The sequence below is a fragment of the Stomoxys calcitrans genome, chromosome 1, assembly GCF_963082655.1.
Source record: "Stomoxys calcitrans chromosome 1, idStoCalc2.1, whole genome shotgun sequence".
Lineage (NCBI taxonomy): Eukaryota > Metazoa > Arthropoda > Insecta > Diptera > Muscidae > Stomoxys > Stomoxys calcitrans.
In genome coordinates this window covers 139,100,674-139,172,762 of record NC_081552.1, presented here as the reverse complement: position 1 = coordinate 139,172,762, position 72,089 = coordinate 139,100,674, and the positions used below count along the sequence as shown (strand labels likewise).

Sequence of the window (72,089 nt, the reverse complement as noted above, 5' to 3'; positions counted from 1 at the left end):
CACTGAAATGCATTCGTCGGAGGCCATTAGGGAAATTGATTCTGAGCCGAAAATCTTTTGGGCGATAAGAAGTTTCGACTCCTATAAGTCGCAAGGCCCTGATGATGTATCACCGGTTGAATTACAAGCTGTGTCTGATAGATGGGTTCCTTGGCGGGAGATATACTCTGCTTGTATCAACATGTCATATATACCTGTGGGATGGAGGGACACAAAGGTTATTTTCATTCCGAAAGCAGGAAAACCAAGGCGAAAGATTTTTGTGGTATTAGTCTGTCATCCTTTATTCTGAAGACTTGAGGGGTTGATAGAAACATATTACAGGGCAAAGATCTCTGGAGATCGCCTGACACGGCAGCAGCATGTATAAAGTAAAAGCAAATCCACTGAAACAGCCCTTCGCAAATTAGTCGGCTACATAGAGGGTTCTCTTGCTGTCAAGGAATATACAATGGTAGCATTTCTTGACATTGAAGGAGCTATCAATAATATAAAACCGACATCAATCATAAAGTAGTTGGAGTTTCTAGGCATCAACTCTACCGTTAGAAGGTTTATTAATAACTTTCTTACTAAAAGATTCATTACGGCTTTTAGCACAACAACAAAAATCTACCCAGAATGTAACTACCTGGAGTGGCAAACGGTGTGAATTGAAATGTCAAAGTGGCTTTAAAAATAAATATTGTTTTACACTTATCTTCTTCAAATGTTTTTTATATATGAATGTTTTTTATATTTTATTTGTTGATTATGTGTGGAATATCGGATCGCATGGCCTAACCTTATAACCCGGCACACACAAAACCAAAAGTTATGAGAACTCGTTGACAGATTGTGTACTCCGCGACACTGCGCAACAAGTCATTTTCTTATGCAAAATAAATGCGATCGTCAAACTTCTAATTGTAACTGAGTGTTTGTTAGTGTTAGTGATGTTGCTCACAAGTATTTACTCTGGTTTGAAAAAATGAAGTGTTTGTGGATGCATAAATAAGAATGTATTTTTTAATATAAGTAAAGAAAAATAAAAATTTCTTTCACAACAAGCAACTCAATCTATCTGTACGAAATAAAAAGGTTTGCGAAAGAATGGGTTGCGTTTTTGGTCTTGCAATTACAACAACAATATTTGGATAAAAGTGGAAGATGCTGACAAAGGCCTTTGGAAAGTTGCGCTAATTGAATTTATAACAGTGAAAATACTACAAAATCTAATTATTTTTAGAAATAAATTCTGTGTGTTTCATTATATATTAATTACGAAGGGGTGGGTTTTGGTTGAAATTACAAAAACATACACATGCTCGTAAGCAGGAGATAAATTGTTTGGTGCCATATTATTTTTTATATGTAAATGGCAACATTTTGGCCAAAGAAACCCAAACAATTCAAATGTGGTAACCTTGCCAAACCACCGAAAGAACGATTTTCGGAAAATTTTCCGTAAAAAAGAACGTAGTACCAGCCTTTTGGCGACTTGGTGCTGCCACACGTAATTTTGGTTTTAAGGCGTCAACGTTAAATATTGTTACCTGCGTGAAGTTACCGGCGTCGGTAACTTTCAAACATACAGGGTGACACAAAACAGTAAAACAAATTTTTTTAAAATGAAATCACTTTGCAAATTAAGATGGCTTCAAACTATTCAAAAAACTACATTATGCTGAGAACTTCGATTTAAAGTACTGGAATTTCACAATAGATCCGAACTAACAAAATTATCTATAATGGGAGGAATCGAAATTCGTACAAAAAAGGGCGGATGCCACGCCAAAGAGGAAGTCAATACCAGGGGAGGAAGTCAAGTCCAGGAATGGACTTCTTTCAAAAAAATGCGAATGCGACGTCTAAGAGGAGGTTATTGCCTTCAATTTGAAGTATCGCAATTGGCTGAAACTAGCTTTTCCTTGAACAAAATTTTTAGATTTCTGTTTAGAAACTGGAGGGCAGGACACTGATTCCAGCCTAGAGTCCAGGAATAGACTCCGTTTAAAAAAGTGCCAATGCCGCGCCAAAGAGGAGGGCATTACCTTCAATTTGACGTATCAGAACAGTGATTAAGGGACCACAACGAAAACTTATGCAACGTTTTTCAGCGATTGCGAAAGTTAAATCTAAATGCAACAAAATGCAGTTTTTTAAAGCCAGAGGTAGTCTATTTGGGATACCTTATAATAGACAAAGACGTAAAAACCGACCCAGCCAAGGATAAAGCAATCAAAAATTACCCAATACCTACGAATACTGACGAATTGAGAAGATATGTGGCATTTTGCAACTATTACATACAGTTTACACTAAATTTTGCTGATAAAGCAAGACGTTTAAATGCCCTTCTGAAAAAGAATAACAAATTTAAATGGAGTCCAGAGTAACAAAAAGCTTTCGACACTCTAAGCAACTGCCTACTGGAACCACCAGTACTTCAATACCCTGATTTTTCGAAACCCTTTGTTTTAACAACTGACGTATCGAACTATGCCTTAGGAGCAGTGTTCTCTCAAGGATAAATAAGGAAGGATTTACCTATTTCTTACGCCAGCTCTACCCTCTCAAAACATGATTTAAACAAACCTGTGATCAACTTTTTAAGGTAGTTTGTAGTAGTCACTGACCACAGGCCGTTAGTATCGCTTTTTTCCCATCGGACCCCATCTTTGAAGATGACAAGGATTCGTATGGACTTTTGTTATTACGATTTTGAGATCGTTTATAAAAAAGGAAAAGCGAAGCAAATGCTGACGCTTTATCCAGGATTGATATTAATAGCGTAACACTGAAGGCTGTGAAACATCCTGTTCGAATGATAAACGACGAAATAAAATATTTAAACGAATCTAACAAAATTTGCTTTCTATAATCAACCGAAAAAATTATGTCTCTAAATATGGACAATTAAAGAAAAATGTATGTCGATTAGAAAAAGGGATTTGTAAAACAATATCGTGCTTGTACATTTTTTAAAATTCACAAGTAGTCTGGAAGCTAGACATTGAAAAGCTGCATACACAATAGATGGCAAAGGCATACTCCACGCGACTGACCCAACTGCTTGATGAAAGCACTCCCTGTTTCGATGCTATAATGGCGCAGTGGTAAACCATTGCCCACTCCATGGAAAATGCCGCGAAATCCGTACTTGGTACCAAAAGCCTCCCCAAGAAACCATGGTACGACCAAGAGTGTTGAGATGCTACTGAAGCCAAGTAGAGACGTTTCCAGATATTCGGCACATAAACATACAGATAAAGTGCGAAGCAGTCACTGCAGCTATTGTACTTAAGGCGATGGGAGAATGGATTGAGGATAGGCGACTATCGGAAACCTGGAAGGAATGGAAGAGGTTTCCGATCACTGAGACGACACTTTAGGTTAAGTGCGAGGCACAGCTCCCGGTGGCCCAGTCTTGGATTGACGGAACCCTTGTATTGCCATCTGGAAGATAATGTTACACGGATGGATCAAAGCTAGACGACAGAGTGGGCCTGGAGATCTACATTGAGAACAGACTGAGATCTGTTTTAGACTGCCTGACCAGAGATACGGTCCTGCAGACAGAGATACGGACGATCACGGAATGCGTGATATGGTGTGGTGTTATCGCGAGAACGTCGAGTATGAATATCTTTGCGGACAGTAAACAGGCCATTAGAGCATTAACAACCAGGGGCCTAATAACAAATTGTCGATACGAAATCATATTTGGATCACGGCATTCAAACGAAATTTGCTACCATTTTGTACAGCGTTGCCAGTATCAAAAAGCGAATTAGAATCAAAACCAACAGGAAAATTTAGTCGGCGGCAGTGAATAAAAATAAATATTACTTTGTTTTGTAAATCTAAATGTATAAATTTCTTTTTGTTGTGCTGTAGTTAGTGGATCTTTCTCTTAGGAAGACAGAATCAACGATTTCATGGCCGAACGGAGTACATTTCTTGCAGCGCTTCTACACATGCATGTCGTTGGTTTTGAAAATGTATGGAGAGGTGCAAAAAGCAAATGATTTTATGTGCAAAAAAAGTTTTCTAGCCGACAGCTATATCAACAATTAAATGTTTTGACCATTAGAAGTTTCCAAAAGAATATAGAACATGTACCAAGTTGGAAGTGGTGAAATAGTGCTAGCAACACAATGGCTTCTTAAAAGAATCTTAAGTCCAGCATCGACTGAAAACGTCTATGACAAATGTATGAAAATACATTTATCATTTTCCAAGCTATACTGTCACCGAGACCACGTTGGCAATTCATGTTAAATTTGGCTAAAATAGTTATATAAATAAATTATTCTTCATAATAAATAGACAAAAAAGGATACAACTTAGCAAGACGATTTGGCAGTGAAAGCCAGCGAGCTGCCGTCAATAAAATTGGTTAACCCATAGGACTACGAGCTCACTTATGTAAAATCGGTGCGGCAACTGATAGCATTTGCAGGGCATGTGGGGAAGATGGTGAGACGTTGGAGCATTTCCCATGTCATTGCCCGGCTTTCACGGCTAACAAATACCGGCACTTAAACCCCGTTTACACTGCTAATTAAATCCAGATTTAAGGCTCTCGTCAGCTGATTCTATTAAGGAAAAACAGATGATTGAGCCTTAAAATCCGGATTTAAAGAGCAGTGTACACGGGGTTTTAAATGGGGGATACAATACCAGACATGAACCAACTTAGGGGCGTGGCATAGAAAACAATTAAGGATTTCGATGTATGTTCACATTGGCATGGGGCGGATCAAAATTCGCACCCTCTTTTCAACCTTACCTACGATTGGGGTTTATTAGTTTTAAGGTCCCTTTAGTTAAATTTCCGTTATTTTAAATTACAATTTGTAACGATTTTCTTATTACGTCATCACACAGTATTCCCTAGAATTTGTTTACTGTTCTTTGCTGTCATTCTTGTTTAACTCCACCCGCGTTTGTTCAATGGAAGTAAGTGTATGCATTTGCCTGTCAAGTATCATGTTATGTCTGTGTGTTTTTTTGCCTGTCAACGCTGGTCAGCTTAAGTCCAGTACTGACTTAGAATTTTCAGCCGAACAATTGTCAGAACGCATTATAAAAAAAATGGTGATGAAAAAAATGCGACCACATTCCGTAGAAGTCATATTGAGTTCTATGAGCAAAATAGTAGCGACATGTCGCTACACCAATACAAATTTCGCTTCAATTAATTGCCAACGTAATTAAATGCTCACAAAATTGGCATCAATCAACTCTGCTACAATGCTTTTGTCTTTGTTGTTGTTCAACTTGTGTTTTGGCAAAGAAAAAGGTCTGTCGGATTTCGCAATAATTAAAAAAAGACTTTTTCGGTGCGAATGAAGTCACTATTAGGTTAAAGTCAAGTTAAAGAAATTTTAACTTTAACCCCTAAAAACACTGCTTCACATATGGCAACATACAATGATGCTCGATTTCAGTCGTCAAAGTTGAAAATTCTTTAAATTTTGCGTACTGCATGTGTGGAATTTGTTTACAGAGTTGCATTTTTCAATACAACGCTCCAAAACAAAGCTCAACGCACTCTTTCTGTTTTTGGCCTTTATGGTAGCGTCGTACGCGTTGTCCATGTGTGCGCGACTTTGAACAATGTTCTCGAAACAAATAATAAAAATGCAAGGGGCATCTTTAATTTGTTTCTTTGTATTTTTTAAATTTTTTTTAAACTTCACCTGCTGCCGTTAAAATAAATATTTTGTTTACATTTCTGTCTGCAAACCATATGGCATTCCAAAAAATTATATGTTTTAATTTTTTGAACTGGAATTCGAAAATTTGCTATTTACCGCTATAGGCCGGTACTATATTCGGTTTTCGTGTTGAAACTCCATATAAAAAAAAATAAACGGAAAATTTTGCCGAAATGTGTTGGTTTCGTCATAACTTGTTTTTTCATCTAGGGAAAATTTACATTTCGGGACGACCATTGAGAGCACAACCACAGTTGCTGTGCAACAAGTTATTTCGTATGCTTTTGTGTGGATGTGTTGTTCTTTTGGTCTTGCAATTACAACAACAATATTTCGATAAAAGTGGAATATGCTGACACATTTGTCTCTTGTTAAATTGCTGCATTTGTCTCTTGTTAAATTGTTTTGTGTTTCATTATTTATTAATTACGAAGGGGTGGGTTTTGGCTGAATTTATAACAACATATATGAATTTTAGTACGACCCACACACTCACATTTGTATGTACACATGCACGTAAGCAGCTGATAAATTGTTTGATGGCATATTAATTTTTATTTGTAAATGGCAACATTTTGGCCGTTTGTTTTTTTTTTATATGGAGTTTCAACGAGAAAACCGAATATAGTACCGGCCTTAATAGGGATGATATCGTACATTCTGAATAAAAATTAATAGGTTAATTCTAGAAAGTTTGGTTTAACCGGGAATGCAGAGATGAAGGAAGTGGCTTCTAAACAAAAGTGCCAATATCGAAATTCTGAGCAAACATGCAGACCTTCGTGTTCCACAGTACTTAAACACGAAAAGCTTCTAACAGCGTATTCTTGCTAGGTTAGGTTAGGTTTAAGTGGCAGTCTACCATCAGACTCACTTAGACGTTTCCGTCCATTGTGATACCACAGTTACAGAAGAAGGAAGATGCCTTCAAGTTCCTACCGTTGAACCATCCAGACAGCTTTGAAAAACTCAATAACTTGCGAATGTTCACATCCGCTAAATCAGACAGGTTCTTAAAGAAATGAGAACCTAAAGTGAAACACACACACAGAAGGTGTTCTTTTGTCTCTTCTTCCTCGATGTCCCTACAGCTTCTGCAAAAGTCGTTGCAGGCAACGTTCAGTCTGTCAGCATGTTTTTCGATTAGACAGTGACCTGTCATTACGGACACAATGACTGAGACATCTGTTCTAGCCAATGACAGCAAAGCAGTATACCTCAAGTCTAGATGAGGCCACATAGACCAGTTCTAGATCTTTAGAGTACACCCCAAAGCCCACCTGGTCGTTTAATTTGGAACCATCCGTATAGAAGTAAATGTAACTTCTGTTACCAAGGATATCGTAGTTCCCATCGGTTCTATCAGGAATAGTGGTCCAGTAATTTTTATCAAAAAGCGGCTCAGGTAGAGTGTTATCCACACTGCCTGGAACATCGGACATTGTATCAAGGATAACACAGTGTCGGTAGCCACCACATGACCAATGAGAAAGCTCTCTTAACCTCACGGCAGTGGTCTCTGCAATTTGGGTAGCCACAATGTCAAGAGGCATAAGATGTAGCATTAAATTCAGTGCATCAGATGGTGTCGTTCTCAGTGCGGCTGTGATGCAGAAACAAGCCATCCTTTGGATCCGGTTAAGTATTGAACAGTAGGTGTATTTTTGAAGCGCCGTCCACCAGACCACCATACCATATAACATAATAGGTCTGACACCTGCAGTATATGCACAATACATGACACGAGGTCTAAATCGCCAACTTTTGCCAATGGCTCTCTTGCAGGTGTATAGGGCAAGAGTGACCTTTCATTCCCTTTCCAAAATTTTGGATTTGAAGTTCAATTTCCTGTCCAGCAAAACACCCAGGTATTTTGCGCTTTCTGTAAATGGGACATACTCTCCACCCAAGGAGACAGGTTCCACTGTAGGCAACTTGTATCTCCTGTTGAAAAAAACTACTTCTGTCTTGCACGGATTTATACCCAGACCACTTTCGGTAGCCCACTTTACTGTTGCACGTAGAGCTTCCTGAAGTATATCTCTTAGAGTGCTGGGAAACTTTCCTCTAACCGCAATTGCCACGTCATCAGCATACGCGACCACTTTAACGCCTTTTTCTTCCAGAGACAATAATATATTGTTAATGGCTATACTCCAAAGTAGAGGAGACAGTACACCTCCTTGAGGTTCCTCTGGAGGACCTTTAGTGCCGCTGAAGCGGCCTTACAATGGTGGAGATTTATCTGCAGAAACCGGACCATAGTCAGGATTCAGAACTTCCACCTTTGTTGTGTAAGCTTCGTCTTTTGATTCCACTAGGAGTTCATCCTCACAACATTCGTTAGAACTTGTCATGATGAGCTTCCGTACGCATCCAGGGGCAGGTGATAAAGCTGTGGAACCATTCTTCCTCAGGACACTGGGCACTTGCGGTGTGGACGACTTCTCATTAGATTCTTCTCTAACTGCTGCTGTTGAAGTACTTTCTGATTTCCGTGCTTTCCCGCTGGCGCGCACTTTAAGCCCAGTCCAACTTTGTGACCCACCCACACAAGGCTTGTCGGCTCCCGTTTTGATGCCACCCTCTCCTGTCTCGATTGTGGCAGGGGGATTTTCACTCTCCTGCAATTCGCCAGACTTTAGCGATGTGGTCGATAGTTCCTCAGGCAAGTGTTCAGCAACAACTGCTGAATCGTCTCCTGATTCCCCAACACCACCGCTTCTATAGACCTTCAGTTTCAACTTGTTGAATCCTTAGGATACAACCCCTTCAGACTTGTTGAGGTCTGCGAGACAGCGGGAGTTTAGTACGAATACTGCATGTCTCCGGTCACCATCAGCCTCATCCAATCTACCAATCTTTCAGTCGGTCGTAGAAAGATTGGGATTACATTCCCTTAGTCTTCCAAGTATCGATTCAGGATCAGAGGAAACCCTTGGTATCCAAGCATGCGCCATTGGTCGAGAAGAAATATATTCCTTCTTGACTAAATCTAGTGCTGCACCTGGCCAGAACTTACCAATCTTTTTTAGCGCACAACGATACATTTCAATTGAGCGTTGATCGCCGAAGGCAATTAATCTGTATCGGCCCGGATACCAGCCTGCATCGTCACAAACTGGAGGAGACCCAGGAAATTCCGCAAGGACATCGGAGTATACTGATGACAGTCCATTGGCTATCCAACTCCAATTATTCCTAGGTATGCAGCCCTGTTCTTCTCCTTTGTCAACAACTGCCATCACCAAACTGTCCCTAGCGACATTAACAAATATTCTTGGACCCATCTTACTGTTGTTCGCCTTAGTTCTGCCCTCTAGATGACCGCAGCCTTTTGGCTGATTGCGGTGCAGTTTTCGAATCAAGACGTGTAGTCTTTGGGGTAACCTGTGCAGCGAATTCCCGAGCCCAATTTAGGGAATCTCTCTTCCTATCAGTGAGAGTCTTAGGAACATTCGCACCAAGCCTCTTAATAAACCTCTTAAAGAGCGTGTTGGTTTGCCGGGGAAGGCCGATGGTCTAGGCAAATTAGAGGCATGCGAAGAAGGAATAGGTTCGGTCTTGTCTTTTAGACTCGAACCAGGTGTCTTCGTCAAAAGCCCCTGCTGACCAGTCGTCTGTCGGCTAGTGGAGCCTGGAGCAGCCGCTCCACCAGTCGAGGTTTCATATCAGACAACATGCTGCGGCCTGATATCACCAAAATGGACTTTGGAGTCCATTCTAAGCCTACTCCCGGGCTCTAGATGTGCCGCTCCACCGAAAACAGACGCAGATCGTCAACCGCCTAATGGATACCTCTATCGCATCTATCCTTGAGTGACTTAAATTTTTCTCCCAAAAATAATTACCTTTACGAGTTACGGAAAATTATTGCGGAGTGAAATAACAATACGTCCGCTCCGCTCAACGGTTCAAACAAGAATTCTCATACTCGATAACGAATGCCATAATCTAGAATGTCGATAGTGCTTATTTTTGAACTTTTCGTATGGGTAATTCAGCTTATCTAATGCTTATCTACTGGGTGAAATGTTTGATGGAAATTCTTTCTGCAGTTTAGCAATCAACCACTCCCCGTGATCGAACGTGTATATAGCTCGATGCCTCAAATGTTCTTTCGAACACGTGGAGTTAAAAGGGTCCTTGCGGATCTCGACCTTAACAAATCTCCAGGCCCGGAAAGTATATTAACACTTGTCCTTTGTAAAGGTCAAAACAGAATGAGAGTGTTGAGCGTTGCATTGGAAAATGCAAAAACAATGAAGAACTCCATGGAGTCAATCCGGTACGTACAACCGGCTGCCATGGGTTGTGTATTGCTTTTGTGGGATTTGTTTGCAGAGTAGCATTTTTCAACGCAACGCTCATAAACAAAGCTCAACGTGCTCATACTGTTTTGGCCTTTAGTGTTCTTCTACGCTTCCTCGTTCACTACGCAACCTTTTCAACCTTGGTTACCGCACGGGAGTTTTCCATGTTGGAAAATTGTGAACATTCAGCCCATCTCCAAAAAGAGTGAGGCGAACTACCGGCCAATTGCGATATTCTCCGCTCTCTCGAGGTTATGGAGAGTATGGATACCTAGAATCCAATGGTCTTCATAGCGATAGACAGTATAGCCTCCGCAACAATCGCTCAACGGAACACCTTATTTCATTTAACATTGGAGTCGCTTTATCCACCAGTTTGGTAAGAGTAAGGTCGTCACTCTGGATATCTCTGAGGCATTTGATAGAGTCTGGCACAGTACACATTTATCAAAGCTAATCGATTTTGGAGTCCGTAATAACTTTGTGCGATTTATATCGAGCTTTATCCGAGATCGCACTATACAAGTTGTCGTAGATAGGTTCTCATCCGATGAGTATATATTGACCGCTGGTGTGCCACAAGAATTTGTCCTTTCCCATCCCTTTTTCTTATTTTCATTGACGATCTATTATGTCAGACTTCGAATCCAGTCTACTCATTTGCCAATGACAGTAGTCTGTGCCATTCATATTCATTCGAGCATAGGCCCAGTTCTCAAGAAATTGTGGAGAGGCGGCGCATTATAGATAAGACGCTCTCCAAGGATCTGTTGCCCATTTCCGAGTGGGGTAAAATTAACAGAGTAGATTTTAACGCACAGAAGAAGCAGTGCTGGTTTTTGTCTCACAAGCGATTCACTGACCCACTACAATCGTCGATATCTATCGACGGTATAGATATTGAGCAGTCAGATGCTCTTCACGTTTTGGGCATGAAGATACAGTGTTTGTTAAAAAAACGTATTCGAAGTGGGGAAAGAAGCATTTCATTTTTGGGGGAAGTATTTCACCTCTCTTGATCTTCTTATCTTCTGCAAACCGTATGGCATTCCAAAAAAATTATATGTTTTAATTTTTTGAACTGGAATTCGAAAATTTGCTATTTACCGCTATAGGCCGGTACTATATTCGGTTTTCGTGTTGAAACTCCATATAAAAAAAAATAAACGGAAAATTTTGCCGAAATGTGTTGGTTTCGTCATAACTTGTTTTTTCATCTAGGGAAAATTTACATTTCGGGACGACCATTGAGAGCACAACCACAGTTGCTGTGCAACAAGTTATTTCGTATGCTTTTGTGTGGATGTGTTGTTCTTTTGGTCTTGCAATTACAACAACAATATTTCGATAAAAGTGGAATATGCTGACACATTTGTCTCTTGTTAAATTGCTGCATTTGTCTCTTGTTAAATTGTTTTGTGTTTCATTATTTATTAATTACGAAGGGGTGGGTTTTGGCTGAATTTATAACAACATATATGAATTTTAGTACGACCCACACACTCACATTTGTATGTACACATGCACGTAAGCAGCTGATAAATTGTTTGATGGCATATTAATTTTTATTTGTAAATGGCAACATTTTGGCCGTTTGTTTTTTTTTTATATGGAGTTTCAACGAGAAAACCGAATATAGTACCGGCCTTAATAGGGATGATATCGTACATTCTGAATAAAAATTAATAGGTTAATTCTAGAAAGTTTGGTTTAACCGGGAATGCAGAGATGAAGGAAGTGGCTTCTAAACAAAAGTGCCAATATCGAAATTCTGAGCAAACATGCAGACCTTCGTGTTCCACAGTACTTAAACACGAAAAGCTTCTAACAGCGTATTCTTGCTAGGTTAGGTTAGGTTTAAGTGGCAGTCTACCATCAGACTCACTTAGACGTTTCCGTCCATTGTGATACCACAGTTACAGAAGAAGGAAGATGCCTTCAAGTTCCTACCGTTGAACCATCCAGACAGCTTTGAAAAACTCAATAACTTGCGAATGTTCACATCCGCTAAATCAGACAGGTTCTTAAAGAAATGAGAACCTAAAGTGAAACACACACACAGAAGGTGTTCTTTTGTCTCTTCTTCCTCGATGTCCCTACAGCTTCTGCAAAAGTCGTTGCAGGCAACGTTCAGTCTGTCAGCATGTTTTTCGATTAGACAGTGACCTGTCATTACGGACACAATGACTGAGACATCTGTTCTAGCCAATGACAGCAAAGCAGTATACCTCAAGTCTAGATGAGGCCACATAGACCAGTTCTAGATCTTTAGAGTACACCCCAAAGCCCACCTGGTCGTTTAATTTGGAACCATCCGTATAGAAGTAAATGTAACTTCTGTTACCAAGGATATCGTAGTTCCCATCGGTTCTATCAGGAATAGTGGTCCAGTAATTTTTATCAAAAAGCGGCTCAGGTAGAGTGTTATCCACACTGCCTGGAACATCGGACATTGTATCAAGGATAACACAGTGTCGGTAGCCACCACATGACCAATGAGAAAGCTCTCTTAACCTCACGGCAGTGGTCTCTGCAATTTGGGTAGCCACAATGTCAAGAGGCATAAGATGTAGCATTAAATTCAGTGCATCAGATGGTGTCGTTCTCAGTGCGGCTGTGATGCAGAAACAAGCCATCCTTTGGATCCGGTTAAGTATTGAACAGTAGGTGTATTTTTGAAGCGCCGTCCACCAGACCACCATACCATATAACATAATAGGTCTGACACCTGCAGTATATGCACAATACATGACACGAGGTCTAAATCGCCAACTTTTGCCAATGGCTCTCTTGCAGGTGTATAGGGCAAGAGTGACCTTTCATTCCCTTTCCAAAATTTTGGATTTGAAGTTCAATTTCCTGTCCAGCAAAACACCCAGGTATTTTGCGCTTTCTGTAAATGGGACATACTCTCCACCCAAGGAGACAGGTTCCACTGTAGGCAACTTGTATCTCCTGTTGAAAAAAACTACTTCTGTCTTGCACGGATTTATACCCAGACCACTTTCGGTAGCCCACTTTACTGTTGCACGTAGAGCTTCCTGAAGTATATCTCTTAGAGTGCTGGGAAACTTTCCTCTAACCGCAATTGCCACGTCATCAGCATACGCGACCACTTTAACGCCTTTTTCTTCCAGAGACAATAATATATTGTTAATGGCTATACTCCAAAGTAGAGGAGACAGTACACCTCCTTGAGGTTCCTCTGGAGGACCTTTAGTGCCGCTGAAGCGGCCTTACAATGGTGGAGATTTATCTGCAGAAACCGGACCATAGTCAGGATTCAGAACTTCCACCTTTGTTGTGTAAGCTTCGTCTTTTGATTCCACTAGGAGTTCATCCTCACAACATTCGTTAGAACTTGTCATGATGAGCTTCCGTACGCATCCAGGGGCAGGTGATAAAGCTGTGGAACCATTCTTCCTCAGGACACTGGGCACTTGCGGTGTGGACGACTTCTCATTAGATTCTTCTCTAACTGCTGCTGTTGAAGTACTTTCTGATTTCCGTGCTTTCCCGCTGGCGCGCACTTTAAGCCCAGTCCAACTTTGTGACCCACCCACACAAGGCTTGTCGGCTCCAGTTTTGATGCCACCCTCTCCTGTCTCGATTGTGGCGGGGGGATTTTCACTCTCCTGCAATTCGCCAGACTTTAGCGATGTGGTCGATAGTTCCTCAGGCAAGTGTTCAGCAACAACTGCTGAATCGTCTCCTGATTCCCCAACACCACCGCTTCTATAGACCTTCAGTTTCAACTTGTTGAATCCTTAGGATACAACCCCTTCAGACTTGTTGAGGTCTGCGAGACAGCGGGAGTTTAGTACGAATACTGCATGTCTCCGGTCACCATCAGCCTCATCCAATCTACCAATCTTTCAGTCGGTCGTAGAAAGATTGGGATTACATTCCCTTAGTCTTCCAAGTATCGATTCAGGATCAGAGGAAACCCTTGGTATCCAAGCATGCGCCATTGGTCGAGAAGAAATATATTCCTTCTTGACTAAATCTAGTGCTGCACCTGGCCAGAACTTACCAATCTTTTTTAGCGCACAACGATACATTTCAATTGAGCGTTGATCGCCGAAGGCAATTAATCTGTATCGGCCCGGATACCAGCCTGCATCGTCACAAACTGGAGGAGACCCAGGAAATTCCGCAAGGACATCGGAGTATACTGATGACAGTCCATTGGCTATCCAACTCCAATTATTCCTAGGTATGCAGCCCTGTTCTTCTCCTTTGTCAACAACTGCCATCACCAAACTGTCCCTAGCGACATTAACAAATATTCTTGGACCCATCTTACTGTTGTTCGCCTTAGTTCTGCCCTCTAGATGACCGCAGCCTTTTGGCTGATTGCGGTGCAGTTTTCGAATCAAGACGTGTAGTCTTTGGGGTAACCTGTGCAGCGAATTCCCGAGCCCAATTTAGGGAATCTCTCTTCCTATCAGTGAGAGTCTTAGGAACATTCGCACCAAGCCTCTTAATAAACCTCTTAAAGAGCGTGTTGGTTTGCCGGGGAAGGCCGATGGTCTAGGCAAATTAGAGGCATGCGAAGAAGGAATAGGTTCGGTCTTGTCTTTTAGACTCGAACCAGGTGTCTTCGTCAAAAGCCCCTGCTGACCAGTCGTCTGTCGGCTAGTGGAGCCTGGAGCAGCCGCTCCACCAGTCGAGGTTTCATATCAGACAACATGCTGCGGCCTGATATCACCAAAATGGACTTTGGAGTCCATTCTAAGCCTACTCCCGGGCTCTAGATGTGCCGCTCCACCGAAAACAGACGCAGATCGTCAACCGCCTAATGGATACCTCTATCGCATCTATCCTTGAGTGACTTAAATTTTTCTCCCAAAAATAATTACCTTTACGAGTTACGGAAAATTATTGCGGAGTGAAATAACAATACGTCCGCTCCGCTCAACGGTTCAAACAAGAATTCTCATACTCGATAACGAATGCCATAATCTAGAATGTCGATAGTGCTTATTTTTGAACTTTTCGTATGGGTAATTCAGCTTATCTAATGCTTATCTACTGGGTGAAATGTTTGATGGAAATTCTTTCTGCAGTTTAGCAATCAACCACTCCCCGTGATCGAACGTGTATTTAGCTCGATGCCTCAAATGTTCTTTCGAACACGTGGAGTTAAAAGGGTCCTTGCGGATCTCGACCTTAACAAATCTCCAGGCCCGGAAAGTATATTAACACTTGTCCTTTGTAAAGGTCAAAACAGAATGAGAGTGTTGAGCGTTGCATTGGAAAATGCAAAAACAATGAAGAACTCCATGGAGTCAATCCGGTACGTACAACCGGCTGCCATGGGTTGTGTATTGCTTTTGTGGGATTTGTTTGCAGAGTAGCATTTTTCAACGCAACGCTCATAAACAAAGCTCAACGTGCTCATACTGTTTTGGCCTTTAGTGTTCTTCTACGCTTCCTCGTTCACTACGCAACCTTTTCAACCTTGGTTACCGCACGGGAGTTTTCCATGTTGGAAAATTGTGAACATTCAGCCCATCTCCAAAAAGAGTGAGGCGAACTACCGGCCAATTGCGATATTCTCCGCTCTCTCGAGGTTATGGAGAGTATGGATACCTAGAATCCAATGGTCTTCATAGCGATAGACAGTATAGCCTCCGCAACAATCGCTCAACGGAACACCTTATTTCATTTAACATTGGAGTCGCTTTATCCACCAGTTTGGTAAGAGTAAGGTCGTCACTCTGGATATCTCTGAGGCATTTGATAGAGTCTGGCACAGTACACATTTATCAAAGCTAATCGATTTTGGAGTCCGTAATAACTTTGTGCGATTTATATCGAGCTTTATCCGAGATCGCACTATACAAGTTGTCGTAGATAGGTTCTCATCCGATGAGTATATATTGACCGCTGGTGTGCCACAAGAATTTGTCCTTTCCCATCCCTTTTTCTTATTTTCATTGACGATCTATTATGTCAGACTTCGAATCCAGTCTACTCATTTGCCAATGACAGTAGTCTGTGCCATTCATATTCATTCGAGCATAGGCCCAGTTCTCAAGAAATTGTGGAGAGGCGGCGCATTATAGATAAGACGCTCTCCAAGGATCTGTTGCCCATTTCCGAGTGGGGTAAAATTAACAGAGTAGATTTTAACGCACAGAAGAAGCAGTGCTGGTTTTTGTCTCACAAGCGATTCACTGACCCACTACAATCGTCGATATCTATCGACGGTATAGATATTGAGCAGTCAGATGCTCTTCACGTTTTGGGCATGAAGATACAGTGTTTGTTAAAAAAACGTATTCGAAGTGGGGAAAGAAGCATTTCATTTTTGGGGGAAGTATTTCACCTCTCTTGATCTTCTTAATATCTATACTACACAGAAAAATTGAAAAACATGGTTCAATTAAAAATTTCTACATTTAATTAAAAAATTCGTTGAAATTGGACCTATAAACGAATTTGTATTGCAGATTAATTTGGATTCATGACAAGCTCAAAAATCCAATTAAAACAGTTATTAACTAAATAAACCAATTTATTTGAAAATTGTCCCTTCTCTCAAATAACATTTTTACCAATTTAATAAAAGAAAATAATTGATATTTTTTGCATTAATAAAAAAATTTTGTTTTATTCGATTAAATTTGCATTTAGAACATGTAATATATTGCGTTAAAATATGTATTTTTTAATTTATATTTTCTAAATGAAAGAAATAAATTGTTTTTCCTTTATGAGTCCTCTTCATTGTCGTGGAAACCGTCTGTTAAAAGTATAATGAACAAAATAATTTACATACATATTAAAGTGAGTCGTAATAAATTGTAATCTTAGCATTTTGCGCATAATACCATGAAATCTAAATCCATATAAGGGAATATTGCATTTGTTATCTTCCGTCATCAGCGTCGTTTTCCAAGCCAATATAGTTTATAAAGGGATAATTACATATTAAAATAAAAAATATTTATAAATACCTCGCCTGCCTTCTTCCATGTCCTCGCATTTGTTTCGTTTGGAATGTCTTATTTCATTTGTTCACATCCTAATTTTTTCCGCTTTAAGGTACTAGATTTTTTTTGGGAAAATTCCTTAAATCGTTCTTTCGGTGGTTTGACAAAGTTAATTTTTTTGGGTTTCTTTGGCCAAAATTTTGCAATTTACATATAAAAATTAATATGGCTGCAATCAATTTATCACACAATGTGAGTGTGTGGACCGTATTCATATGTTTTTGCAAAAAACCCAAAACCCACCCCTTCGAAATTAATAAATAATGAAACAAAAAAAATTATTTAAAAAGAAACGAATTCAGCTTTTATTTGTAAACATAATTAGATTTTTTAGTTTTTTCGTTGGTATAAGTTAAATAAGCACAACTTTCCAAAAGCCTTTGCCAGCATCTTACACTTGTATAAAAATAATGTTGTTGGAATAAAATTGCAAATTTGCCCATGAACATTCCTCTAAGGAATAGGAGCAAACGTTTGGTCATGCGAACAGCTGAGTAAAATTTTTTTTATTTTTGTTTCGAGTTTGCAGTATATCTAAATGTTAAAGGTTTGATAACACATTTTTCTAAAATCTTAAAAATTTGTCCTATTTGATCCGATATTCCACACATGAGCAACAAAACAGTGTTATAATGATGAAAATAAATATATAAAAAACATTTGTAAAAGATAAGTTGTAAAACAAAATTTAGTTCTTAAACCACTTGACATTTCATTTTACGGCATTTCCCACTCAGGGTAGTTTGGTTGGGGGATATATTTTTGTTGTTATGCTAATGACGCTACCTCTTAATTGTACCATGCAATAGCTTGTTATGAAGGAAACATTAATTTTTGATTTATTTTAGAAATATTTTTATTTATATACAAATAGTTTCTTATTTATGCATCCACAAATAGTATTTTTCCCACCCCGAGTAAGTACATGTGAGCAAGATTTCTAACACTAACAAACACTTAGTTGCAATTAGAAGTTTGGCGATCGCGCTTATTTTACGTAAGAAAACGACTTGTTACGCAGCGACAGTGGTGTGCTCTTTTGGGCGTCGTGAAATGTAAATTTTCACTTTTCCTCAATATTTTCCGCTAATTTTTTATATAGTTTCACCGCGAAAACCGGATATAAAACACTTTTTAAAATATATTGTTTTACTTAACTTTTTGTTGTTGGTTTAACCAGCTTAGACCAATGTGTTTTTATTTCTTGCTTCTATTTTAAAACAAAATAACAAAAACACTTTAAAGAGTCTCAACAGTTTTTACTTAACAATAATTATTTAATAAATTATTTTATTTTATAGAAAGATAAATAAAAACCACACTTTAATTTTTTCTAGATATATTTGCCTACACGCGCCACCTGTTTATGGTAGAACCTAGATTTATATTTGGCATTCGCACTCCTTCGCATTACATATGTGTGAAAAAACACACAACAGAACGCAGGAATGGATACTCACAAGTTGTATTATTAAATAACAATTTAATTCGTACAATTAAAAATATCTTCAACGTATGCCTTCTTTACCAATCACTTGCTTCGATACAAAAAAAAAACGGATTTTGATGTCAAAAATAATTAAAACAATTAACACCTTATTTGATGTTTTTTAAAAGTCAATACCATGTTTAATCGGTCAAATTTACGTCTATATTTTTTCTGTGTACCTACATCAGGTCGAGAATGCAATATAACTCTCATATGAATATGGGCAGGAGCTCCAAGCCACCATTGGAGCTACTTGATTTGGTTCAGCGGAGAGCGATGGTCTTGATTGGGGCCAGTACGTTATACAATTCTATTGCTTTTCGTGAGCATCGTCGGAATGTGGGTAGCGCTGCACTATCGTTAATTTCACTGCGTGTAATCCGGCGATATGCGTGTTCATACTCCTGACGTTAGGATGTGCAACTACTTGACTGGGTTCAGCGGAGGGCGATGGACCAAACGCGATCATTTCAGTATTGATAGTAAAGCAACACCGTATGGTACAAAAACAATACCAGATGGTAAGGATGAAACATAAAATTTTACTAGCCTCATTACCGAACTGGTATTGGTTTTAATACTAATTTGTTATTAGTTTTAGCACCAGACCATTATTGGTTTTTGTACCAAGGCGTTATTGATTATTCTACCCCCTAATGAAACAAAAAAAAAACCTTTGAAATAATTTTAATCTAATTTTATTTCGATTATTTATGTTGATAATTACAAAAAGTAATGTTACACCGTGACCAATCTCAATCCTTGTATTAAGCGACTGATTCCATATATTGTACATTGATTCCCAGAAGTGGACCATCGTTTTCCAACCAAGAGACTATCATGTTTTTGGTGTAGAACGTCCATAGAGCTTGTACTATTTCTATTTTCACCGCTTTCGAGTATTTGAGCAGATTTTTACGCACTCAAATTGTATTAAAACATTTTATTTATTTAACAAATATTTTATAATGACGTCAATATTTTAAGTACAAAGCTCAACACCAAGTCTGGCGCAATGACAGGAATACAAATGTGACACCGTCAATTCTTAATAGCCTCCTTTGTCTGGTATTGAATTGATACCAAATGGTATCAAAAATCTTTGCCAATGACGCCAACTAAATAATACAAGGCGGTATTGGCAAAGTACCGTCATTTTCCGATCAGTGTAGGGTATCCAACTCTATTGCTTCTCTTGAACATCGTTGAAATGTGGGTAGCTTTGTACTTCATTAGCCACTTGATCGACCGAACTATGCATTACCGAGAATATTAATTTTTAGCCTGAACCATTCGACCTCCGGCTAATGTCAATCGACTTCTGGCTAATGTCATTTCCACCAACATTGACTTGAAAAAATTTAAGACGAATATAAAAATATCAATAAACACTCTTCCCCCTCCCCCCCAATCTTCCACTTTCCTAATTGCCAACGCATATATAGGGAAATCCCCTTCGTGTTGGTTACGTGAAAAAAAACACATATTTCTCATGTATTTATTTGGAATTCAACAAATAATAAAACATTCTACTAAACAATTTTAGTAAATCAACCAATGCCAAATACAAGGGAACTTCACAATCATTCCAAATCATCAATAATTATGCCTTGTGGGCCACCCGCTCCAACTGACGGCATATCGACTCCCATCTGGTTAGATGTTACTATCTTCGGAGTTTCGTTTAAGTCTCCACTTGATCTATTGCCAAATTCTTGCATTTTCAGTATAAGCATGGCAAAAACTTGCGCTGGCAATGTTGTTTGCAGAACTTGTAGAAGACGAGCGGGCTGCCCACACACTACAAGTGCGTTGGCCAAATGTTCAACCCCACTTTCAAAATCTCCACGTGCTATAAGAGTTTCTCCCAGCTGAATTTCTTGAAGGAAATATCTGAAAAAATAAAAAAAAAATATTTTCACTACATTCAAATTTCTTGATTAAGTGTTATGTTTATTCTTATCATTGAATTGAAATGTGAAACCTGGATTATAAAAAGGAAAAGGCTTATATTCTAAAGTATTGTCTACACAAAAAAGCACTGCCATCATATCAACCATTGGCTGATCACAGTGCAACAGAATAAATTTTTGTAGCGTTGTGTTTGTTGTTATTTGCATTATTGAAGTTAGTTAGAAATTCCCAAATCTGCAACTACTTAGCTCACGGAGAGCATACATGGATTCGCCCCATTTTTTAATTACTTTCCCTCTCTTTTGAAACTCTGAATTTATGCTCGCGAATAGTGGTTCTTATTTACCTTTAATTTTCCGTTGATTGTCATTTATTGTCATTATTTTTTTTAAATATGTTAGTTAAGTTTATCACTTTGATGTATAAAGTTATAAGCCAATGTCCACTTAAACCTAGGTCACATTGCTGCTTTAATAAATTGCATGAAATGAAATCGACACCAGGCGTTTCATTTCATAGAATCCACTTGCGCTCTCACAGAAGCAAATGCATCAATTAATCGATCCATCAACCATTGGTCAAAGGTGTTGTTGTTGTAGCAGTTTATTGTGTTCTATCTTTCGTCTGCTTGATTCTAGTGAGTGTCAGGACCCAGGAACTCTGCGACTAAGATGGGGTGCGTCCACAGGGATCTGGGTCTGAGTCGAGTGGGTCTGGCCGGGCAGTTAAACAGGTGACGTGTATCGTGCGGTCCCTGGTTGCAACCGGGAAATACATCTTGCACGTCGGCATCAATCCTAGCTCTGTAGGAATTGAGGCGGCTGCATCTGCCGGAACGTAATTGAGCCAGAACTACTCTGGTTTGCAGGGGGAGGTCGATCTCTTCAGGTGCAATGGGAGGCGGTCGTTCTCCATGGACTACATTCACCCGGTAGCCAATTACCGCATCTGCTACCGTGTCTACATGAATGTTGTTAGACCTGCTTGATATGCCGCTTGATCTACAGGTTCTCGCTTGTAGCGCTGAACCTCAGGCTCTAGATCATGTAGATCTAACTTAATGCTTCTGGGCGGTAGATATCTATCCACAAGATGATGATTTGGATGGTCTCTGCGATAACAGCCCAAAAGGTATTGCTTAGACAACATGTAGTTATGTCTTCGCACTGATAGGATCTTTGTCTCCTGATGGAGGTGGTCCACATGAGAACTGAGGAGACAGCCCGTCGCAGTTCGGAGGCCGGCATTCTGACAGAACTGAATATTATTCCACTGCGTGTCACAAAGTTGACGAGACCACAGACCGGCCAATTACTTTGTACGTGGTCAACAAGGTTTCTTTATCTGCACCCCAAGTGCTGCCAGCAAGTGACTTGAGAACCTTGTTTCTACTTTTGACTTAATCGCAGATTGCTGTGGCATGTGAGGAGAATGTGTAAGAGCTGCCAAATGTGACGCCAAGTATTTTGGGACACTTGGGACACCATCGACCATCACAGTCAGCTCAATATTCACCTTACGCGTATTTGCAGTGAACAATGTGGCTGAAGATTTGGTGGCGGATATCTTCAAATTTCCTGCAGCGAAATATGAGGCATGCTCGTTGAGGTAGACGTTCAACCGGATGATGCCATGATCGTACAATCGTCCGCAATTCTCCTACGAGGCTCGGGAGGAGTAATGCCTCAAGCGTCTTTGCCACTGGTGAGAGAAGGGAGATCGGTCTGTACGACTCCCCAAACTCGGATCTTTTCCAGGCTTCAGTAGAGGGATCACTCTGCCCATTTTCCAGACATCGGGAACCATAAGAGTGTTCAAAGGCAGGTTGAGGACAGTGGTAAGGTACTCAACTCCAGGTGAATCCAGATTCTTCAACAGCAATGTACAGATTCCGTCGGGGCCCAACGCCTTAGATGATTTGGCGCCTCCTTGCCCTGTCTATCTCGGGATGCACAATAAATTGATGGTTGACCAACCTGGCGCGTCTCTTCGGATCAGTCACGGTTATTTCACCAAAAGTGACTGAGGTCCTGTCATCCCGTCTACCGGGGTTCGAGAGTAGACCACAGTTTGCCTACACCGGTGCCTAAGTTACATTGCTCCAGCCACAAATTTCGCTTATTCCGTTCCGTTCGTTGACTACCCTGTTTATTTCCAGATTCAGCTCTCTGATTCTGGGGTTAGCGGGGTCCATACCACGAATCCCATCACGCTCTTCTGCGAGTACCACTGCTTGCGCCGGGAAATTGGGCCGCACTTGGGGTATTTGACCGGCTGGTATAAAGCGAGCGGCTGCTGCGTTAATGATGTCTTGGAATTTCCTCTCGGCCACTAGCACATCAGAGAGTGGTGGCAGTTCACAGAATCGGCGATTGGTATACCATCTTAAGCCAGCCCAATCGGCCTTCTTATGATTGATAAACGTCCGGGGCTCGTCTTTATATATGGTCATTCGAACCTCCTAATTGGTGTTAGGAGAAGGTAAACCCAGACTTTTTCTGGAATCTTCCGAGGAAAAACAAAGAAAAATTCAGGATAATTTGGAAGACAAATTTGCGCTAAGAGGCAGTGACAACTATTTTTCCAAAGGCGCATTCATCATCAACCAAAGGCAGCTATTCCAGGAGGCAGAGCGCCAACTGCGAAGATACGAAAGAAGTTTTAAGTTAAAGGCACACAAAAAACAAAAAAACTCGAAAAAGAAAATTTTAAGTTAGGAATTCCGAGCTACTTACACAATCCTTAATTGTTTCCCATACCACTCACCTAAATTGGTTTTCCATACCACTTCCCTATGTTGGTTTTCCATTCCACTCCCCTAAGTTGGTTGGTTACCTATATACCGGTGTCTGTTGGCCGCGAAAGCCGGGCAAATGCTCCAACGTCCCATCATCTTCTCCACATGCCCTACACATGCTATCACTTGCCACACCGATATTGCATAAGTCAGCTCGTAGTCCTATGTGTCCTGTTATGACACCAAAATATATACTGACCTCCTTAAGTTACTATACAGGCGATTGGGTGAGTGCAAATGATTTATAGTTACTCGCGAATGACAATACAACAACAATTGTCCTCTTTAATACCATATTCGTTGACAAGCATAAGTGGCAAAGTTGCAATTACAAAGACAATTGACATCGTAGTGGCAGGCGCCAGATCGATAAAATTAAAAAAATTTAATTTTAACGGCCAAATCCATCAGTCGTATCGAGTTTCATAGCCAGCCTTAACTGAGACCACAGGCTGCTACGCACACATATATACACGATCATAATAGATCGGCTTATGTCGAAACAAAATACAGCCCTATTCTGAGTAACAATTCCCTGGGAGTCTTACTCCCTTTTCCGCTTTTCTGGATGACAATTTTCTGGGAGTTTTTTCTCCATTTTCTCTTATTCTAAACAAACTTCGATAAGGGAAATATCTCCTAAGGAAAAAGTAGGTATTCTAAATCGAAATAAAAGGGAGAATGAGACAATAAAAATTGGGAAAAACTCCCCCAAACAAAAGAAAGGAAGTTGGGAAAAAAATTGTGCATTTAATTGTTTTTATAAAAAAAATTATTACGCTTTTTATTATTTGCGAAAAATTTATTATGTACGGAAATTATTTTTCACTTCTTCATCAAAAACAAGTACAAAATTTGTTAGGTTTTCTCGGTTTAAATATGGCATTTACCCACCATAGAAAATTTGCGTAAGTTTTTCGCTTTATAACATCAACTTGGCGTCACATTTGGCAGCATTTACTCCAAAGGAGAGGAAAATCCAGAAATAGCTTTTCGGTAGTACGTTGTCCAGCGGCCGCCCCAACCACCAAGAAAAGCGGCCGCCGCCCTGAAAAGTTTATTAGATCTTCAAGTTCTTGCTCTATATAAGTAGGCCTTTAGATGAATCAGCGTATCAGGCACACACCACAGCATTCATGACGACGAAGTAGAAGCAAAGTTCTATACTACTCACTAAAGTAGTTCTGCCCAAGAACTATCCTGTAGATTCAGCCACCTAAACTCCTATGGCATAGAAAAACGCCAACGTGCAGGATGTGTGCCCCCCATGCAATCAAGGACAGGATAACACGACACAATCTACCAGACCACTCTGGAAGACGGAAGTTTTTATCACAACACAGAAATATCATGACAAGCTGAGGCCATAATTGTGCACTAGTAAAATACAAAAAAGTTAAACAAACATTATAAAAGCAACACTTAACATGTTCGTAAACTTTTTAACAACCTTTATGACTTCTTTTTGCTTATTTTTTTTTCAAAAAATAATAGTCAAATGTTAAGCCAAAATAAAACAGCAGCAAATAAGTAATGGAAACAATCGAAATAAAATCAGCAGTTGGAGAAATGAAAACGAATGAAAATAAATAAAAGTGGAAAACAAAGAAGATTGGCAGACAGCCAATCCAAATATATAAACAAAATTGAAACGAAAAAGACGGTCGGAGTGAAGAATAAAAACATCAGTGCATCCAAAGAAACGGTAAACAAAAACGGAATTAAAGTGCGTATATTTGCTCTGGGCACTTTTCCAATAAAAACTTGCAGCAGAGTAAGAACAGCCTTTAAAGTGCGTATATTATTAGATTGAAAAGTTTTATTGAAGTGAAGTTTGAAAAAATAATTTCTCGAACATACAAATACATAAAATCATTGCCTAGTAACATAATAACAAAGAACGATACAAGTAGATATTAATTTGTTAAACATATACTTCAACACTTTCCCTTGTTTAATTAAATTATATTTAAACGAGTACACAAGTACTGTAAACGTGACTTTGGTAAAGGCTTGGTCATCATATCTGCGAGTTGATTTTCAGTTGAAACTTGAGTCGTTGACAATAAACCTTCTGTTACCTTTTCACGTACGAAGAAGTGTTTTAGATCAATGTGCTTTGTTCGTTTATGAAATTCTGGATTCTTTGATAGACGAATCGCAGCTGTATTGTCTATATTTATAATTGGAATGTCCTTATAATTTATTATGTCCTTGAAAAGTCGTGTAAGCCATATTACTTCTTTTGCGGCTTCACTTGCAGCTATAATTTCTGCTTCAGTTGTTGAAGTTGACACTGTTGGTTGTCGTTGACTCATCCAAGATAAAGCTCCACCTGCATAAGTTGCAACAACACCTGTTGTAGAACGTCCTGTAGTGACACATCCACCATAGTCAGCATCGCTGTAACATTCTAATAGCTTGGGTCCTTCTTTATTATAAGCTATTCCAACATCTATGGAACCAGCTATATATCTGAATACTCGCTTGAGCTTTTGAATATCTTCACAAGTGTAGTTGTCAAGGTGTCTTGATAGATAACCGACACTATATGCCAAATCTGGTCTTGTTCCTAGCATCAAATACATCAGAGCACCTACAGCTTGTCTATAAGGAAACTCGATTCGTGCTTTCCCTGGTTTTGAAATGCATTTGACTGTATTTTCCATTGGTGTTGAAACTGGACGACACTCTGAGAAATTAAATCTTTCCAAAATTTTCCTTTCTTGATACCTCTTTTTCACAAAATTAATTTCTCCAATATTCTTTTTTTTTTTTTCTTTTCACAGACTTCAAAAATTTTCACAATAATTATTTTATTTTCTTCGAGCTTGCTGGGCTCATAACCTATTAGATTGAAAAGTTTTATTGAAGTGAAGTTTGAAAAAATAATTTCTCGAACATACAAATACATAAAATCATTGCCTAGTAACATAATAACAAAGAACGATACAAGTAGATATTAATTTGTTAAACATATACTTCAACATATATTAGGTCTGTCCGGGCACTTTTCCAATAAAAACTTGCAGCAGAGTAAGAAAAGCCTTTAAAGTGCGTATATTAGGTCTGTTCGGGCACTTTTCCAATAAAAACTTGCAGCAGAGTAGGAACAGCCTTTGCTCCCTTTTGCTATTTATTTGTTCGATGCTGCAAATTTCTGCTGGAAAAAAATCTCCAGTAGAAATTTGCAAGCTCTCAATTACCAAACACTCAAAAATTGTGCTCGCTCTCACGCAATCTCCCGCTCTCTTCTTCTGGCAAATAAAGTACGCAAACGTCTTTCAGTAACAATTTGTGCAAATTTGCACAAATTTTTGGGTACGCGAACACACATAATGTTTTCTCGTCTTAAAGAGCCAAATAGAAATATTGGAAAAAATTAAAAAATTGGCAAGTTGGTAAAGAACGAAATTTGTTTACCAACTTAAAGAAAAATTAAAATAGTGCCGCTATTTTAAGAGAGTTGCCAGAAATCCTCTTGCGACAAGATTCCTTCGAGACCGAAATAACACCCACGGTCAACATCGATTACTACTGGTAAGTGCATTTCTTTGTAATTTCCTATAAGTAATTGAAATCATAATTTTGTTGATTCGTGTCGTGTAATAAAGTAGTCGACAAGTCGCAGTGAAAACGCTCATAAATATTTAATGTTTTTTGATAATTAAGTAATTCAGTTCTTGAAATACTCTATGATTGTTAGTGTGTCTTGAAAGCAGAAATGAATGGTCTTGCGCAGGCCTTTAATTCGAAAGAATAATAATACTGTGAAGCCAATTCTTGGTTTCACCACATTCGAAATTTTCATTTAGAATTTTGGGTACATATTCGCGGGTGAGATGAATGTTTTCATCGAGAATAATTAAAAAGGAGGAAAGGGATACACTATTTTTGACCTGGGAAGTGTTAAAGAATCGGTATGAAAACCGAAGGGTTTTAGTAAACCAACAAGTGAGAAGACTTTTCGGTGTCCAGTCGACAATGAATGAAACCCCGAAAGTCATTCGACAATTTCATGCCGCGGTGGCTGTTAGCCCTGCGATTTTTAAAACTTATGATATAAACGTAGAAAACCGGGATTTCGTGGTCATTCACGTACTCTCGCCAGAAATCCCAGATGAAACGCTTCGACGTGGCAGCAAATGGATTCCGTTTTGTCAAGAAGAATAGAGAAATTAGAAACTATCAGTGACATCCGAACGCCCTATGCAAAGGAAGGTCCAAATCAGTGGGGAAAGGGAACTTTTGTCAACAGTGTAAACATAGATACTCGCTTATGGCATGTGCTCATTTCAAGTCCTTGTTCCCGAAGGACAGGAACAATTTTAAGATGATCTGCACGAGTTCAAAACTGTGTAACTGTGAAACATCACACGATGCTTCATGTCTCCTCTGTGGTACCCAAGGCACGAATCAATCCAGACCAGCACGTTAATGCCTCCGATCCTCACACTAAAATTCCATCCACATCAACGAATGCTAGTTATTTTACTGCAACTGAGACAAGCGAGCAGTCAAATTCGCTTTTTCGCAAGTTCGACGATTCTTCCAACAGCTCCTATTGATAATGAACATGCGGGAGAACGTTTGCCGTAAGCCACTTCTCAACTAAGGGTTCGAAAGAAGCTTTATTTCCACGCGAATTCAACAGTGGCTTCAAATACCCATTGAACATTACAACTCACAAATTTGTGTTCAAAGAGAAAATGTTTTCTAACACACGGTTCAGAATTCCAAATTAATATTAAAGCAGTCAAAGTATCTAGTCTAGCCCATCTACTGCCATCGAGGGCCTTGCGCGATAATATTTTAAAAGAGATTAGAAATTTGGATCTGCCGGATCAGTTCTTTTAAAAGCCACGGCAAATCGTTCTCATTGTCGTCAATGAAAGGTAATCACTGGAAAGGGTGTTCTTATCTATACGAAATGGCATCGAAGCCCGTAAATCTCACTTTGGATGGTATTTGTTTGGACTAGCAAGCGCGGAAACCATAAAGCCGTTCTCCATGTTCGTGCAATCGTCCAAGGAGATGGCTCTACACGATTAATTAAGAAAATCCTCGGTGGCAGAAGAGGTTGAAATGTCCCACCTAAGTCGAAAGCAGACATATGGTGCGAAAACTTTTACTAGTCCACCACATATCGACAAGCAGGCGGAAGGTACGTAAAACTGCTGTTTAAAAGTGAATATCCTGACAAGATGTTCTTAAGGTCCTCGAGACACAAAGTACTCGCACAATATTATCGGATGGAGAAAACCTTGAACAAAAATCCCGATTTGAAGTCAGAGTACGACCGTAATGCGCCCTGAAAGCAAGACGACCAAAGTTAGGATCGTATTTAATGCGTCGGAAAGAACTTCCGGTGGCTATTCGTTAAACGATGTCCTGCGCACAGGAACCATATTGCAGCGAGATTTAACCCGAATTATTTAAAGTTGACGAATCTACCGGTTTGTCATCAACGACGATATACAAAAAATGTATCGCCAAATTTGGGATCACGAAACCGACCAGAAATATCAACAGACTTTATTCCATCCAGCAGCAGACCGATCCATGGAAGACTACCAATTAAAGACGGTGACATTTGGCGTCAACACAGCATCATTCCTCGCGATTCGAATGCTTTGAAGAGAATATGATGATAGCCCAGAGGTTTATACCAAAGCCGCAGATATCCTACAGAACGAGATTTATGTAGACAATATTATGTCGGGCGGTCATACATTCGACGAAACCAAGGACAAAAAGAATAAAATTTTAAAGGCCCTTTCGTCTGTAGGATTTCCTCCGAGAAAACTGACGGTAATGATGAGTGGCCTCGGGAACATCTTCCAAACGAAGAGGAGTACAGCTCCATGAAAACATTAAGTGTACGATGGAACGCCGTCACAGATTCTACTCTTATACAATTGGCTCATTTACGCAGAAAAATTAACCGACGAAAAGGAAAATCTTGTCCACAATCGCGAAATTATTCGACCCGCCTGGATGGATAGGACCCTCAATAGTTGTGGCCAAAATTATTATGCAGGATTTATTGATTTGTCTATTCCAACGATTAAAATAGATCATTGGGACAAATTTTTGCCCGAGCGTCATTCCAAGTACACGGTTTTTGCGACTCATCGGAGAAAGATTATTGTGCCGCATTTTAAACCCGAACAACAAGCCTTGAGGAATCTATAAGTTCTCACCTTCTTATCGCAAAGACGAAAGTTGCGTCATTAAAGAGGTGAACTATCCTAAAGTTGAAGTTATGCAAAGCACGATCAATTACGAAGTTATTAGGTTCAGTAATTCAAGTCTTTAAATTTGTCAATTGTAATTCAGTAACCCCCACAGATATTGAAAACAATCGTTGCCAACAAAGTCAGCGAGATACTCAGAATAACTAAATACATCACTCGATGCTTCACGTCTATACCACCGATATAAGAAAGCCACGCGCCGACTCCAATCCAGCGACATCTACTCTACCAACCAATGCGGAAATCGAATACTACTTAATTACACTACAACCCGTTACAGTCCATCCCCATATTCCAGCCAGTGTATATTATGAGGATAATGAAGAAAATTTGACGCTCCTTATCAAGCTTGATGTGGAACACTCATGTATGCTATGGGACGCCGCTCGAAGATTCCCCAAATTTAGACCAGAAAATAATCCGCCTTTACAACCTTACGGCAGATTCATGATCCTTAGCTTGAGCCCAAAATACGACTATGTTCTTGAACTGAAAGAAACGTCTAACATTCCGCGCTTAGAGTGCATAGGTGACACTCGGCTTCGCGCCCACTTCAACAATTGTGTACCATTGGCCCATGACAATTTCCACTCCGAAGACAGAGTGGACATCCTAATAGGCAGAAAAAAGTGGGGGATCTTTAAAAACCCTACGTTTATCAAACAGAATTCCATGCTACTTCGAATGGGTGATCCACGGCACCTGGTTAGGATGCGCATGTGTTAGTCACGCAATAGAAACCCCATTCGTACGCCATCTCGACGCGGGAGTATATTGAAGCTAGTTCAACAGCATTGAAATTGCCATCTCTTCAACTATTAAGCTCACGGAGAGCATCCATGGATTCGCTCTAATTTTTAATTATTTTCCCTCTCTTTTAGAACTCTGCATTTATACTCGCAAAGAGCGGTTGTTATTTACCTTTCGTGTGCTTTTCCATCGTACATTTGGAAGCTTGTTCCGACCTGTCGGCAGAAGCTCTTTTGGAAACCTTTACTCGGTTGAATGGAAGGCGTGGGCTTCCGAAGACAACATTTTTGACAATGGTCGAAACTTCGTCGGGGCAAGTTATAAACTGCTCAAACAGCACAAGGACTTTTACAAGTTGCTAAAAGGTTCCACGCGGAGAAATATGCAAATCATGGTCCTTAGCTTGGGCCCAAAATACGACTATGTTCTTCAACTGAAAGAATCGTTTAACGTTCCGCCCCTAGAGCCTTTAAGAAGCCTGCGTTTATCAAACAGAGTTCCATGCTACCAAATCACTTCGGATGGCTGATCCACGGCACTTGGTCAGGATGCTGTAGTGGTGTGGTATGTTGGGTGATGAATTCGATGACAACCTATGCACATATCACAAGCGGGTGGCAATGGTCGAAATTTGACATTCTCGTTTAATTGCATGTTCTTATGTTTGCGCCAAATTTATGAAACAAGTTTATAGTAGTCACACATATATGAGCGATCATAACGGTAGTAAAAGAGGAATTTGGTTTTTGCTAGTGAATGGTGGTAGTCAAAGTTGCAGATTTTGAAGCAAGTCTGAATTTGTTTAGAACCACGCCAGAGGAAGCAAGTGTAGCCTCTTTTGTTAATAAATACCATATTTGTTAATAAATAAAAGCCAGATTTTTTTACATTCGGAAGGAGTTTTTGAATTTGGCCGAGAGGGTCATTATTATCGAATCCATTGAGACACAAAAATATCCAGGGTGAACCAGTGGAACCATCTCAATTCATCTTTTTTGTTCGCTTCCTGGAGATCAAAAACTCTGTTGTAACAAGTATAAGCTTGTGACTGAAGTTGCATGGAAATTGAAAGTGGCTCGGACGAAGGCGGCACCAATCAGTGAGCCGGTACATACTTGGCAATCGACACCTGTGCCACCCGCAAAATCTATAAAGTATCACCTTATTGTTGTTGTGATAGCCGTAAATTTTAAAATTGCATTACTTTGTTTTGGCAAGCTGAATCCTAATTGCGTGGGAAGTCGAGTGTTCAGTGATTCTGCAGACTTTATTGGATTTCATCAAGACTCATAAATACATCAGATGGATGTGAGCTGGTCGTTCAGACATATTTTTTTTTAAATATGTTTATAAGTGATGTTGCTTGATGACTAAATTCTTTTTAAGCATTTCAAACTCATATATTTTTGTCATTTTACATGCAGTCTATATAATGTATATTTTCTACGTACTTTAATAACTCTTTGATACAACCTATTTCAACTCGTTTCTTTAAATTTTAGTACTTAACTATTATTTTCCAATTTAACTTTTAAAAATTTGTAAAAAATATAGCTTTTACAATATGTAATTAAAATATTCAACTTTTTTTCGGCTTAGAAGAATCTGCACCATGATGTAGTTAACGCCAAAAAAATATTGCAACCGCACGACGATTTCGAGCGCCCAACACGCCGAGATAACTTTACAAGCAAGTAAATGAATGTTTCTGTTTTCATCTTTTACTTAAAGGATCAACTTAATTGTATTGTAGCCGTTGAGTGAAGCGGACGTGTTTTTATTTCGCTCTCAAAGAAAAAATAAATATATATTCGTATCTCGGAATAGGTACTACCTATTACAAAAAAAATTTTAAAGCCTTTTGGAGAAGGCTAGAAATGGACTCCAAAGACTCAATATCTGCGGTGGCGTCAGACCGCAGCATGCTGTCCTCCCCTCCTATAGGTGTAGGTGCCTTGGCACCTGTAGTCGAGAGTAATGCTCCAAGCGCACAACTAGTCGTGTCGCTGACTTTTGCAATCAATATCGGCTGTGCATCCGGTAGGCTCCCTGGGAGGGCGCAAAGCTCGACCTTGTGAGAAAGGTGGATATCCCCCAGCTCACAAAGGCTACGGTCTTCATCAAGGGATGGGGCAGTAAATTTGCGACGGAACGCATGTTGGGATTCTTGGGCAAGCAAAACCAAGGTTTGGTCGCACAGAAGTGGGAGGTCTTCCACAGGGAGGAGAAGGAGGAAGAAACTCTCCTTGTGGAGAGTCTCAGTGACGAGTTTGGCTAAGACTAAAGGCATGGCGTACTACGGGAGCAAAGCTGTCTTTTTCAAGAGTAGGAAGACTAGGATAGGCAGAAATTTTCATTCTGCGACATCAGGCCGTGCAGTGGCAGGTGACTCAACGCCGCCCAACAAACAGGGGGTCGACAACGAGACTATCACGGCATCTCTCAATATTGGAAAGACTAGGAGAAGCAATGATCCTAATACTAAAATATCAGGCAGTGCATTGGCGAGAGACCCAACACAGCCTAACAAACAGGAACCCGACGACGGACCCATTACCGACATAAAGATTCGGAATACTAGGATAGGTAACGATCCTAATATTGAAACAGTAGGCAGCGCAGCTACAGGAGACTCATCATCACCTACTCCTAAGAAGCCCATTTACTTAAGATTTGAAAGGCTAAGATAGGCAAAGATCCTAGTATTGAAACGCCAGGCAGAACAGGGAATGAAAATCCAGTAAAGCGTAACGAACAGGGACCAGACGTTGTAACCATTACCGACCTCATAAAGAGTCGGAAGACTAGACTAGGCAAAAAACCTAAAACGGTGACATCAGGCAGTGCAGTGACAGGAAAGCCAATGCAGTCTAAAGAACAGGGAGCAGACGATGAATTCATCACCTACTCCCAAGATGCCCTTTACTGGAGGACCAATGATTGAGGTAATCCAGATAAAACTCCACCGGAGCGAGACTGCTACAGACGCTCTGATGGAGAAAATCAGCAAGGGCAAGATTCATATTGCCTTAATTCAGGAGCCATGGACGACCCGGAACAAAGTCTCTGGACTAAAGCATATGAACTACCAATTATTCTATGCTATCAATGGTACTCGGCCGAGGACCTGCGTTATTTGTCATACAAATTTGAATTATATATTTTCCCCAGAGTTGTCAACGTCGGATGCATATCTGGCATCACTTTATCTGCCTTTCGACTCTCCGACACCGACACCAACGTCGGAGCTGCAACGGCTGGTGAGGAAAGCAAAACAGACAGGAAACGAGGTGCTAATAGGGTGCGATGCGAACTCTCACCACATTTCGTGGGGTAGCACCAACACTAAAAAGCGGGACCAAGCCCTGGCAGAGTTCTTGAATACTAACTACCTAATAACACTTAATATTTGTAACACCGCTACCTTTGTAAATAGGATTAGGGAGGTATTAGATGTGACGAAGTGTTCCGAAAATGTGATCGATGAGGTTCAGGATTGGAGGGTCTTCATGAAACACTCTTTCTCTGATCATAGCTACATTAGGTCTAGAATAGCACGGCCAGCGCCGAATCTGATATGCTTCCGGAATAAGTTGAAGATCAACTGGACAAAATTCGGAAGGCTACTTAGAAGAAGAAGAGATTGACGAAAATGTCAACAGGATTACGACTGCACTGGTGGGATCCTTCGAAGATAGTTGTCTTCTTCGGGAAAGGAAATCAGCCCAAGAAAAACCCTGAATGACCGGGGAGATTCGCAATATTGGGAAAGAGGTCCGCAGACTTTTTAACAGAGCACGTCGCAAAAAGGCAGAAGTTTATTGGGATGTGTATTACACACGGCTCAAAAAATACAATAAGATTACCAGAGCGCCAATACGTGCCTCCGCGAACAGGTCGATAGCGTTAATGACGCCGCCAAGATAAAAAAGTTTCTCTCAAAAACCCATGTCCAAACTTTAGTAGACGATATCGGAGTGAGAGCAGAGACATTTTCCACAGGATACGACGGGAGTGTTGGAATAATGTCGTTGATCGAAGGTTTATAAATAATAACGGAATTTATGGTGGAGGTATTATTGAGGAGCTTCAAACCATTTAAGTCACCCGGACCTGATGGGATATTTCCGGCGTTACTACAGAAAGAGGCAGGCTATCTGGCGCCTCTTCTGGCCAAAATTTTTACAGCGTGCCTAGGACTTTCATATACTCCGAAAGCCTGGCAGAAGGCAAGGGTGCTGTTTATATCCAAGCCCGGCAAGGCAAGTTATGCGACACCAAAGGCCTACAGACCCTTAAGCCTTACGTCCTTTCCACTCAAAACCATGGAACGCACTGTGGACACCATGATAAAGAGTATGACATCCAGCGAACTGCTCAAATACAAACAGCATGCCTATATCAAGAGAAGGTCGTAGGAGACTGCCATGCACGAGGTTGTGCATAAAATAGAAGAATCGTTCGAAGCCAAAATGTACACACTGGCGGTATGCATTGACATCGAGGGGGCTTTTAACAATGTGCGGAGCGACACACTGATCCAATCCTTAGACCAGCACCGGGTGGACCCGGTCCTTAGAGACTGGATAAACCATATGCTAACGAACAGGTGGATAAATTGTGTGTCTAATGGCATACATATAAGGGAGAAAGGGCACAGGGCAGGCCACAGGGGGGCATTTTATCGCCACTCTAATGGGTGACCACCATAAATGACCTATTACGGATGTTGACTGAGGAGGGATTTGAACCCGTCTGCTACGCAGACGAAGTTGTAATACTTCTAAAGGGTAAAGATCCCAACGAGCTATCCAGAAGGGCCGAAAGAGTCTTGCATATAGCATATGACTGGGCTAGACCCAGAGGTGTCAATGTTAATCCATAGAAGACTGAAATATGCCTGTTCACGAGGAAGACGAAGGTGGGCCAATTTCACGCAAAATGTTTCAACAAAACGATTTCGATATCTGACAAGGTCAAATAATTGGTGTAATTTGGACAGGAAACTTAATTGGAAGCGTCACATGCATGAACGTACCGAAAAGGCTCACAGATGTTGGCCACCATGTAGACGGGCCTTAGGCTCGAAATGGGGCCTAAATCCTAGGATAGTCCACTGGCTCTACAGAAGCGTGATTAGACCAATACTTACATACGCCTCTGTAGTTTGGTGGACTGCTATGGAGAAAAAGTGCAACATAAGGACCATACAACAGGTTCAGAGAACATGTTGTCTTGGCATAGGCGGAGCGATGAGGACCACGCCCACTAGATCACTGGAGACTATTCTACATATTCGACCTATTGGCATACAGATTAAATGTGAGGCAGCCACTACGGCTATGAAACTTAATGCGATGGGAGAATGGATTGAGGATGGGAGCAGCTCATGGAAGGAAGTGAAGAGGTTTCCGATCGGATACCTGAGATGAACCTTGAAGTCGAGTGCGACGCACTGCTGCCATCGGCACAGTCTTGGATTGACGGAATCCTAGTATTGCCATCTGGAAGATCATGTTACACGGATGGATCAAAGGGACTGACATCTGTTTAGACTGCCTGACCATAATACGGTCCTGCAGGCGGAGATCCGGGCGATCGCGGAATGCGTGAAGTGGTGTGGTGCTAACGTGAGGACGTCGAGTCTGAACATCTTTACCGACAGTAAAATTGTCATAAGGGCAATAACAACCAGGACGGTAAGGTCACGAACAGTCTTGCAGTGTAAGAGGGAGATTAACGCCTTCTCTGAGGATGGCAAAATCCGCATCGTTTGGGTGCCGGGCCATAACGGAGTAAGGGGAAATGAAAGGCCAGACGATTTGGCGGTGAAGGCCAGAGGACTGCCGTCAATAAAGTTGGTTAACCCAAAGTCTTTCGGGTCGACGCAGTCCGAGTTAAGGGAGTGGGCGACGAATGCGCATGCAACATAGTGGAACAACGAAACGGTCGGTAGGACGGCGAAAATTCTATGGGGGATCCAGATCGTGAGAAGACGAGGCTATTACAGAAAGGAAGAAAGAAGGAGGTCAGTATAGCTATTGGTATCATAACGGGACACATAGGACTACGAGCTCACTTATGTAAAATCGGTGCGGCAAGTGATAGCATGTGTAGGACATGCGGGGAAGATGGTGAGACGTTGGAGCATTTCCTTTGTCATTGCACGGATTTCGCGTCCAACAGATACCGGTACTTAGGTGGAGACACAATATCAGACATGAACCAACTTAGGGGAGTGTCATTGAAAACAATTAAGGATTTTGTAAGTAGCACGGAATTCCTAACTTAAAATTTTCTTTTTAGAGGTTACTTTCTAGTTTTTGGAGCGCACAACAAGCCGATTACTGGCTTAGGTGTATGTCCATAGTGGCATGGGGCGAATAAATATCTGCACCCTCTTTTGAACCTAACCTAACCCTAACCTAAATCAAGTTATTTTCCACCTTTTCTTTTTGTATTCCATGGTACTGATTCTATCGAAATCATAAAATTGAACTATTAAGGATTTGAATTATTTAATTGCCACAGTCCGTATGATAATATTGAGCTTTATGAATAATAAGCGAGCATGAATTCGTAAAGTTTGATTTTTATTTTGGAAAAATATATATGAAGTCAAGTATGTAGCTTAAATAGGAATTCGATTGTCAGCTTTTGGTGTCATTGCAAATGGAGGTCAAGCAATGGCCATTGATTGATTTGAGCCTATGAGGGGTGGGTATCTAATATCCTTGATAAGCTGGATTGGTGTATGATGGTGAAGCTGATGTTTATTGCAAGTAATTGATTTGACACCTTGATAAGTTTTGTTAATGTCCCGGTGGAGACGAACCCACAGCAAAGCAAGACTTAGGGCCTTTTGACAACTTGGGCGCTTCTCTTTTTACAGCCCTTTGGCCTGTGAATGACCCAGGTCCATTACAATGCGTAAGTGTTAGTCACGAGATAGAAACCCCCATTCGTACGCCATCTCGACGCAGGAGTATGTTGAAGTTGGTTCAATAGCATTGAAATTGCATCAATTAATCAAGGGAAATAGAACCCTTCGATCCATCAACCATTGGCCAAAGGCGTCTTTACAAACATTGTTGGATAAGTGAAGTCAGAACAAATCCTTCTGTAACCGTGAAATCGATAAAAAATATAACAATTTTTTATGGGAAATTGTAGTCGCTAAGGGTCCAAAATTAATGGATGACATCTGGCAATAAAAGAAGAGCTAAACTTTGTATTGCATGCTAAAATTTTGTATTGCTTGCCGATTAGATATTTTTGTGCGGATATCTAAGTTTAAGAGTGAATTTCGGTATTCAATATTTTGTCAAACATTTCGGCGAACTGGCTAATATTTTTATGACGATTTTTTACTTAGGTTAAATATTGGAACAATTTTTATTTTACGCTAGTTTTAATTTGTCTCAAATTGGTTTTATGATTTCAACAGGATATTGTCCCGATCTCGACAATCGGTTTTAAAGCTATTTAATTCCATAAAATACTACCTACACATTAGCCATATACAATTTCTAGATATTTCAGAAAAAAGATGACCATTTTATATAAAGAAAACGTCATTTGAGAGGGAAGTGAAGATGCAAATGACATTGTTGTTGTTGTAGCTGTTTATTGTGTTCTATCTTTCGTCTGCTTGATTCTATTGAGTGTCCAGATCCAGGAACTCTGCGACTAAGATGGGGTTCGTCCAGAGGGATCTGGGTCTGAATCGAGTGGCTCTGGCTTGGCAGTTAAACAGGTGACGTGTGTCATGTAGTCTCTGGTCACAATCGGGACATACATCTTACACGACTGCATCAATCCTTGCTCTGTAGGCGGCAGCATCTACCGGAACGTTACAAAGCCAAAACTATTCTGGTTTGCCGGGGGAGGTCAATTTCTTCACGTGCAACCGGAGGCGTTTGTTCTCCAAGGACGACATTCACCCAGTAGCTATTTAACGCATCTGCTCCGTGTCTGCATAAATGCTGTCTAGACATGATTTGCCGCTTGATCTAGAGGTTCTCCCTTGTGGCGCTGAAACTTACGCTCTAGATCATGTAGATCTACCTTAAGGCTTCTGGGCGGTGATACCTATCCACAAGATGTTGATTTGGATGGTCTCTGCGATAACATTGATGCCATGATCGTACAATCGTCCGCATATGATCTGGGGGAACTCTGTTTCACTCTACGGTGCTTCGACTTCTCATCCCTAAATTCTACAAATGACTTGCGACCACACAGATAATTCGCGACCCATCGTTTCAGGCCTGGCTGGAGGGACATGTCAGATATGTCCTCAAATAGACCGTGTCAAACGTGTCAGGAAGATCGGTCTGTACGACTCCCCCAAACTCGGGTCCTTTCCTGTCTTCAGTAGCGGGTTCATTCTGCCCATTTTCCACACATCGGGAACCATAAGAGTGTTCAAAGACAGGTTGAGGACAGTAGTAAGGTACTTAACTCCAGGTAAATCCATATTCTTCAACATCAATGTAGAGATTCCGTCGGGGCCCAACGACTTGGATGATTTCGCGCCACGGATGACATTCGTAACTTCGCCCAAGGTAAATTGTGATGGCTGTCCATCGGGATGTCACTCTCGGGATGCACAATAAATGACGGTTGAACAACCTAGCGTATCTTTTCGGATCAGTCACGGTTATTTCGCCAAAAGTGACTGAGGTCCTGTCATCCCGTCTACCGGGGTACGAGAGTGACTTAACAGTAGAGCTTGCCTAAACCGGTGTCTAAGTTACATTGCTCCAAGTGTTCCAGCAACAAATTCAGCTTATGTTCGTTGACTACCCTGTTTATTTCCAGATTCAGCTCGCTGATTCTGGGGTTAGTGGGGTCCATACAATGAATCCCATCACGCTCGTCTGCGAGTGCCACTACCTGCGCCGGGAAATTGGGCCGCACTTGGGGTATTCGACCGGCTGGTATAAAGCGAGCGGCAGCTGCGTTAATGATGTCTCGGAATTTCCTCTCGGCCACAAGCACATCAGAGTGTGATTGATAAACGTCCGGCGCTTAAAGGTTATGGAGTCGGGTGGTCGGTCGATGGTGACAACTATGGGGAGGTGGTCTGATCCCAAAGAGATCACGGCTTTCCAGGATACATAACTCAGGAGATCAGGGGATCCAATGGAAATGTGGGACGAGCTGCTGCACCTCCTCGTAATCCTAGTGGGGTCAACCTCATTCACCGTGCAAAACGTGGAGCCTTCAATATGCTCTGCCAAAGCCATGCCACGCTGGTCGTTACCTAGGGGAGAATGCCATGAAATGTGATGGGCATATAAGTCCCCTAGAACCAGACAATTATAGTCTGATAGTAACCCACTTATATCGGGGTTGTAAGCTTGGCCATTAATTGGGACACAGCTACCATCCGGCGGAATGTACACATTGTATAGCTCTATCTCGACAATACCGGACCTATCCCGATGCACTCCATGTAGGGGTCACTAGCGCCAGGCGCAGGCGAGATGGGTCTATATTGCACGGAATGGTGTATCACGAAGGCCAATCTCCCACCTCCATTCCTTGAGCAATCCTTAGGTAGCACATTGTAACCGTGACAACTGTGCAAGCTGCAGGTTTTGGTTAGCTTTGTCTCCTGGATCGCTGCAAGTAATATATTTTTCCGACTCATGAAATCCACAATCTCATCGATCTTGCCACGGAGACCGTTGCAGTTTAGTTGCCAAAATGATACATTTCCTGGCACTGGCCTGGCAATATTGGGGCTGAGATGCTGCCGTTGCGTATATTGCCGCACGGTAGAGGTCAGGGGGTCACATAGTCCGACGACGAGGACTCAGAAGGCGACGGCGACGCTTGTGACCCACTGCTGGCTATGTTCGCACAGCACCTTGCAACATATCCAGTATGACTATACTCCCGTAATGAAGTGAGGCCAGAGCAAGATCCGAAATATACCCACTCCATGCACCGGTTACACCTCACCGACACCGACCGATGATGGAGGCGGTTCAGGCAAACCGAATAGAACCAGGGTCCGGGGTTCTTTTCAATCCCGGCACGGACCAGAAGCGTGCGGAGAAGGCACTCCGGGATGTGCCTCTCCCATGACGAAAAAAAGACGAACACGTAAACTGAGACGGCAGCCCTTGCCGATGAGGGATCCGGTGCGTACATCTGATTAGTGTTCATTCGCAAACAACATACGATGTCCGACACTCAAAGCACATCCACTGAACGCTTGCTGAAACGTTCGATCAACTCTTGCTGTATTGTCATATGAAGATCATTTCTAGCTAACATTGTTTTGATGTGGCATACATAACATGCACCTGCTTTGGCACAAGTGGCATTTATGTGCCAAATTTAGGTTCTTATGCGGTTCTCTAGTGAGCACCACACAGGCTGAAACAGTGAGGTCCGTCAGTGTGGTGTTCATTGCTATCACGAGAAGCTTAGCTGCGATCTACCGGGCGCGTCCCCAGGTTTGGGGATGGTGGAATGCTCCATACGGAGTAGCTGCAACGGCAGTCGCGGACAATCAGCGGTATTGAGCGGAGAGTCTCAGTGGGAGGCCGAGCGGCACCGGCTCTTGCACAAATACTGAGTGCCTATGATGCTCGATATGACAAGGCGAGTTATTGGCGCCTTTAAATGTTCATTTCATTTTATTAATGTAATAAAGAAGCCAACAAGGCCCATTATTAAATATTACAAACATTATAACAAATTTAGTAACGGCAAATTAAATAACAATTATTTTAATTTACTATTTATAAACTACTCAACGTTATAGAATTAAAAACTAATTGTAAACGAAAAAGGCTCCCATCCAGGTAACTCAGTATCAGTAATAGCATAAGAAATCCCATGCCAGCATGCAATACTTAAATTAACACAATAAAAAATTATATAAAATCTAACGTTAAATTATTGTTGTCTTATCTTCAATATATGCTCCGTAAGTATCCTCTTAAAGACATATGGTGAAAAATGTCGTAATTCAATAGGTAAAGTATTCCAAATCCTAGCAACACGAACTACAAAATAACGTTCTGCAGCACTTGAAGATATTCGTGGTAATAATGTTTCTGGATTTCTACTTGACCTAGAAAATGAAAACCTACTACGTAAGTGGGTGGAATGCCATTTACAATAGTTTTATAAAAAATATATAACAAAATCAGAAAACGGTACTCCTAATAATAGTTTCCGTAATCTGAGACATGACCATATCTACAGAGATTATACACAAAACGAAGAATCATATTATATATCCTTGTTATCCTCGCAAAATTACTTTGGGACGTTGCCGCATGGACCTCAATACCATAACAAAGATCTGACATGAGTAATGCAAAAGCAATTCTTCCTTTCACACTGATTGGAAGACACATATTTACGCTATATAACCGACGTAGTGAAATTAGGACCTTTTAAACACATTACTTATATGGTCAGAAAAATCAAGCCTGCTATTAAAAGATACGCCAAGGCATTTTATGTTGTCAACGAACTCAACTGATTGACCATCAATATGTATGTTTAATACGCAACTCAAATAGGTATTGGGGTTAAAAAGCAAAGCTTAGCTGTATCTTTTGTTGAAAAAAATCGAAATTATCTATTTGCACTAGAATAAAAAAGTTAAGAAGCACAATCAGAGTCAACAGCATTATTATTCGAAACATTATTCAGTTCGTTAATCATGTCATCGAATTGTCGAGAGTCAACAAATTTGACTACACCATTCGGAAATTCAAGTCTTACTTTGGGAATATCACCATTTATGAAGGAATATTTTGAAATTTGTTTCTTCCTACGCACACTACGACACATGTATATCAAGTTTTCTGCAGCCGGAATAGATCATTAAGATAAATCCTAGATTGAATATTTGAATCAATCTCATCAGGTAACCAAAATCCATCACGTTTAGCATATTTTGCATTGACTGTGTCACGTAGACGGGATGACAGGATCTCAGTCACTTTTGGCGAAATTACCGTGACTGATCCGAAGAGATGCCAGGTTGTTCAACCGTCAATTTATTGTGCATCTCGAGAGAGACAGGGCAAGAAGGAGAGCCATTCGCCGTATTCGTGGTTTCCGAGCCGATGAACAGCCATCACAATTTACCTTGGGCGAAGTTACGAATGTCACCCGCGGCGCGAAATCATCTAAGGCGTTGGGCCCCGACGGAATCTCTACATTGATGTTGAAAAATCTGGATTCACCTGGAGTTGAGTACCTTACCACTGTCCTCAACCTGTCATTAAACACTCTTATAGTTCACGATGTCTGGAAAATGGACAGAGTGATCCCGCTACTGAAGCCTGGAAAAGACCCGAGTTTGGGGGAGTCGTACAGACCGATCTCCCTTCTCTCACCAGTGGCAAAGACGCTTGAGGCATTACTCCTCCCGAGCCTCGTACGAGAATTTCCATTCGCCGAGCATCAACATGGATTTCGGAGACTGCACAGCACAACAACAGCTTTGCATGCCATCATCGCACACATTTGCCGTAGTTTCAATCAACCCAGACCATGTGATAGGACGGTCCTCGTGGCACTCGACCTATCGAAGGCCTTCGACACGGTCAGCCATGCCAAATTATTTGAGGACATCGCCAACACGTCACTCCAGCCAGGCCTGAAACGATGGGTCGCGAATTATCTGTGTGGTCGCCAGTCATTTGTGGAATTTAGGGATAAGAAGTCGAAACACCGTAGAGTGAAACAGGGAGTTCCCCAAGTTCTCTACCTATCCTCCATTCCATCCCCTCCAGACGGCATAGAGATCGTATCATTTGCGGACGATTGTACGATCATGGCATCAGGCCCCCCACCCATTGATGACACCTGCGATAGGTTGAACGTCTACCTCAACGAGCTTGCCTCATATTTTGCTGCAAGAAATCTGAAGATATCCGCCACCAAATCTTCAGCCACATTGTTCACTACAAATACGCGTGAGGTGAATACTGAGCTGACTGTGATGATCGATGGAGAAATGATTCCGACCATCAAGTGTCCCAAAATACTTGGCGTCACATTTGACAGCTCATACACATTCTCCCCACATGCCACAGCAATCTGCGATGAAGTCAAAAGTAGAAACAAGGTCCTCAAGTCGCTTGCTGACAGCACTTGGGGTGCAGACAAAGAAACCTTGTTGACCACGTACAAACCAATTGGCCGGTCTGTGGTAAGTTATGCAGCGCCAGTGTGGTCTCGTCAACTTTGTAACACGCAGTGGAATAATGTTCAGATCTGTCGGAATGCCGCCCTCCGAACTGCGACGGGCTGTCTCCTCAGTTCTCATGTGGACCACCTCCATCAGGAGACAAAGATCCTATCAGTGCGAAGACGTAACTACAATACATGCTGTCTAAGCAATACCTTTTGGGCTGTTATCGCAGAAACCATCCAAATCATCATCTTGTGGATTGATATCCACCGCCCAGAAGCCTTAAGGTAGATCTACATGATCTAGAGCGTGAGGTTCAGCGCTACAAGAGAGAACCTCTAGATCAAGCGACATATCAAGCGGGTCTGAACAACATTCATGCAGACACGGTAGCAGATGCGGTAATTGGCTACCGGGTGAATGTAGTCCTTGGAGAACGACCGTCCTACATTGCACCAGAAGAAATCGACCTCCCTCGGCAAACCAGAGTAGTTCTGGCTCAATTACGTTCCGGCAGATGCAGCCGCATCAATTCCCACAGAGCTAGGATTGATGCCGACGTGCAAGATGTATGTCCCGATAGTAACCAGGGACCGCACGATACACGTCACCTGTTTAACTGCCCGGCCAGACCCACTCGACCCAGATCCCTGTGGACGCACCCCGTCTTAGTCGCAGAGTTCCTGGGTCTTGACACTCAACAGGATCAAGCAGACGAAAGATAGAACACAATAAACTGCTACAACAAAAACAAATGCTTTATCGAACGCGAAAGACCATGGACAACAATATCTGCTGGATTCAGTCTCCTCTGCAAAACAAAACTTTGATTCTCAAGCAACGTAATTTTCTCTGCCAATGTTTTGCTTACGTTTGCAATGTTTTGTGAACATCTATTGACATCAGACTTGACCTCATTAATTGTATGCGGTATTAGTTTGTCTGTCGTCCGGTTCGAATCTTCTTTCGTCCGTGTCGTTTTTATGAATTTAATATTGTCAATAGTTTTAAATAAATAACAAAAATGCAGTGATTATAGACACATAATGAAATGAACAAAACAGATAATTATAAAAAAAAACACAATCAATAACAAAATACCGCGCCGTTACAAAAAAGAAAAATAACCAAATCCACACGCGAATATCGAAACGCCGCAAATAGATTACAACAGAACAAACAACACCATAGCTACATGCAGACACACACATTGTTTCTCTTGGGAATTATGCAAAAGAGAACAACGTATCTCCCTCACACCGTTTCACCACACGAAGGGCTTTTATTTGTCGTTTCTTAGTGGTGTATTAGCTCCCCACTCCTCACCCTCTCCCTATCGTGTCTTGCAGTTGGCACTCTTGTTCTCTTGTCGCTGTGCTCTCATTGCCTAAGGCATCAAACTGGACAGTGGAAGTATTGAACGAGACAAGAGATTCGATTAATTTTACCTCATTACACACGGCAATTTGTTTTTGTTGTCTAGTTGACAGTATGTTGGATGGGTTCGAAATACATTTCGCCAATATACGAGGCTTGAGATCTAATTTCTTTGCAATGCGATCGCACATTCATTACCATTGAAAAACACATTATACATTTCGGATTTGTATATAAAAGTCTAAACACGGAAAGGGAGGCTTCCATTGATGGCTTCGACGCTGTTTCCGACTCTATTACGACAATTTTGGAGGATTTTCCGGACAGTGAAATCGTTGTCGCTGGGGATTTTAATGTCCATAACTCTTTTGGCTTTCCCATTCGGGCCACACGACTCCGGAGGGCCAATACGCCGAGCTCTTTGCCGCGCAGAATGAATTGACGCAACTAGTAAATGAACCAACAAGCATTCCGTGTGTCGAAGGGCAACATTGGAATACTCTTGATCTTTTCTTAACTTCGCATTCTGAGCAGTACGAAGTTAATGTACTTGCACCTCTTGGAAATTCCGTTCAAATTGTCGTAAAATAAAAATGACAGTAATGAATTACTGCGCAAACAGACAAGAACTTCGTGTGCCAGAGTACTTAGACGCGAAAAGTTTCTGCACGAACAGCGTCTTCGTGCCAAAGTTGTTGCTTCTCCAAAGGGAAGTAAAAGCTTTTCGTCGTTTGTGAAAAGAGTGAAGGGCAACTCATCGGCTATCTCGACTCTCATTAAAAAGGACCAGATATTCACTGACCCGGTTTATAAGGCTAACCTACTGGCTGACATGTTTGCGAGAAATTTTTCCCTGCCGGAAAGCGATCAACAACTCTCCGTTATTGAAAACGTATCTATTTCATGCCTCAGATATATTTTCGAACGTGGAGTCAAAAGGGTTCATGCAGATCTCAACGTTAATAAATCCCTGGGTCCGGATGGCATATCGTCACTTGTTTTATGCAAGTCTTCTCCGACGCTCGCTCTTATTTTACACAATCTTTTCAACCTTGCTTACCATGGGGTTTTTTTTTTTGCTGGCGCGTTGGAAGATTGCGAACGTGCAGCCTATCCCCAAGAAAAGTGAAGCAACCAACCCTGCGAGTTACCGACCAATAGCGTTATGCTCTGCGCTTTCCAATGTTATGGAGAGCATGGTCAATTACCATCTTGGGAGATACTTAGAGTCCAATGGTCTTCTTAGCGACCGACAATATGGGTTCCGCAGAAACCGATCCATGGGTGACCTGATGGCATTTCTGTCTGAACGTTGGAGTCGCTCTATTTACCAGTTCGGTGAGAGTAAGGTCGTGACTCTGGATATCTCCAAGGCATTTGATAGGGTCTGCCAGGGTGCACTCCTTTCAAAGCTTGTCGCTTTTGGTGTCGGTAATAACTTCGCTCGATTTATATCAAGTTTTTTCAGAGGTCACACTATAAGAGTTGTTGTAGATGGGTTCTCATCTGACGAATATAGATTGACCACAGGAGTACCACAAGGCTCTGTCCTTTCTCCCTCTTCTTTTTTTTTATTTTCATTAACGATCTAGTGGGACAGACTTCGAACCCGATCTACTCGTTCGCGGATGAAAGCAACCTCTGAAAGCAACCAACCATAGGCCGAGTCTTCGAGAGATTATGGACGTAACACTCTGCCAGGATTTTCTGAGTGTGGTCGAATGAACAGAATAGATTTTAATGGACGCAAAACGCAGTGCTGTTTGTTGTCCCACAAACGATTCACTGACACTTTACAATCGTCAATATCTATCGACTGTGTAGATATCAAGCAGTCAGAGGCTCTTGATGTTCTGGGCATGAAGATTCAATGTGGTGTGCGTTGGTCAAAACATGTATTCGAAGTGTCGAAAGAAGCATTCAAGTGCTTGGGCTTTCTTAAACGGTGCAAGAAATATTTCACTCCCGCTGATCTTAATATCGACACTACTTACATCAGGCCGAAGATGGAAAATAACTCGCATATATGGGCCGGAGCTTCAAAATCGTCCTTGGAGCTGTTTGACCGAGTCCAGAGGGGGACGTTGGTGTTGATTGGAGATGGTAGGGTATCCAACTCTATTGTTTTCCTTGAACATCGTCGAAATGTGGGTTGTATTGCTCTGTTCTATCGATTCTTCCACGGTATGTGTTCTTCGGAAATCAGTCTTCTGATTCCTGACTTGAGATTGTTTGTCAGAAATACAAGATTTTCTAAAAGCGCTCACCGGTTTGTAATCCATTGGCCAACTAATCGGACCATGCACTACCGAGAGAATTCTTTTTTCGCAAGGACGGTTCGTTTGTGGAATTGACTTCCGGCGGAGGTTTTTCCCGCTACTTACGATATTCAGAAATTCAAAGCAAGTGTCAATAAACACTACTCCCTCTTTCCCCCCCTCCTATCCTTAACAATCCTCTCCAACGCAATGCACTGCATATATTAAAAAAAAATTACTTGAAATAATGGGTTTCTTAAAGTTTTTCAATGTTTCCACAAAGAACGAGCATGCTCACCTACAAAAGCTTGACGAGGATCGCCACCTCCACATAAAATGTGGCTACAACAAGAACATGGAGACATCCTGAAACTATACCATTAGATTTTCCGAACATATTGTCATACTAAAACCTCCTCCCTAAAACAAAGGCAGCGGTGTTACCAATGTTAAGTATTAAAAGATCGTTAGTATTCAAGAATTCTGCCAGGACTTGGCCCCGATTATTAATGTTGGTACTACCCCACATTGCGTGGTGAGAGTTCCCATCGCACCCTCTTAGTACCTCATTTCCCGTCTGTTTTGCTTTCCTCACCATCCATCCGACGTAGGTGGCGATATCGGAGAGTCTCATCACTGTTGCATCCGACGTTGGCAACTCTGAGGAAAATACATATTTTAAATTTTTATGACAAATTACGCAAGTCCTCGATGACCTCATTCATTGGTCCTCCATTAGATGGGCTTCTTGGGAGTGGGTGATGGTCTCATCGTCTGCTCCCTTTTCTTTAAGCAGCATTGAGTTTCACGTCACTGCACTGCCTAATTTTTTAATATTAGTATCTTTGCATACTCCTCTTCCAAATCTTGAGTTAATGGGCTTCTTGGAAGTAGGTTGTGGTCTCATCGTCGGCTCCCTGTGGGTTAGGCGGCATTGAGATTTCTGTCACTCCACTGCCTGGTGTTTCAGCATTAGGATCTTTATCCATCCTAGTCTTCCTAATCTCGAGAAAGTCGTTGATGGTTCCCTCGTCGGGTCCCTGTTCGTTAGGCTGTGTTGGGTCACTCATCCCTGCACTGCCTGATGTTTAAGTTTTAGGATCTTTCCTTATCCCATTCTTCCGTCAATTAGGCGTTATTAAGTGTCCCGCCACTGCACTGTCTGATGGCTCAATATAAGGATATATGCCTTTCCTTGTCTTCCCAATCTTTAAAGAGAGTAATGGCCCCGTAGTACGCCATGGCTTTAGTCTAAGCCAAACTTGTCACAAAGACTTGATCGATGCCCACCACAAGAAGAGTTCCTTCCTCCTTCTCCTCTCGGTGGAAAACGTCCCATTTCTCCAAGCGAACTCTTGGTTTTGCTTGTTTAGGGCTTCCATCATGCGTTCCGACGCGATTTCGCCGCCCACATCCTTGATGAAGATAGTCGCCTTTGATGAAGATAGTGTCCATCTTTCTCACAAGGTCGAGCTTTGCGCCCCAGGGAGTGCGGATACTTCCAAAAAGTTTTTTGACAGTTTCAATACATTCCGCTGACGCACAGCGGAGCGTTAAGATGTCGCCTCCATACTCACAGCTCATAATTCGTTTGTTCGATAACCCGATCGTTTACTAATGGCCTCGCCAGGCACCGACGATTTGGTGGAATCCTACTGGATGCACCGCCGAAGTCGATGACTGCATAAGTCATCTCATCTCTGTAGTGCTTTTTTGCCTCCCAGCGACCCTCTTCCTTCCGTTATGGCTTGGACATCCTTATGGAAGTCACAGCCCTCCATGAAGAATCAGGGGCCGTGCGCGATTCCTTCGTTCCTATTCCGACTTGGCTCCCTCCACAGGACACTGCCTACTGTCTCCATTACAAGGGGCTGGCTTGCTCTTTCCAGAGTACTTGAAAGCGGGAAGCTCTTTTTCTACTTCAGCATTTTAGCAGTGTTATGCTCTTCCCGGGATCTGAATCGCTTTCCAGCTTCCGTAGAGGTGCCTGGAATGTCAGTTGTATCCCTTCCAGCATCCGGCACTTTCGCCCGATTGCGCTGCCGGTACATACTCCTGTCTCCTTCGTCGTGCACCGGATCGTTTTCTTGGTCTGCTTGCGAGCTTAGCAAAGCCATCGCTCACCTTTGCCGTCATCCCGCTGCCCTCATCTCTCTTTTGATTTATCCTTCTCTTCCTCATAATTTAGTCTGACGACTAGTTGTGCGCTTTTCGCAGATAATACGGCAATTTTATGTGCAGAATTTTACATCTTCCTTCCGAAGAAGATTCGATACTCTCAATATATTCGTATGTATTAATCAGGGATGCAAACTTATTGCTTTCCGCACAAGATTAAGTGCTTTTAAAGTCACAATTCTTTTCTAGTTAGAGCCTTTTACCCTTCTTGTAAATTTGAGTTTAAGTTGTCGCTTTTTGCCACGAGAGCATTATACTTGCCTATTTCAGTTAGCATAACATTTTCCAAAAACTATCATTAAGGAATAGAAGATACTTCTCTCATATCAATGATACGATTAACTTTTTAGCCCAATGATGGAAGACCACTTTTTGGTGAGTCGCAGCGGGGAGCTATTTAACGACTCCTATTCGTAGAAGTCTTAAATGGCTGAATACGGCGCTAATGAGACAAAAACCACTATTGAATGAAGGGAAAACCACTACTGATTTTTTTCTACCCGGGATTTGAACAACGTCTTCTGACGTTTTAACCAAATCAACAGCTGGATGATCAATGCGAAAACATACGATGTCGACAACACCTTATTTTGCATCAAATCGTACATTCGTGATTTTTTTTTTTTTTGACTTTTGATTTATTTCAAGAACAATTTAAATTCTAAGCCAACTTTTCCAAAATTATACGCACATTTCCAAATTAAAAAAAAAATTAAGCAGCGCTTTTTTACACATTTTTTAAAAAATCTTACTCTTTTACCCTTTTTAGAATTTGCGTTAGGTTTTTTGCTGGTAATATGTTGGCTACACTGGTATTAATGACGTATTTTCAAAGTAGTTTTAACAAGTAAAAGCGTGCCAATTTCGGCCGGGCCGAATCTTGAGAACCCACTACCATGAAATTCGCTAAAATATTGGAGCTATATCTGGTCATAGACCGATTAGGACCGTATTTGGCACAGTTATTGAGAGTCATAACATAACACTATGTGCAAAATTTCAGCTAAATCGGGAGCTATATCCAAATCTGTATCGATATGGCCCATTTGCAATCCCCAACTACCTACATCAATATTGGGTTTCTGTGCAAAATTTCAAGCAGCTAGCTTTGCGCGTTCAACCGCTATCGTGATTTCGACAGATGGAGGGACATGGCTAGTTCAACTCAGAATATCGAGACGATCAAAAATATATATTGGGTTGCCCAAAAAGTAATTGCGGATTTTTTAAAAGAATGTAAATGCATTTTTAATAAAACTTAGAATGAACTTTAATCAAATATACTTTTTTACACTTTTTTCTAAAGCAAGCTAAAAGTAACAGCTGATAACTGACAGAAGAAAGAATGCAATATATTGGGTTGCCCAAAAAGTAATTGCGCATTTTTCATATAGTCGGCGTTGACAAATTTTTTCACAGCTTGTGACTCTGTAATTGCATTCTTTCTTCTGTCAGTTATCAGCTGTTACTTTTAGCTTGCTTTAGAAAAAAGTGTAAAAAAAGTATATTTGATTAAAGTTCATTCTAAGTTTTATTAAAAATGCATTTACTTTCTTTTAAAAAATCCGCAATTACTTTTTGCGCAACCCAATACTTTATGGGGTCCTAGATCAATATTTCGAGGTTTTACAAAAGCAGGTGGGTATAAAAATACAATATATGGGAAGTTTGCCCCGTCTCTTAATGAAATGTTCATGGGCAAAATTGTATTTCAGTCTTAACAAAATAATGAATTATAGAAATAATATAGAAGTTCAAAAAGGGCTTTCAGCAATTTCTCTTTCAACTGTTATATATTTAAAAAAAAAACTGATACTATATGTAGTTTAAACTAAGAAATTATTGGCTACAAAAATATTTGTAAGCCTTGTTTCCCCCACGTCATGTATAAAACTATTTGGTATTATATGCAATAAAGAAATTGAAAAATAAACACAATTTGTCCAAGTTTGACATTCATTCCGTAAGCAGAACTGAGTACCCAACTTCAAACTGTGCCGTAAAACAAGACTTTTTCTACAAACCGGAAAAAATTCCTTAAGTTAATTGCACTTAGTATGTATGTATTTCGAATTAGAATATTCAATTACGATGTTAATAGGAGTTACTTGCACGCATCGTCTATTACAAAAGTAATCTTCTAAATCTTGGACAGTACACCAAAGAAATGTGAACCAATCACCGGCAGGGATAGAAAATACAACATTTTAAATAGTACTAAAAAGGTACTTTTTGGTCCGAAAGGGTACTTTTTATTTTGCATGAGTTTCAAAACTATTCGAGTGCAGAAATCAAAAATTTCTGCTGGAAAAATGCTGCCCTACCGATTTCTGATTACATTGTACAACGGCCCCATCTTTTGCGATATTTGCGAAGTGAGCATCAGCTATGTATGAATCCATTTGAATTTTTGATTGTACATTGATGGAAATTCAAATTTGCCCATGAGCATTCCACTAAGGAACTGGGACAAACTTCTCACATATCACTGGGTGCTGTCCGATTCACGATTCACCCACGCGTTCAGCGTCATTGATAACAACCTAAAAACGGATATCAGATATTCAAATTTTGATAAGTACCTAGGGGAACACCCCAACAAAAAAAAACCCCAAAAACCGACATATAGACCAATATGGAACCTAAATGAAAGGAATTCAGGAGAAAAGCACAATTCTCATATAAAGGGTGATTTTTTTGAGGTTAGGATTTTCATGCATTAGTATTTGACAGATCACGTGGGATTTCAGACATGGTGTCAAAGAGAAAGATGCTCAGTATGCTTTGACATTTCATCATGAATAGACTTACTAACGAGCAACGCTTGCAAATCATTGAATTTTATTACCAAAATCAGTGTTCGGTTCGAAATGTGTTCATTCACCGTAACGTTGCGTCCAACAGCATCTTTGAAAAAATACGGTCCAATGATTCCACCAGCGTACAAACCACACCAAACAGTGCATTTTTCGGGATGCATGGGCAGTTCTTGAACGGCTTCTGGTTGCTCTTCACTCCAAATGCGGCAATTTTGCTTATTTACGTAGCCATTCAACCAGAAATGAGCCTCATCGCTGAACAAAATTTGTCAAAATTTGAACACATTTCGAACCGAACACTGATTTTGGTAATAAAATTCAATGATTTGCAAGCGTTGCTCGTTAGTAAGTCTATTCATGATGAAATGTCAAAGCATACTGAGCATCTTTCTCTTTGACACCATGTCTGAAATCCCACGTGATCTGTCAAATACTAATGCATGAAAATCCTAACCTCAAAAAAATCACCCTTTAGAAATTGTTTGCCAAGTATCAGGGGCCTTTCCCACTCCCAAAGGCTCAATAGGTGATGTAAGGCGACTGGTGCATAAGGATCTTTTACGTTAATATGAACAGATATTGCCCCATTAAAATCCCAAAGGGACATAATTCGATCGAGTGACTAACAAGCGAATACGACTATTTTAGAGTGATGCATTTCCTAAATAAAATATTACTTGTCAATAAAAAAAAATTAAAACAATTCTTAGTGCATCAAAGGGTACTAAATCGGTTCTGAAAATTGTGCTAAAGTACCGTCTTTTCCATCTCTGATCCCCTGCAATCAACTATGACATACATAATATGGATCAATGAATTCAAGAGATAATAACGAACATAATATATAAAATTGATCTTAAAACTGACCTAACAACATGGAATATTATACCTGTGTGTCAGTCTCTAAAAAAATTTAAATTTAAAAAGTTGATTCGGCAAAAAATTTGCCCACGAAAATTCATTAAGGAACAGGGGCACTCCGGCTCAGTAAATAAATATGCATAATACACCGAAATGTGTCAATAGTATAAAATAGAAACTGTTAAACATTAGTCACCTTTCAATAGCTTCGTGGTCATTAAGATTCGGCAATCCATTTCGAGCATTGGTACCATTCTTGCGATTTTTACATCTGCCTAAAAAAACATGTTTACATAAGATACATTCAAGCTAAAAAACAAGACTTACGTTCTCGCACTTTTTTTTTATAGTCAGGATCACTGCGTCGCTTATTGTCAAAGTAAATGCAGTATCCAATAAACAATGTCCCAGCCACTCCAGCAGCTATTCCAATAGCTGTCTTGTTTATTTCCAACATTTCCGAGACAATAATTTTAGGAGCAAATAATTAGAAAATCCGATCCACCACCCTTTCACCGACCATGCGACATTTTAGACATGCAATGTGTAAGCCCTCACTTAGTTATATGCGTGTACAATCGCGTACGTCAAAAAAATACAAAGTCTTAATTTAAAACGAGATTGTCTGACGACAGTCAAAAAAATTTATGAAAGGCGTGTTTCACTTGGCCAACAAGCGTGTTCTCTCTAGGCAAATTTACACAAGGTAAAGTCACTAGCTCCGACTTGTGTGGTGTCCATCGTTATTAAATACTGAGTGTCAATGATATTCGAGTTGAAAAGGCGCATTCAAAAAACTAATGGCCGACATCAGCGTCTGTTCCCAGGATATGGCTGGTACTATGTTCGTTTTTCACTGTAGGAAACTCATGTTTTTCTTGGTCTCATTAAAAGTGGTCTCATTTGTACAACAACCACAAATCATATGGTGCAATCCGCCATCTCGCTATCAAGCTGATCGACGTTTTGCCAACGCACACACAAAGAAATTTTTGTGCGTGTGTGGATACGTGTGCGTACATGAGCAGAGAATATGTGAGAAAGAAGATGACTACAAAGAGAATGCAAACAAAAGCTGGCCGGCTGTTAACAGCTGTTCGCTTGAGACCAACTTTTTTAATCCGCCTTGGTTTTATGCGATGACTTTTTGAAATACTACACAAATAACAATGACATAATAACAATTTTATCAAAATATTACCATAATTACTTAAGGCTCTACTACACGACATGTAGTTGTCTTATGACATGTCAAATTTAGCACGTGTTGAGTTGTAAACGAAACAAACATATGAAAATCACTTTTCATAAATCACTGCTCTATTTCTTCTGACAAAAACATAAAGAAATCAGCTGGTTTTTTTTGTTAGTCGAATGAAAGCAACCTCAAATTAAATTGTTTTCACGAATTTATAATTTAACCAGTTTTCTCACGGCTTTAACAATTATTACGCATAAAAAAATCAGCTTTGCTCAAATTTTTAGGTTATGTCATACGAAAATAACGTACAGATGTGATAGCAAAAATAATTAATCGTGAGTGAATATGTGAATACAAAAAGTGACTCAAATTTTTAGGTTATGTCATACGAAAATAACATACAGGTGTGATAGCAAAAATAATGAATCGTGAGTAAATTGACAAACATATTTAATTACATGTGAATATAAAAAGTGACATGTCATAAGTGTTACGTCTGCCTATTGCAGCTTGGGGATATTTTCTGAGCACCGGCTAGCTTCGTCGACATCTCTGGCGAGGTCCCAACCCTACTTTACATCCTTCTTAACAATTAACCCTAACGCATCATAATTTCAATTTTCAAAATTTCATCATAATTTCAATTTTAAACACTTAAGATATAAGCATATTTATCAATATAAAACTAACACTAACATAAATATAAGTAATTTTTTAATAATCTCTTTGGGTTTATCTTTGTTTTGTTTTATCAAAGTGTCAAAAACGTATAAAAAGGATAATAAATAAATCGAAAGGTATTTTTAGACCTAAAATTGAACGACTGTAGAACCCGCAAAGGCTTACTAAATCATTTCAGTCAAATAAAAAGACTTTAAAAAACTCCTCCTAACCTGGCCTAAAGGAGCTCGCTTTGGTAAGTTTTACGGGTAAGTATTGATCTGTTTCAACCAATAAAGGTAACTAGTAAGTATGTTCTATCACAAAATTTCTTTTAGTGTCAAAAAAAAGTAACAAAAGTGAAATTTGAAATTAAAAAAAACATATAACATAAATACTATGAATATTCAATACCATGACAGCCGGTTGTACACACCGGATTGACCCGATGGAATCGTCATCGGCAAGGGCTGCCGCCTCAGTGTACGTGTTCGTCTTTTTTCGTCATGGGAGAGGCACATCCCGGAGTGCCTTCTCCGCACGCTTCTGGTCCTTGCAGGGATTGAAAAGAACCCCGGACCCTGGTTCTGTTCAGTTTGCCAGAACCGCCTTCATCATCGGACGGTGTCGGTGAGGTGTAACCGGTGCATGGAGTGGGTACATTTCCGTTCTTGCTCTGGTCTAACTTCACTACGGGAGTATAGTCATACTGGCTATGTCGCAAGGTGCTGTACGAACATAACCAGCAGTGGGTCACAAACGTCGTCGTCGTCGCCTTCGGCGTCCTCGTCGTCGGACTATGTGTCCCCCCGACCTCTCCCGTACGGCAATTTATGCAACGACAGCATCCTAGCCCTAATATTGCCAGGCCAGTGCCCGGAAGTGTATCGTTCTTGCAGTAAAACTGCAACGGACTGCGTGGCAAGATCGATGAGATCGTAGACTTTATGAGTCGGAAGAGCATAGTGGTCGCAGCGATCCAGGAGACAAAGCTTTCCAACATCGCAGCTTGCACAGTTGTCACGGTTACAATGTGCTAAGGATCGCTCAAGGAATGGAGGTGGGGATTGGCCTTCGTTATACACCATTCCGTGCAGTATAGACCTATCTCGCCTACGCTTGACGCTAGTGACCCCTACATGGACTGTATGGGGGTAGCAGTCAGGTCTGGTACTGCCGAGATAGAGATATAAAACGTGTATATACCGCCGGTTGGTAGCTGTGTCCCGATTAATGGCCAGGCCTACAACCCCGACATAAGTGGGTTGCTATCTGGCCACAATCGTCTGGTTCTGGGAGATTTTAATGCGCATCATACGTCATGGCATTCTCCCCTAGGTAACGACCAGCGTGGCATAGCTTTGGCAGAGCAGATAGATAGCTCCACGTTTTGCACGGTGAATGAGGATGCCCCCACTAGGATTACGAGGAGGTGCAGCAGCTCGCCAGACATCTCAATTGCATCCCCTGATCTCCTGAGTGACGTATCCTGGCAAGCCGTCATCTCTTTGGGGTCAGACCACCTCCCCATAATTCCCACCATCGACCGACCACCCGACTTCATAACCTCTGAGCGCCGGACGTTTATCAATTATAAGAAGGCCGATTGGACTGGCTTCAGAGAGTATACCAATCGCCGCTTCAGTGAACTGCCACCCCCCTCTGATGTGCTTGTGGGCGAGAGGAAATTCCGAGACATCATTAACGCAGCAGCCGCTCGCTTTATACCAGCCGGTCGAATACCCCAAGTGCGACCCAATTTCCCGGCGCAAGCAGTGGTACTCGCAGACGGGCGTGATGAGACTCGTGCTATGGACCCCGCTAACCCCAGAAACAGCGAGCTAAATCTGGAAATAAACAGGGTAGTTAACGAACATAAGCGGAATTTGTGGCTGGAACACTAGGAGCAATGTAACTTAGGCACCGGTGTAGGCAAACTGTGGGCTACTGTTAAGTCACCCGGTAGACGTTACGACAGGACCTCAGTCACTTTTGGCGAGATAACCGTGACTGATCCGAAGAGATGCGCCAGGTTGTTCAACCGTCAATTTATTGTGCATCCCGAGAGAGACAGGGCAAGGAGGAGAGCCATTCGCCGTATTCGTGGTCTCCGAATACGGCGATGAACAGCCATCACAATTTACCGTGGGCGAAGTTACGAATGTCATCCGTGGTGCCAAATCCTCCAAGGCGTTGGGCCCCGACGGAATCTCTACATTGATGCTGAAGAATCTGGATTCACCTGGAGTTGGAGGCATTCGACACGGTCAACCATGCCAAATTATTTGAGGACATCGCCAACACGTCCTTCCAATCAGGCCTGAAACGATGGGTCGCGAATTATCTGTGTGGTCGCCAGTCATTTGTGGAATTTAGGGATAAGAAGTCGAAACACCGTAGAGTGAAACAGGGAGTTCCCCAAGTTCTCTACCTATCCTTCATTCAACCCCCTCCAGACTGCATAGAGATCGTATCATATCCGGACGATTGTACAATCATGGCATCAGGCCCCCCACCCATTGATGACACCTGCGATAGGTTGAACGTCTACCTCAACGAGCTTGCCTCATATTTTGCTGCAAGAAATCTGAAGATATCCGCCACCAAATCTTCAGCCACACTGTTCACTACAAATACGCGTGAGGGGAATACTGAGCTGACTGTGAATGGTCGATGGAGAAATGATTCCGACCATCAAGTGTCCCAAAATAGTTGGCGTCACATTTGACAGCTCTTACACATTCTCCTCACATGCCACAGCAATCTGCAAAAAAGTCAAAAGTAGAAACAAGGTCCTCAAGTCACTTGCTGGCAGCACTTGGGGTGCAGACAAAGAAACCTTGTTGACCACGTACAAATCAATTGGCCGGTCTGCGATAAGTTATGCAGCGCCAGTGTGGTCTCGTCAACTTTGTGACACGCAGTGGAATAATATTCAGATCTGTCAGAATGCCGCCATCCATCAGGAGACAAAGATCCTACCAGTGCGAAGACATAACTACATGCTGTCTAAGCAATACCTTTTGGGCTGTTATCGCAGAAACCATCCAAATCATCATCTTGTGGATAGATATCCACCGCCCAGAAGCCTTAAGGTAGATCTACATGATCTAGAGCGTGAGGTTCAGCGCTACAAGAGAGAACCTCTAGATCAAGCGGCATATCAAGCGGGTATAAACAATATTTATGCAGACACGGTAGCAGACGCGGTAATTGGCTACCGCGTGAATGTAGTCCTTGGAGAACGACCGCCACCCATTACACCCGAAGAAACCGACCTCCCCCGCCAAACTAGAGTGGTTCTGGCTCAATTACGTTCCGGCAGATGCAGCCGCCTCAATTCCCACAGAGCTAGGATTGATGCCGATGTATGTCCCGATTGTAATCAGGGACCGCACGATACACGTCACCTGTTTAACTGCCCGGCCAGACCCACTCGACTCAGACCCAGATCCCTGTGGACGCACCCCATCTTAGTCGCAGACACTCACTAGAATCAAGCAGACGAAAGATAGAACACAATAAACTGCTACAACAACAACAACTATGAATATTTGTCATGATGATTGTGTGGTTCTTTTTGTTATGTTGGTGGCTCGTTTTATTAATGCCACGATTTTGTCGCATCAGTCTCGTTGATTATTTGTATCATGCAAGAAAATATTGCTGGAATGATGTGATCAAAATAAAATAATGTTTTATAGTTGTATATTTAATTTGATGTTGGTATAGTCGTATAAATGCGTTTGTGAGTCTCAAACGAAACAAACAGACAAGATGGTAGGATGTGTTCACCAAGAGGAAACACGATTTATGACCACAAAATACAGAACATACAAACAGGTATTTTATAATTTGGAATTTCAAGAATTTTGTTGTTGTCTTTTAACAAAGGGGTTGGTGAGTAGTGAAGCTGGTGACGTCTAGATGGAGTTGCTTCAATGATTCCCGTCGGTAATGATGAACTACAATACGAAGGACGGACTTTTTTACTCCTTTTGTTTAAATTCTTGGCAATATAAAACCGTAGGAAAATTTAATGGAACACTCCTACCTTTCTCCTGCAACAAGCTCCTGGGCTACCACGTTGTAGGAAGCACTGCAAATATTCTCCTAGACCTTTTCTACTAGATTTATGCCGCCGCCACCTAAAAACAGGGAAAATTTTCCCTACGGTCACAAAAAAAATTAACCCAAATAAATTTACCTTCTGCAATCTCAGGGGCTTTAAATAAAAATCGTCTTTAGACTTTATCTATCAATCATTATCAACCGTACTCTACGAATTCCACTAACTACCAACAATTTACTACGAGTAGGAATGAGTGGCAACATTGGTCGATAATACCGTGTCGCTGTCAAAATGCCAAATGTCACGTTGAACTCCTCATTAAAAGGCTGTCGTCAGGGAGTAATCAACATTCTTCTTCATCTCATCTTAAATAAATTCATTTATTCCTACTAATTTATCCTTTTATTATTTCCAGGCACACTTTCTACGCATGGCATTGAGTGTACATTCCCTACTGGCCATGTTTGTGAAATCGAAACTTCCTTGGGCAAGATTTTGAATTTCAGTCGGTGGCTACGTTTACTCAATGACATGCTTAGACCATACATATCACAATAACTGCATGGCGGGGAGGTAACAATAATATGGCAATTCGGAACCAAAACCTCCCGCTATGGGCAAATATAAACAAGAAATCATGCCCAAAAGAGCCACTAAAAAAAGGCATGTCGAAGTGGATCCAAGTTTCCCTGTCGTTTTATCACGGTTGTGAGGAGAACACATCCCACGGAAATGGATATTTTACCCTCACAATTGCTACGAACGACAAGTTTGCTTTGCTCCATAGACATATTTGTAGTTGTTATACACCACATCAATCCAACGACAATCAATTTGGACACGGCGGACCTCCAACGTCATGAAAATTGTGGTCCAGCTGCCCAAATAGTTATCCCAGATCCCACCAGCAACCACTAGGTAGTGGCAGTTGCCCCAACAAAACACTGAGTGCACTCTCAAAATCAGTGTACGGTGCAACTCTGATTTTGTGATATTGCTAGTTCGCGCCATTTTTCGTTGTTTGTGTGTGTTATGGCTCTTAACTATAATACACACACACAACCAAAAGTCGTTGACAGATAGTGAACTTCGCGAGAAAAAAAAATTTCTCAGCTGTTTACAGAACACTACCTGGTAATGATGTCATGGAAAAATTTACATTTCACGACGCCCAAGAAGAGCACAATCAAAGTTGCTGCGCAATAAGTCGTCTTCTTGTGTAAATAAACGCGATCGCCATACTTCTAATTGTAACATACTTGTTAGTGTAAGTGATCTTGTTCACACGTGCTTATTCGGGGTGGAAAACAATTTGTTATATGGGGATGCATAAATATGAAAGAATTTGTAGGTAAATACTAGCTGACCCGGGCTCGCTCCGCTGAGCCTTCTTTTACTTTATATGGAACAAAAGTTTCCTTGGAATATTTATTTTCGAAGATCTTTTAGTGAAATACCATGCTAACAATTTAACAATATAAGTACCTTTATCTGAATCCCATATGATCTTTATTGGTCTACGAATTTTAGTTTGGATGTTAGGTGTACCCATTCTTAAAATACTTAATTTCAGCCCGATATTCTCATGATGTCTGATTTAGTTGTGTTTTCGGGGGAAAGGTGGTCCCCCAGATACTTGGCCCTGAAAAAATAACAGCATCGTGCTCTTCTTTCAAATACCATTTATTTAAACCCATATTGCCATTGGTTTTGAGGGGAGTTTACAGGATGAGGCGTCCCCCAACACATGGCCCCAAAATAGGTTATCAAATTCGTTCTCTAATCTCAAATACCTTTCATTTGAGCCACATATTGGCATGGTCGAAAAATTTTTTCCCTTTGGGGGTGTTTTGGGAAAGGGGTGATGCCCTAAATACATGGTCCTACATTTGGATCTCAAATTCGTATTCTGCTCCCAAATACCTTTATTTGAGCCCCATATTGCGATGGTCACTTAAAAATTGCTGCTTGGGAAAGGGGTAGACCCCTAGAAAATTGGTCCCGAAAATGGGTATAAATTCTTGCTCTACCCTCCAAAACCTTTCATTTAAGCTCCACATTGACATTGTCGGTAAATATGCCCGATTTAGGGGTGTTTTGGGGATTGGGGTGGTCCCCCAAACATTAAGCCCGGAAATTATATCAGCAACGTGCTCTATTCACATATATCTATATATCATTCATTTGAACCCCATATTGCCATTGCCCTCAAAATTGGATATCAAATGCGTTTTCTAATCTCATTTAAACTCCTTTTTGCAAAAGTCAGCAAATATGTCCGGTTTGGGGTATTGGCCCTAAAAAGTATGAATATTTAGTTCCCCTCTCTTTAAGACCCAAATTGTTTTGGTGAGCAAATACGTCCTATTTGGGGGTTTAACAACCCCCATGGTGGTGGGTCGTCCCCTGGACAATTGGCCCCTAATGTTGATATCCGATACGTGGTCTACTTCCACATACCTTTAATTTGAGCCGCATATTTCCACAGTCGGCAAACATGACCGGCTTGGGGGATGGGCGGCCACTCAATGAGTTGGTCTTGAAAATATATATCGGATTCGTGTTCCACTTTAAAAACCCTCTTATTTGAGCCTCATATTGCAATAGTCAGAAAATACTCACTATTTGGGTGGTGTTGTGGGGGTGGCGTGGACCCGTAGACACTTTTCCCGAATATTGATATCAAATTCGTGCTTTACTCCCAAGAACTCTCATTTGAGCCCCATATTGCTATGTTCGTAAATTTGTCCCCTTTGGGGGATGTTTTTAGTGAGAGGCGGCCCCCCCAAACACTTGGTCCCATATTTGGATATCAGATTCGTATTCTACATTCAAATACCTTTTATTTAAGCCCCATGGTCAGTAAATAAGTCCAGTTTGGGGGGTGTTTTGGGAAGGGGTGGACCCCCTGAAACGTGGTTCCACATTTGGATATCAGATTCGTATTCTACTCGCAAATACCTTTCATTTGAGTCCCATAAGTGTGTTTGGGGCTTGGGGTGGTCCCTCTAGCACTTGGTCCGACAATTGGATATCATTTACGTTTTTTTTTTTATCCTAAATACCTTTAATTTGGGTCCCATTTTGTTGTGATTGGTCTAAATATATGTTTGGTAGGTTTTAGGGTGGGGCAGCCCCCTAGGTACCCCATCCGAAATTTGGATACCAAATTTTTATTTTTAGGGTACCATATGAGAGCACACAAAATTTCGCTTAAATCGCACCATCCATCTCCGAGATCTGGCGTTTCTGAAAATTAGGGTAAGGGGGAGGGTCCGCCCACCCTACAGATATCAAAAAATGTAGTACCCTATTTTCACCACGGGATCATTATGCACCATCTGTGAAAATTTCAAGAAATCGGTTCAGCCGTTTCTGAGTCTATAAGGAACACACAAACATACAAACAAACCTACAAACAAACACAACTTGATTTTTATACAATATATAAGATATATAAATATAGCAAGTTATTGCAATAAATTTGTACGAAGTAAAAACGATTGTGAAAGCTAGTGTTTTGCTTTTAGTCTTGCAATTACAACAACATTATTTTGAAACAAGTGGAAGATGCTGGCGAAGAGTTGTGCTTATTTAACTTATACCAATGAAAATACTACAAAATTTAATTATATTTACAAATAAAAGCTGCATTCCATTCTTTTTAAATAGTTTTGTGTTTCATTATTTATTGATTTCGAAGGGGTGGGTTTAATCCGGATTCTTTTAGCATTTCAATTGAAAACTATGTTTTCTAGATGACGATATAAAAGATACTGCTGAAATGATTGACATGCAGACCAGACATGCAGAGATGCTGTCAGATCGAAAGAGGTGGCATTCAGGAACTGGCGCTCGGATAAAAATGCCAATACTGAACTGCTGCGCAAGCAGGCAAGATCTTCGTGTGCCAATGTGCTAAGGCGCGAAAATTTTCTTTACGAACAGCGTCTGTAATAAGGTTCTTGCTTCTACACGAGGAATTAAGAGATTTTGGTCGTTCGTGAAAAGTGTAAAGGGTAGTTCTTCATATATTCCAACTCTTGTTAAGGATGATCAAACGTTCACTGACCCGGTTGATAAGGCTAACCTGTTGGCTGGGAACTCTTCCCTGCCTGGATAGCAATCAACCACTCCCCTCAATCGAAAATATATTTGACGTCATGCCCCAAATATTTTTTCAAACTCGTGGATTTAATAGGGTTCTTGAGAATCCAGACGTAAATAAATCCCCGGGCCCGGAGGGCATAACAACACTTGTCTTACGCAAGTGTTCTTCGACGCTTGCTTGTCCATTTCGCAACCTTTTCAACCTTGCCTACCGTGCTGGAAGGTTGCGAACGTTCAGCCAATATCCAAGAAGGGTGAGGCAAACAACCCTGCGAATTATCGGCCAATTGCGATATGCTCCGCCCTGCCCAAGGTCATGAAGAGCATGGTTAATCACCATCTTGTGAGGTATTTAGAGTCTAATGAATTTCTTAGCGACCAACAGTATGGGTTCCGCAGAAATCGCTCTACGGGCGACCTCATGGAACTTCTGTCGGAACGTTGGAGTCGAGAATCCACCAGTTTGATGAAAGTAAGGTTGTGGCTTTGGATATCTCCAAGGCATTTGATAGGGTCTGGCACTGTGCACTACTATCAAAGCTTGTCGCTTTTGGCTTCGTTCGACTTATTTCGAGCTTTCTCAGAGATCGCACAATTCGAGTCGTTATAGATGGGTTTTCATCCAATGAGCATAAATTGGCCACAGGTGTACTTCGGGGCTCTGTTCTTTCTGTTTTTCTTATTTTCTTTAACGATCTGTTGGGTCAGACATCGAATCCAATCTACTAATTTGCGAATGACAGTAATGTCTTTCATTCGTACTCATTCGAACATAGGCCCCTGATTGTCTTCATATAAAGGTACAGAGTATACATGGTCAACAATATACATATCTTCAAGAACACCTTTTATCCATATGGCTTCTGAGGTAGCCGCACTTAATGCTATATATTCAGCTTCTGAAGCGGATGTCGCCACTGTAGCTTGTTTTTTGCTTGACCACGAAATCGTATTTCCAAAAATCTGAAATGCAAATCCGCTCACTGATTTTCTGTCGCGTACATCGGAAGCCCAGTCCGCGTCTGAGTATCCAATCAATGGTTCACGGCCTTCTTCTCGTTTTATCATCAATTTCAAATGTTTCGTACCCTTTAAATATCTTAAAATTCTCTTCAACATTTTCCAATGAATTTCTGTTGGATTTTCTTGTGATCGAGCCATATAGCCAATATGGAAGCAAATATCAGGACGTGTACATAACATTACATACATAAGACTTCCTAATAGCTGCCTGTACGGTTTGTTTGTTTTTTCTGATTTCGGTATTTGCACCAGTTTTTCAAAGGGTGTTACAGCAGGTTTACAGTCAATCATTTCAAATTTTTCCAAAATTCTAGTAATATTGGTTTCCTGTGACAGTTTCATAACTCCATCCTTTTGACTATAGTCTACTTTAATACCCAAAAAATATGTGAGGTCCCCACTATCTGACATACTAAAATTTTTGGATAATTCATTTTTCAAGAATTCAATTTCATTCCTGTTGGGACTTGCAATCAAAAGATCATCGACATATAGGAGTAAATATACTACACTCGAATTGTGATTTTTGACATACAGACAGTAATCATGATTTGATCGAACAAATCCAATCTTTAATAGAAACATATTAATTTTTTCATTCCAACAACGAGGACTTTGTTTTAAACCGTATAAAGACTTATTAAGTTGAAAAACTTCATTGTCATTAAGAGAAATTCCTTCAGGCGCTTCCATGAATATTTGTTCTTTTAAATCTCCATGAAGAAATGCAGTTTTTACATCCATTTGATGGAAATGGTATCCGCATTGAACTCCAACTGCTAAAAGTATTCTTATTGTTGTAAGTTTAGCCACAGGTGCAAATGTTTATTCATAATCTATACCATATTTTTGTAAAAACCCTTTTGCTACTAACCTCGCTTTATACCTTGAGACACGTCCATTTTCGTCTCTCTTTATTCGGAATACCCACTTTGACTTTAGAGGTTTTACATTAGTAGGCCTTTCGACTATAGACCAAACATTGTTGTATTCCATAGATTTAACTTCATCGTCTATTGCCTTCAACCATTCATTCTTGTCTTGCCTCTTTAAAATATCTGCGTATGTATCTGGATGTTCGCCGTCTATATTATCACTAATATCTGCATTGTAGGATGTGAAGTAATCTTTAAAAACCTTTGGTATAAGACCCCGGGAACTTCTTCTTAACGTAGATTCGTCGTGCTGTGCATTCAATATACTCTGACTATCATTTTCTGATATTGTGTCTTGCACATTGCTACTATTTTGGGTGTCACCGTCTGCATCTTTCTGGAAACTGCAGTCCACATTTATATTTGTTTCGCCACTTTCATCTTCTTGAGAATCATCCAAGTTTACAGATATAACATTCCTTTCATTATTTTTTTCGCCACTTTCGTCCTTTTTTGAACTGTCCAAATTTGCAGTTATGACATTCTCTTCATCCCTCTCTTGCTCATTGCTGCATATTGGAACCATATAATACTGATTTTTGACAACAGTATTTTGAAAAGGAAATAATTCTTCATTAAACTTAACATCACGGGCTGTAATTATTTTTCTAGTTTCAACATTCCAGATTCTATAACCATTGTTTGTGTAACCTACTATTATTCCTTCTATGCTTTTTGGATCTAACTTCTTTCTCTTTTGGTCCGGTATCCAAACATATGCTTTGCAGCCGAAAATTCGTACCTTCTTGATATCTGGTTTATTTCCATACCACAGCTCCGCTGGAGTTTTTTCTCCATCAAGGCTTCTAGTTTCACATCGGTTAAGCAAATATACAGCAGATAAAGCTGCTTCTCCCCACATTTCCTTTGGGGCATTTGACCCAATCAACATCGTCCGAACTTTTTCAATCAACGTTCTGTTAAACCGTTCAGCTACTCCGTTTTGCTGCGGTGTATACGCTATGGTTTCTTCAAGTTGTATTCCTTTAATTTTATAGTACTGTATTTGATCATTTGAACGATATTCGGTACCCTGATCGCAACGCAAAATGGATATCTTCGTGGAAAACTTAGCTGCTGCAAAAACCTCATATTGTTTAAATTTTTCAAACACTTCATGTTTGCTTTTAATCAAATAAATCACAGCAAAATGTGTAAAATCGTCGACGAACGAAACAATATATCTGTAACCATCGTGTGTTTTCGTAGATATTGGGCCGCATACATCACTATGAATTCTTTCCAAGACACGAGTGCTGCGGAAGTGGACACCTTTGAAGGGTTCTCTACTCTGCTTACCCTTCAAACATGTGTCACACATACCAAAAGATTTCACATTTCCCATACCTGTAACCATTTCATTTCGATGCATTGACTCAAGGCTTTTCTGATTAACATGACCTAATCTACAATGCCAAAGCTTTCCATCATCAAGAGAACACAATAAAGAACAGTTTATACATTTAATAAATTTAACTTCAAAAATGTTACCTTTTGGCTCAGCCATGACTAAATCTCTACCTTTGTTCAAAATAACATCTGTATTGTTTTTGAAAACAACCTCTAAGCCCGATTTAGTTATTTTGCTGACTGATAATAAATTTTCCCTCAAGTTTGGTACATAAAGAACATTTTTAAGAAGTACATGTTGGCCGTTGAAGGTATATCCATGTATGTCGCCCATTTCATTTGCAGTCAATAATTCTCCATTTTTGGCGATGCTAATTGTTAAAGGCGCTTTCATTTTCGTCAGTTTATAGAACAAGCTTCGATCATTTGCAATATGGTCACTCGATCCTGAATCCAAAATAAAGTTCATCTTGTTCAACTCACTGCCATGTGCATTCACCATAAAACATACTAATTCGTCTTCGCTTTGGCCATCTGAAGTAACAACGTTGGTTTTTTGATTGTTATTAATGAAATTTGCTTCCTTCTTAAAACGACAGTTAGCTTTCATATGCCCCATTTTTCCGCAATTATGACATTTTCCATTAAATTTGATTCTATTACTCTTTCGAGCCACAAAAACAGCACCTGGTTTTTCACTATCGTTGTCCCCATTTCGATCATTTCGTTTTTTCTCTTCCGCTAGTAGACGCTGCTTTACTACTGACAATGTTAAGTCGTCTTCTTTCATATTTTCCAAAGCTGTTATTAAAGGGTCATAGCTTTCAGGAAGACTTACAAAGAGTTGCGACACCAGGTCACATTCATCTAATTTATCTCCAGCTGACTTCAACTGCCGCACAAGACTATCGAACTCCATGAAATGGTCCATCATCTTTGTATCCTCCGTTAACTTTAATTTTGCTAACTGCTTCCTCAGTATTGTTTGATTTGTGGATGATCTCACCGTAAATACATTCTTCAAGGCATTCCACATTTGCATTGCAGACGCTTTTTCTCTAACATAGTCCAGGCAATCATCAGAAATGCAGCTTACTATAATGCATTTTGCTTTCTTATCCTTTTCTTGATACTTAATTTTCTCGTCATTAGTAGCGGTGCATTCCAAAGTCGATTCAATTACTTCCAAAACGTTAACAGCATCCAAATACATTCTTACACGAAAACTCCAGTTTTCGTAGTTTGTTCCATTAAATTGAACCATTCCATGAGGAATTTCCTTTCTTTGGTCGCCCAAAACCTCTTGTAATTTAATATATTTTGATAACGACGTATTTTATTGGAAGTACAATTGAGAATGAATAGAAAATTTTCATTTGAATAAAAGTAGTATACAATACAATGTTCAAGGCATTCTATAAATTAATTAACATTGATTAGAGTGTTATATTCCAAAGTGTTTCAATACTATAGCTGTTTGACACGCGGCATAAATTTGGCTGTGGATTGGATAAGAGGCTAGCCAGAATCCGCATAAAAGCCAAATTCCTCAAAATCAGACCAATGATATTTTCTGCGAGGGCCTAGAGAGAGAATATGACCGCTGTCCCGCCCATGGTATTAAAATCGTTCTGGGGGATTTTAATGCGAAGGGAAGGAAGACATCTTTGGCCTAACTGGCGGAAAGTTTAGCCTCCACGAGATAACGTCCGATAATCATAACCTTGTTACAGCAAAGGTTCGCAATCGTTTGAGCATGGCGAGAAAAGTACGATCTGACTCTGCACTGAAGCTGGACATTGAAAAGCTGCAAACATTGCAGATGACAACGACTGACACTGCTTTATGAAAGCTCTCCTTGTTTCGATGATATAACGACGTAGTGGCTAACCATTGCCCACTCCATGGAAAATGCCGCGAAATTCGTACTTAGGTACCGGAAGCCTCGCCCAAGAAACCTATTGTTCGATCAAGAGTGTCGAGATTCTACTGAAGCCAAAAATTCGGCATACCGAGCCACCCCGCAATCAGATGAAGGAGTGACATCGGGAGAAAAAGAGAGTGGAGGAACGTCTATTCCGCAGAAAGAAAAAGAATAGACGTGAGTGTGAGCGAATTGAGATGTACAGGAGTCAGAATGAAGTCGGGAAATTCTACCAAAGAATTAAACATCAAACCGACGGCTTTGGTGCAGGCACATCCTCTTGCAGAGACAAAGAAGGAAATCGGGTAACTGTCACAGATAACATGCTGAGGAAATGAAAGAACATTTTACACAACTGCTAGTGTCCGCGGCGATGAGGATACCGCAAAACCAATCCCTGATGAAGGTATAGAATGTTTACCTCCTAGTCAGAATGAGTTTCAAGTAGCAGTGACTCGACTGAAGAACAACAAGGCAGCAGGAGCCGACGGGTTACCCGCTGAGCTATTTAAGACCGGCGGCGACACGCTGATAAGGCATGTGCATCAGCTTGTCTGCGAAATCTGCCAAGAAGAACGCATACCCGATGATTGGAACCTCAGCATACTATGTCCCGTGCACAAAAAAGGAGATAAGATACTCTCGAGCGTACTGTGTGAACGATTAAAACCTAAAGTCAATGAGATAATTGGGCCCTATCTATGCGGCTTTAGACCTGGTAAATCCTACCTGGACGAAATATTCACACTACGCCAAATCCTGAAAAAGACCCGATAAGGACAAATCAACACCTACAACTTGTCCACCCAATCCTTTTGACTACAAAGCAGCTTTTGATACCCCTATACGCTCAAAGTTATTTCAAGCTATGTCTGAGTTTGGTATCCTTGCAAAATTAATAAGACTCTGCAGGATGACACTTGCTGATGCACGTTCCTCAGCAAGAATAGGAAAGAATCTCTCTAAACCATTTAATACGAGGTTTCAATGAGTCAGCTTGTCGTGTAATCTCTTCCTGCTGGGGAAATTTATACGAGATGTAAATGTGAATGTTCAAGATATGACAAACTACTCACAAAAAATCACATGCTACTCGCCAATGCCGACGACATCGATATCATAGGTCGGTCACCGGGAGTAGTAACTGCAGCCTTTGAAAGAATCGAAAAAGAAACGTTGAAAATGGGTCTGGCAGTAAATGGAGATAAGACAAAATGGATGGTACCAACTCCCAAAACGCCCTGTACGACCGATCAGATGAAGAAGATGGAGAAAGTATACTGGCAAAGAGAATCTACTTTGGATTAAGTAAAGGCGCTATTACACGGCATGTAGATGTCTTATGAACTATCAGTTTCTGTTTTCACATGTAATTGAAAATGTTTGTCAAAATTGTCAATTTACATATGATTCATCATGTTTGCTATCACACCTTTATATTATTTTCGTATGACATAAACTAAAAATTTGAGCAAAAGCATTTGTGAGGTATTATGCTATGTAAAACTTCTCTCCAAAGAGGTGTCGCGCTGCGGCTCGTCGTTCGGACTCGGCTGTAAAAAGGAGGCCCCTTATCATTGAGCTTAACAATTGAATCTGACTGCACTAATTGATATGTGAGAAGTTTGCCCCTGTTCCTTAGTGGAATGTTCGTGGGCAAAATTTGCATTTGCAATAATTGTTAAAGTTGTGAGAAAGCTGGTTAAATCATAAATTTGGGTAAACAATTTAATTTGGGGTGGTTTTCTTTCGACTGACAACAAAAACTGCTGATTTCTTTATGCTTTTGTCAGAAGGAATAGAGCACGTTCTAACCGAAAAAATTACATCTGCTTTTTTGAAAAGTGATTTCCATATGTCAGTTTTTTGGATCACACGGCATGTTCAACTCAACATGTGCTAAATTTGACATGTCATAAGACAACTACATGTCGTGTAATAGAGCCTTAAACAGTTTAGAAACAAGGCCAACTCTCGACAGACGAAGGTCACACCACACAAGACACTGATACCACCCGTGTTCTTATATGGTTTTGAGGCATGGGTACTTGTGAAAACAGACGAGGCAGTGCATAAAGTGTTTGGGAGAAAGATTCTTCGTACAATATATGGTTTGGTTGTCAGAATGGATAAAGAAGCTCCAGCAAATAAGTCTTTTGAAGGTAATTACTGTGGTACACACAACCTGGGACAAACAATCCCATGGCATCCGGTTGCACGCACCGGATTGACCCGATGGAATCCTTCATCGGCAAGGGCTGCCGCTTTAGTGTACGTGTTCGTCCTTTTTTCGTCATGGGAGAGTGGTCCCGGAGTGGTCTGTACCGGGATTGAAAAGAACCCTGGGCCCTGGTTCTATTCGGTTTGCCAGAACCACCTCCATCTTCGGTCGGTATCGGTGAGGTGTAACCGGTGCCTGGAGTGGGTACATTTCCCATCTTGCTCTGGCCTTACACCACTACGGGAGTATGGTCATACTGAATACGTTGCAAGGTGCTGCGCGAACATAGACAGCAGTGGGTTACAAGCGTCGTCGTCGTCGCCTTCTGCGTCCTCGTCTTCGGACTATGTGACCCCCTGACCTCTCCCGTGCGGCAATATACGCAACAGCAACATCCCAGTCCCAATATTGCCAGGCCAGTACTGGGAAGTGTATCAACCATTGCAACTGAATTGCAACGGTCTCCGTGCAAGATCGACTAGATTGTGGATTATATGAGTCGGAAGAACATATTGGTTGCAGCGATCCAGGAGACAAAGCTGACCAACACCTGCAGCTTGCACAGTTGTCATTGATACAATGGTACGTCAGGATCGCTTAAGAAATAGGGGTGGGGGATTGGTTTCGTGATACACGACTCCGTGCAGTATAGACTCATCTCGCATGCAGGTCAGGTCAGGCAGGTCAGGTACTGCCGAGATAGAGCTATACAACGTGTACAAACCGCCGGTTGGTAGCTGTGTCCCAATTAACGGCCCCCTAGGTAACGACCAGAGGGGCATAGCTTTGGCAAAGCAGATTGAAGGCTGGGCATTTTGCACGGTGAAAGAGGATTCCCCACTAGGATTATGAGGAGGTGTAGCAGCTCGCCAGACATTTCCATTGCATCCCCTTATCTCCTGAGTGACGTATCCTGGCAAGCCGCCATTTCTTTGGCATCAGACCCCCTCCCCATAGTTCTCACTATCGACCGACCACCCGACTTCATAAACTCTGAGTGCCGGACGTTTATCAATCAACAGATGGCCGATTGGGCTGGCTTCAGAGAGTACACCAATCGCCGCTTCAGTGAACTGCCACCCAACTCGGATGTGCTAGTTGCCGAATGGAAATTCCGAGAAATCATTAACGCAGCTGCCGCTCGCTTTATACCACCCGGTCGAATACCCCAAATGCGGCCCAATTTTCCGGAGCAGGCAGTAGTACTCGCAGATGAGCGTGATGGGATTCAACCCCAGAATCAGCGAGCTGAATCTGGAAATAAACAGGTTAGTCAACGAACATAGGCGGAATTTGTGGCTGGAACACTTGGATCAATGTAACTTAGGCAAGCTGTGGTCTACTATTAAGCCAGTTTTGATCCCCAGTAGACGGGATGGCAGTACCTCAGTCACTTTTGGCGAAGTAACCATTACTGATCCGAAGAGATGCGCCAGGTTGTTCAACCGTCAATTTATTGTGCATCCCGAGAGAGACAGGGCAAGGAGGAGAGCCATTCGCCGTATTCGTGGTTTCCGAGCCGATCGACAGCCATCACAATTTACCTTGGGCGAAGTTACGAATGTCATCCGTGGCGCCAAATCATCCAAGTCGTTGGGCCCCGACGGAATCTCTACATTGATGTTGAAGAATATGGATTTACCTGGAGTTGAGTACCTTACTACTGTCCTCAACCTGTCTTTGAACACTCTTATAGT

General features: G+C 41.0%; 1 protein-coding gene and 1 long non-coding RNA gene across 2 annotated transcripts; one reads left to right on the top strand and one right to left on the bottom strand.

Annotated features, from left to right (window-relative positions):
* Window positions 1-19,992: 19,992 nt before the first annotated feature.
* On the bottom strand, window positions 19,993-53,472 carry LOC106092089 (mitochondrial import receptor subunit TOM20 homolog). Its single transcript, XM_013258845.2, has 3 exons — window positions 53,224-53,472; window positions 53,093-53,171; window positions 19,993-20,401 (listed from the first exon to the last, which is right to left on the bottom strand). The coding sequence occupies exons 1-3, from the start codon at window positions 53,351-53,353 to the stop codon at window positions 20,092-20,094; spliced, it is 519 nt and encodes a 172-aa protein (XP_013114299.1). The 5' UTR covers window positions 53,354-53,472; the 3' UTR covers window positions 19,993-20,091.
* Window positions 53,473-59,133: 5,661 nt separating this feature from the next.
* On the top strand, window positions 59,134-60,325 carry LOC131994310 (uncharacterized). The gene is made up of 2 exons (XR_009396620.1): window positions 59,134-59,168; window positions 59,245-60,325. It is a non-coding gene; the product is annotated as an uncharacterized LOC131994310 (long non-coding RNA).
* Window positions 60,326-72,089: the final 11,764 nt, after the last annotated feature.

Excerpts from the sequence above, each read along its gene's own strand:
- LOC106092089 (XM_013258845.2), bottom strand. The coding sequence starts at position 53,353 with ATGTTGGAAATAAACAAGACAGCTATTGGAATAGCTGCTGGAGTGGCT. Across the intron at positions 53,172-53,223 it reads TAAAAAAAAAGTGCGAGAAC|GCAGATGTAAAAATCGCAAG; the intron begins GTAAGTCTTGTT and ends ATGTTTTTTTAG. Across the intron at positions 20,402-53,092 it reads GACCACGAAGCTATTGAAAG|ATATTTCCTTCAAGAAATTC; the intron begins GTGACTAATGTT and ends TTATTTTTTCAG.